Here is a 68,316-nt window from a genome sequence, read left to right as displayed (position 1 = left end):
ATTGAGAGCATTTCCTTATGGGAAATTTCTTGAAGTGTAAATACTACAGCTCTAACGGCTCTCCCTGTTGGCGGAGGCAGTTCACATTCTCCCAATGCTGCAGTTGCAGAATCTTGCAGTGTCCCTCCTTCCTGGACACTCAAGCTGTCACTACCACCCATGTCTTCCTCTTCAGGGCCGTCCTTACTTGTGTTCTGCATACCACAACTATTGCATCAGACCTGGGCAGGCCTGGCAACATCCAACCAGTTTGCTGCTCCCACATTCTCCCCACGCCAGTCTTGGTGCACTGGATTTGTTCCTTGATCATACTGCAACACCAGTTTTATCATGGAGCTTCGCTTCTCGTAATTCAGTGCTTCCTACCAACTGCTGGACAGTCTAGACACCTCTGCCTCCCCTGGGTCCTCTAGCCCAGCCTTAACCTTGTTTCTAGGCATTTTCTCCTGTGTGAACCTTTTCATACCATCACAACTGGTTGCCCAAACCTCCTCATGTCCCCTCTCCCTTTCCCAACTTTGCACATATTTCTCATTTGTGAAAGGTGCTTTCTTAACCAGCCCGAGTCTAGCTGAATCCCACTTTGTCTCTGAAGCTTATCCTGCGCAATCTAGTTTGAAACGTCCTCCTCCTATCATGGATGATATTTCTCTGCAGCTCTCGCTTGAGTGTATTACAAGCTGTCTTATGTTACAGTTATTTTTCAATCTTATCGTCTCCATTGGATTATAAGCTTCTGGAAAGCCTAGATAAGGGTATCTAATATTTCTCTTATCCCAAACAGTGTTCAGCCCAGCCATTCTTTTTGCACAACACATTCTTAATGATGATTATTTGAAGTCATTCATAAAGCATGTTGTTTGTTCTAAATGAAAGCTGGGTGGAGAAGTTTACAAATTTAAAATTTAAAAAAAAAATTGAAGGCCAGGTGTGGTGGCTCATACCTGTAATCCCAGCACTTTGGGCGGCTGAGGCAGACGGATCACCTTAGATCAGGAGTTTGAGATTGGCCTGGCCAATATGGTGAAACCCCGTCTCTACTAAAAATACAAAAATTAGCCAGGCGTGGTGTCAGGTGCCTGTAATCCCAGCTATTCAGGAGACTGAGGCAGGAGAATCGCTTGAATCCAGGAGGCAGAGGTTTCAGCGAGCTGAGATTGCGCCACTGCGCTCCAGCCTGGGCAACACAGCAAGACTGTGTCTCAAAAATAATAAGAATAATGATAATTGAAGTGCAAGCCCATCTACTTCTGGAAAATAGATTTTTTGACAAGAATAAAATTATTTTTGATATGATTCACCAAAATATTAGTATCTGAACTCTTAGAAAAGTGGGCTCAACATGTGTGCCCTCAAGAAGCCTTGCTCAGGTGATTTCACCATGCCCTCTTCTACACTTGAACAGAGGAGAACTTGCCAAGGTCTAACATAATTGCTACACATTTACCCTTGTCCCACAATCCTGCTTCTAAGAACCTATTCCAACAATACACTGGACAAAACAAACAAAAATAATTGTAAGGTGCATACATAAGACTCCATAGCCCTCTCCATAAGAATACTGGAAACAACCTAAATGTCTGTGGTGGGGAACTGATTGAATAGTCCATGGTATAATTATACTGGTTACCATCTTAGCTGTTCCCATGTTCATAGCAGCATTATACACAAGCGCCAAAAGGAGTAAACAACACAAATAGCCATCGGTCAATGAATGGATAAACACAATGTAGTGTGTAGATAGACACGTACACACAGACACTGGAATATTACTCAACCCTTAAAAAGAGGGAACTGTTATTTGTGATGGGGATGAACCTGGAGGATATTATACTAAGTGAAATCAGTCACCAAAAACACAAGACAATACCTACTTTGGGGTATATTTGTCAAGAGTGAAAATGGAAGCTCATCTACCTAATAGTCTAGTAGGTGCTACATAAGCTTAAGGGTTTTATTACTTACAGTAAGTAGTTTCGAGTCTAATTCTGAAGCAACCGGTGTAGGACTCCACCTAGTCAATGCAAGCAGCAGGTCGGCCGGTCCTGGGCAGTTGTGGTGCCGGCTGAGAGGCCAGTGTATGGAGAAGACCGTCCCACCATAGCTGTCTGCCTGTGGGAGCTTGTGGGGACTCAGGAACCTTCTGTGGGAGATGTGGGAGGGGGATTGCCACCCCTCTTCCTGTCCTCGGCCTTCCAGCCAAAGTGCCAGTCCCTTAGCAGAGCCAGGAAGAGTCCCAGATAAACATTCATCACATCCGGCCAGCTCTTCTGCCACCAACAGGGTCTCCCCAAAGACCTCCCTCTGCAAACTGTCCCCAAAAGCCCCCTTGACATGACCTCTCAAGCATCTCCACTTGTGGGGAGTGAGCAGGGCACAGACAGGACTCTCTCCAGCCTGGCTCCAGGCTTTGCCTCCTCCCTCCCACGCCAGGACTCTTAAACCAGGTGCATTAGAATCACCTGCAGAACTTTAATACCTGCATCCAGGCCCCACCCTCAGGACCCTAACTTCATTGCTCAGGTGTGCAGCCTGAACCTCCAGGGCCATAAAAGCTCCCAGGTGATTCTCATGAGCAGCCAGGGTGCCCGCTCTTCTAAGACCTCAGTCTTAGGGCTTCCACTCTCTAGGCCTCTGGTCTCTCATTTGTAAAATGAGCATTTGGTTGTAAGTGTTCTGGAAGCCCGAGGTAATTTATAAGTTGATTGCATTCAGTGAATATTAACTATTTACTGGATGTGGGGCCCTGGCTTAGGACTGGGGAATATGCAAAGATAAATCAGCTTTATTTGGCTGGGCGCAGTGGCTCACACCTGTAATCCCAGCACTTTGGGATGCTGAGGCGGGCAGATCACTTGAAGTCAGGAGTTCGAGACTAATATGGCGAAACCCCGTCTCCACTAAAAATACAAAATTTAGCCGGCATGGGGGCACGTGCCTGTAGTCTCAACTACTTGGGAGGCTGAGGCAGGAGAATCACTTGAACCCAGGAGGCGGAGGTTGCAGTGAGCCAAGATCATGCCACTGCACCCCAGCCTGGGTGAAAGAGCAAGACTATCTCAAAAAATAAATAAATAAGCTTTATCCTTTGCCCTGTGCACACGTGTGTATATGTGCACACACACTCTTTTCCTTCCAAAAAAAAAAAAAAAAAGCACCACTGTTTATGAAGCATTAGCTTCCAGAATGTGAAGCCAACCAGACAGAACTGAAGAGGGCAAATAAACAAGAGAAGGCATCCTGTGCCAAAGCATAGCCTTGTATCTGGTACAAAAATTTGGGTGTAGGCAGGCTTGAAGGCTTCCCAGACATACCTGGTGAGCACAGGGCACTGACCCTGTTACCACCTTGTCCATTCCCCAGGGGCTAAGTAGGTGTTGTGGACAGTAGCTGACAGTGCAATCTCCAGAAACCATTATGAAATGACAAATGACCACAGCCTGCTCCCTGTAACCATTTATATCCACCTTGCTGACATTGGGAATTTTCTATCCCATGGGCTGGCTGGAGAAAGGGCCTTTCTCTTCAACTCTTCATCCTGTAAGATTGAAACTCCATGTAAGAAATAACCCCTTATGCCCAGCGCCTGCCAGGGAAGGGAGCAGCAGACTTGGTTCCTCATAGTTGGTTCCTTTGGTGGCAGGGAGTGGGCCAAGGAAGGGGGTGGACTGCTCGGGGGTGCGAGTGCACAGTGACAAATGTGAGGCTGGGCCTGTAGCCAGGCGACAGCAGGCATGGGCTTTGAGGAAGCATGAGATCATTCCGAGGGGGAGAAGGGTGTGCAGAGCCAAGACGATGTCCCCCGCCTGCCTCCTCTGGTGGAGATGACTTCACTCATCCTGAGGCTATGGTGGCTGGAGAGCCAGCTGCCTTGATGAGCCAGCCCGGGATTCTGTTCAGGACAGCCACTGAGGATAAGTCAGCCATGGGTCCTTCTAGGGAAGTTGTGGGGGAAACAGTGGCTGGAGACAGGGTCAGCTTCATGGGTGTGCAACTGGTGCATTTGCATAGGGCCCTGCCCTCAAAAGGGGCCCACACTTGGTTTAATACTCTGCTGTCGCTGTCTTGAAGTTCTTAATAGTTCATTTGAACAAAGGACCTCCCATTTTCTTTTTGCAGCAAGCCTTCCAAATTATGCAGCTGGTCCTTGCCAGTGGTTATAGTAGGCTGAGGAAAGTCTGATTTAGAATCATGGTCCTCAGCCCTGGCTGCTCATGGAAATCACCCAGCACACTTTCCAAAACTACAGGCAGCCGGCCTTCCCACCCAACCCCAGAATGAAGACAGGCACCCTCCCTGGTGATTCTTACGCACAGCCAGGCTGGAGAACATGGATTTCGTGGAATGATGCTCCCTTGCTTATGGCCTGTAAGAAGCCCTGGCTGAGTCTTGGCACCTGCTCCTGAAAAGGCCTCACTGTGCAGTCTGGCGTCATGGAGCCCACTACGCTGTCCTGAAGGCCTCTCCCCTGTCTCCTGGAGACCACACAGACCTGAAGGTCGGGACTGGATCTTATTCATATTTGCACCAGTGACACAGCTGGTGCTGAAGAAACTTATTTTCCCTCTAACTTGTTTGAACTAAACAACAACATGAGCTCCGCATTTTTATCATTGCCTCCTTAAATTCTGGGGCTAAAACACCCCATGACTCACTAGCACAAACCGCTCCTACTAGCCAGAGTAGTGTGGATGCTAAAGAAGGACTTCGCATCTCCGGCTGATATTCCTGTGCCACTCCTGAGTTCCAGCTACTACTTGAGAATTACATTTCTATTACAGCTCCTTCAAAGGCTAATTGCCTTATCAGATATTTCCGTTGTCCTGTTGTTTCTCAGAAACTTTTAAAATAGTTTAATTTTGAAATATCTATTGTTTTCACGTGTGTGAAGTGCCCTGTGTTTTGCCCGTGCATTCTGCTAAGTCCTTCTGTGTCTATTTTTGCAGAAGGCATTAGAGATGAGGAGCCTGCTGTTCTCATGCAGCACATAGCCCAGGTGGAAATAGATTCCATTAGGGCCAGGACAGGCGGTGGTAGGTCAAGGGGTGATGGAGACTTTCCGAGATTCCAGCAGTGCCAAAGGATTTGAAGGTAGTAGAGGGTAGGTCCTGTTTTATTATAAGTTGTTATGTCCCATTTGGTTAGAATACTCTAGAAAAGCAGAAAACCATTTCTAGAATATTCTAGAAAAATGTTTGGGTCCTGAGACCTCTTTACACACTTACTTACAAATTATTGAGGCCTCTAAAGAACTTTATGTGGATTATATCCATCAATATTTACTGTAACAAATATTCATATGTATATTATATATATTTATATATTTATGACTATAGTCATAAATATTCATGTATATTTATGTTTATGAATATGTGTGTATATATTTAAAATAAATGTATTATATGTTAAAGTAAATGATTAATTTTTATCAAAAATAACTATTTTCCAAAACAAAAATTTAGTGAGAAGCATGGCATTGTTTTACATTTTGCCCGTCTCTTCAATGTCTGGGTTACTAGAGGCTGAATTCTCATACCTGTTCCACAGTCAACCTGCTGAATATCGCATGTCATGTAGCCTCTGGACAACTCCACTGTGCGCTTTTGAGAAAATGAGAGTAAAAAAGGCAAGTAACATCTTAGTATTTCTCCAAACACTACCCAATCAGAGAGCAGAGAATACCGTTTTGACCTGATGGACCCCCTGAAAAGGTCTTGGGGTGTCCCTGGTGTAAGAACCATTTTCTGGATGTCTGTGTCTCGCATGTGATTTGGCAGCCGGGGCTATAAAAGACAGGGAGGAGTTGGGGAGAGCCAGGCCTGGTGATCAGGAGACAGGGCTGTGGATCCAGCTCCCTTAACTCCACAGCTGTAACACTGAGCACGTCGCTTCCCATCTCCGAGCTCTCTGCATCTGAGTTTCCTCATCTGTAAATTGATGACATTGAGCTACACCAAAGGATTTCATCGAAGCTAAATAACAGAACTACCTGGAGAGCTGTGGGAATGTCCAAAAGCCAGGACTCGCTCCAGAATGATGGTATCAGGATGTCGGAATGTGAAGCTGGGTGTATCTGAAAAAGCTCCCCACGTGGCACATTGAAAGGTCACAGGTGCCAACCTAAAGGTGTACCCAACATCAAAGCTGGAACAATTTGAGCAACAAAATAAATAATGACAGAATGGATAACTCACAGGGTACAGGAAATATTCATAAGTTCATAGTAACAAAAAATTAAATATATAGTAAATGGGGAGAAGAAGACACTCTTCCTTACAGTAGCATTCCAATTAATAAATGTTGAAAAATGATGGAGATAGCAAACCACCATTTGGCAAACACCACAGTAATAATTGTTGCAGACACGAATCATTGATGGATACTGAATTGAGTAAAAATACATGAGAAACGTGATACGTACATAGCCTTGCAGTATCTCCCCAGGAGCTAGCATTAATTACAAAGGGAAAAATAATAACTTTATAGAGAAGAAGTCTAGCAAACATCATCTTAAGTGATCAAGGCCAACACCACCAGGCCTAAGAGATATCGATGTCAGGAACTCCCTGAGAAAGACACAACATTATTCTTGCAAAAAATACTTCATCTAATCCTGAGAAAACTTCAGACCACCTAAATTGAGAGACATTTACAAATCAGCGGGCCAGCCCTCTCTGAAAGTGTCAAGGTCAAGAAAGACAAAGGCTGAGGAATCGTTGTCGATGGGGCAGACTAAGGAGACGTGACAACTACCTGGAATGTGGGATCCTGAATTGGATCCTGGTGAAATGTGAATATGCTCTGTAGATAAGTTAATCATATTGTGTCAGTGTTAATTTCTTGGGCTTGGTAACTGTACTCTGGCTATGTAAGATGGCAGCATTTAGGGGAGCCGACTGAAGTGTACACTCCTGCCTCAAGATTCTTTGCTCTGTGGTTCCTTCTGCTGGGGGCACTCTTTTCCCAGATATTCATGTGGTTTGCTTATTCATTCTCTTCCTGTCTTTACTCAGATATGCTGAGTCATGAGATGCCATCAATTTTTCCACCAAGGGAGAATGTCATTAAACCAAGCTCTGTGCTCCCCATTCACTTTTCAGAAGCATCCCACAAACTTCCCATTGAGAAGGAGAAGGAAAATATCAAGCAGGGGAGGGGCTGGGCTAGTGCTTCATGGTTCTTGGCTGGATGAAAAGAAGGTCAGGGGATATAAGCCATGAGAGGGGCCTGCAAATATCCAAATGGGGGTGGTGTTAGGCAGGACAAAAGGCAGCTTCTATCCACCATACCTCTGGCCCAGGGCCCAGGGCCAGAGTAAGGCCTGGTCAGGGATGGCCAATAGCACTCTCCACCCTCAGCTCACCACTGGGGGCCAGATGTTTCCAGGCTCTCCCTGATCAGAGGACAGGGCACACAGACCAATTTGTACCCCAAATTGTCCTGTTTGGGATGCACATCTGCTGTAATGATGGGAGGACGTCAGACCCTGCCAAGGAATTTTACAGAAAACTAATGAAAATCGGCTGGGCATGGTGGTTCACGCCTGTAATCCCAGCACTTTGGGAAGCCGAGGCAGGTGGATGGCTTGGGCCCAGGAGTTCGAGACCATTCTGGGCAATATAGCAAGACCCTGTCTCTAAAAAAATTTTTAAAAATCCATTACCCTTTTCCACCCATTCTTTGATTCAAATCTCACAGAATTCAGTGACGGAGAAAAGCTGGGCCAAGCATATTATGTCCCTTTCTCAGATGTGGAACTTAAGACTTGGTTAAGTTTTTTCCTAAAATCACATAGTTAGGACGGAATCCCAAGTCAGCTTTTCTGGGGAGCAGCTAAGTCTCTGTATTGTTGCATGTTATCCAAGACCAGTCATTGTGGCCCATGAGGCAGTGTTTGGGGTTCACTGACGCTATACTTGGGCTATGGAGATGTGTGTTTGAATCCAGTTCAGCCACTTAGGAGCTGTGTAATCTTGGGCGCAGCCCTTAATGTTTTCGGGGTTCATGTTGCCATGATATGGATAACATATGAGAAAGCGACTTGCAAACTGCACAGTATCATACTTGTTACCTACTAGCATTTGTGTAAGGGCAGCAATAAGGGTCACTATTCCACAGCTTGCTATGATGATCAAATGACCACAGTGCAAATGATAGCTGCATATGTGGAGTCTTGCTCTACACCAGGCACTGTGCTATGTACACATGTGAATCATCTTTTTAAGTCCTCCTTATAACTCTATGAGACAGTGTTTGAGTTTTTCTATTGTGGTGTAGCAAACCTCCAAAGCCCTAGTGACTTCATAACAAGAATCACTCATTATCTCACAGCTCTGTGGGTTGCCAAGGCATTTCTTCTGCCTCCTGTGGTGCTGGGTGAGCTCTGCAGTGGCCTCAGTCATGTGACTGGCAGGCAGTGCTGGCCACTGGTTGGGAGCTCAGTGAGGCTCTTGGCCAGGGTCCTTGACTCTCCTCCCCACAGGCTTCTCCACTTGCCTGCTTGGGTTTTCTCATGGTGTGGTGGTTGAGTTCTAAGAAGGAATATTCCAAAGGATGAGCTCAGATGTGCAAATGTTTGCCAAACCTCCGTTTGCATCACCTTTGGCCAAAGCTTGTCCCAGAGCCAGCATGGTTCACTGGAGCTACCAAAGAACAGCCTTCTGCAGATAGGGACTACTGCTATCCTCATGTTACAGGTGAGGAAACTGAGGCTTAGAAGGGGTAAGTGACTTGACCAAGGTCACAGAGTTACTAATTGGCAGAGTTCAAGCTGAGATGGAAAGATTTGGCTCCAGGGTCCCTGCTTTCACCCCTTCATGTATGGACTGGTCAGCTGCAAAGGCAACGCTCCCTGCAAAGCTCCAAAGGTTGCGGCATCCCCTTTCCTGGCCCACCCACCCCAGTAACCCCCCTCCCCACCCCCTGCCTCCTTGGCCAACTGTGAAGTGCTGCCGCTGAAACGGTCTTTCTCTCCCACTACACAGTGAGTTTAGGTCCCCTCCCCTCTCCTCCTCTTCAGCTTCCTCCCTACTTTCTCCTTGCTCCATAGAACCATGAGGTTGTCCTCCTTGGGGCTGCCTCAAGATGTTCTCAGAGGCCCCTGAGAGCAGAGGTTCAAGTTCAGCCAAGAACAGCTATGGGGCAACCAGGGCATTCTGAGACTGGACTTTATCCCATGTGGGGTCTCAGCCTTTTGGGTCTCAGGTCCTTTCAGTGGCCCAGAGGAATCATGAGGCCACTGACTCCATCTAGGGACCCCTCTGGGCTGCTGTGAGTCCTGGGGCATCCCCTGATTTTGCAGCCCAGGCCCTGTGGCTACAGCGGCAGTGGGGGCACTTCCCTCCAGCAGGGCAGCCAGCACCAGACCTGGCTGCACCTCCACCAAACTCCGTGAAAGACCTTGGCCAAGTCGCTTCCCCTGTCTAGGGCTCAAGTGCTCACTGCGTCATGATGGCGGGTGGGCTGGAGAAGCCTCAAAAGAACCTCTTCTAGATGTTGGGAAGATGAAGCAGGAGTTTGGTTAGAGCTAGCAGGAGAATGTGCAAAACCGGGTGGCTCCAAAGTGAGGTCTTTTGCTCAGCAGGAGGGGACAGGAAGATATCAAGATAGGCAGATACACTCTGATCAGCATCTCAGCTGTACTTGCTCACTCACTCAGCCAGCATCATTGAGTCTCCTCTGTGCCCCACTGTGGCTGGAGGCCATGAGGGTGGGCAGTTCTGCAGCAAAGCCACCGAGCTGAGAGTGGTCGGAGGGGAGGAGGGCATGGCCACTTCACACAGGACCTTGCAGGCAGCTGTGAAAAATGTCCATTGCATATTGTATGTCTATTGAAGAGTTGCCACGAGTAATGACATGATCTTCTTTATGTTTGAAATAAACAGATCACTCCCATGCTGCATGAAGGGTGTGCTATAGAGGTTAGAGTAGAACGGAGGGATCAGCTCATCAATTCAGGACAGTTCCCTGGGTGAAGGGCCACTACTCACCATATAACAGAGAGCACCAGCATCTCACATTCCCTACTTCTCTGCCAAATCTGCTCTGGAATCTCTCCCTTGGATTCCTTGTTCTGTGGCCTGGTGACTTCACCCTCCTCCCATTCATCCCACCAGCTCTCGGTGGTGTGCCAAAAAACTGCTGTGTGCAGACCCAGGCAAAGGCAAGCACTGGGCTCTCAGGCCCCAAACCCTGCCCTTGTGGCCACAGCTGGTCTCCATTCCACCCACTGTTTGCAGATACCCAGAGGATAACATGCTCCTATCTCTGAAATTCCAGGCAGCCTTGGAGAATTTCAGGGGGAGGAAGTGTCCCACATTTGCAAACTTCCCATTATGGAGCAAGACCTTCAAGGAGGCCATAGGATAAGAAATAAAGGTGCCTTCTTTCCCCTCCTTTTCCTTGGGCCACTGAAGATAGAAAGTGAGGAACCCTCCCCTTGCCTTGGAGCCCCTATCTCAGGGTTCAGTGCTTAGCTGACACCATATAATGAGTTCATCCTGGGTGCTGCTTCTCCCTTCGTGTACTCCTGACCACTTACCATCATGACTCAACTTCCGGGGACCAACAGCAGCTCTGTCCTGCCTGGTCAGCAAAGCACAAGCCTGAGTTTCCATCTTCAACAGAGATGCAAGTTCACTCCTGTCTGTGGGTGGCACCTTCAATGTCTCCTAAGGCCTTGTCATCAGCACAGGCTCTGGGCAAGGCCAGTTTGGACTCAACCCCAATGTCATCATGGGCCCTTGCTTGAGCTTGGGCAGATCTCAAGGCTGCATAACCTTTCTGAGCCTCAGTTTCCTCAGCTGGAAAATGGAGATAACACTGAGCTCAGGGCCACTGTACAAAAGATAAAATAATGTAAATAAAACACATGATTCATGGTAGGTGATCAAAAAATATCACTGCCGGCCGGGCGCGGTGGCTCACGCTTGTAATCCCAGCACTTTGGGAGGCCGAGGCGGGCGGATCACGAGGTCAGGAGATCGAGACCATGGTGAAACCCTGTCTCTACTAAATGTATAAAAAAAAAATAAGCCGGGCGCGGTGGCGGGCGCCTGTAGTCCCAGCTACTCGGAGAGGCTGAGGCAGGAGAATGGCGTGAACCCGGGAGGCGGAGCTTGCAGTGAGCCGAGACTGTGCCACTGCACTCCAGCCTGGGCGACAGAGCAAGACTCCGTCTCAAAAAAAAAAAAAGAAAATATCACTGCCTGCCCTTACCTTTTGGTAATTAATGTGGGCTCTGGACTTACCATCTTACATTTCAGATAGATTTCCTACAATTAAATTTTGGAGTGGACGTATTGTAGAGGTTAGTTTGAATCATACACATGCTGTGGTCTCATTCTGACCATGAGGTGGAATAATTGGTCCTTACAGAGTGGCCTGAAGTGTTTTTCCAAACCAGCTCTCTTTGTCATCTCATCCAGAGGTCCCTGTGGAGGGACAACAAAGGAAGTTACCCAGATTCTCTGGTCCAACTGGATGGGAAGACACAGACTCGTGGCAGATGAAGGACTTACCTATGTTTGCACAGTGAAGAGATGCAGATCTAGGGCTAGAACGCAGGCTGGCTTCCTTCCTTCCTTCCTTCCTTCCTTCCTTCCTTCCCTTTCTTCCTTCCTTCCCTTTCTTCCCTTTCTTTTCTTTTTTCTTTCTCTTTCTTTCTTTCCTTCTTTCTCTTTCTTTTTCTTTTCTCTCTCTCTCTCTTTTTCTTTCTTTCTTCCTTTTCTTGAGATGGAGTCTCACTCTGTAGCCCAGGCTGGAGTACAGTGGTATGATCTTGGCTCACTGAAACCTCCGCCTCCTGGGTTCAAGCAATTCTCCTACCTCAGCTTCCCAAGTAGCTGGGATTACAGATGCCTGCCACTATGCTCAGCTAATTTTTGTATTTTCAGTAGAAGACAGGGTTTCACCATGTTGGCCAGACTGGTCTCGAACTCCTGACCTCAAGTGATCCACTTGCCTTCACCTCCCAAAGTGCTGGGATTACAGGTGTAAGCCACTGTGCCCAGCCCAGAACTCAGGTTTTCTGATTCTTGGACAGCTTGGTCTCCTGGGCAGCCTTTATCTGGACTTAGAAGAGCTGAACTGATAGAGGCAGGTGAAGTGGGGCTGAGCTCCCTAGCCCAGCCTGATTCTCAGTGCCAGACCACCCAGATGGTGTCTAAACAGACATTTTCTAGATTTATTCTGGTCACAAGCTTCCCACAAGAGGAAGCTTGGCCTTGAAGTTCTGGCTGGTGACTTATTTCCTGTCCCCTTTATACCTCTCCAAAGAATTCCAATTCATTCATTCAACAAGCACGTATGAGTTTCTTCTATAATAAGCAAAATAGTATGCATTTGTATTAGTCTGTTCTCATGCTGCTAAAAAAGACATACCCACCACTGGGTAATTTATAAAGGAAAGAGATTTAATTGACTCACAGTTCAGCGTGGTTAGGGAGTCTTCAGGAAACTTACAGTCCTGGCTGGCGGAAGGGGAAGCCAACACATCCTTCACATGGCAGCAGCAAGGAGAAGTGCAGAGCCAAGTGGGGGGAATGATCTTTATAAAACCATCAGATCTTATGAGAACTGTTTCACTATCACGAGAACAGCATGGAGGTAACCGCCCCTATGATTAAATTACCCCCTACTGGTCCCTCCCATGACACGTGGGGATTATGGAAACTACAATTCGTGGTGAAATTTGGGTGGAGACACAGCCAAACCATATCAGCACTGAATACTTAGAATATGCCAGACTATGCATATATTTCTTATTTAATCAACAGTCTGAGTTAGATTATTGTTAGTATTATTTCCCCTATTTTACTGAAGAGGAATAAAGACTCAGAGGGAAGTGATTTGCTAAAGTACACTATGTTGGATGGTGCTGTGTTAATTTGGTTAAGCTGGGGGCTATACTCCCAGAATTCTTTTCCCTGTATGGCTCCAGGTTATAGGAGCCATATAGAGTTGGCCAAACAGCAACTGGTATGAGATTTGGAAGATAGAAGTGGAGCAGAGGCCATTACTCTCTGAAGATTGTCATGGTTGCATATGATGTGAAACAGATGCAAACGTGTCTGGCAGGTCCCAGCTTGTCCTTGCTCTTTTCTGTTTCCCATCTAGCTTGTCACCCTGACTTCTGGCGCTCCTGACTAACAAAGGCTCCAGGCCCTCAACCAGAAGATTGACTGTGGACCCACAGAGAAGGTAACTAGATGAAGGCATCAGTTTTCCATAGACCTCTCCATGAACTTCCCCTTTGTTGTCCCACCCCAGTGGCTGGAGAAATGCAAGGGTGCAAGTCATGTTTTTGGCGTATATTGTGACATGGGATCACCTCCAGAAGAAACTTTGGTTTTATAAAGACTCAAATATAAAGAGATTTTGGCATCTTGGTAGCCGAAGCTCCAGGGCCAAGACCTTATACAGGCATGGTATCCCCATACCATAGGAAAAAAACCCTCTCTGGAAGTCCAGCCCTCTGGACACTCAGTGTGGAAGTCTCCGGAACAGTAGGAAAATGGATTCCCCCAGGCCAGGACTGGGAGATGGAAGTCAGGCACACAAAGTGCTGACGAGGCTGCTGTGGAATCCCAAGAGTCACAGCCTAAGGCATATCCTGCAGCCCCCAGGTCAAGCAGATGAGCACCAGGGGCTCCAGGTTCCTCTACAGTGCCCTGGGAAGGGACAAGTCACAGAGCTTGAAGACAGCAGCCATTGTCTCCCTAGAGCTAGACTTCTAGAAACCAAGGGAAGGATCAATGCATCATTCCCTCGACTCAGGACTCAAGACCCAATTTAAGCCACTTTGAGCCCAGCATGGTGCAGAGTTTGCCATAAAGAAGTGGTTCAGCTATGTATTAAGGAGGCAGAATTCAAGACTTGAGCAAGTCAGTTAATCCTGCTGAGCTTCAGCTTCTTGACCTGCAAGATGGGGAAACGACACCCACTTCCCAGTGTGAATTATTGAAAGGGGTCAATGTGGGCATGGCTTGGAAGCCCTCTATGAATGGAAGGGCTGAGCAAAGTTCCTTCACAAGTGGAGGGTGTCAGGAGATAGGTTGAAGAATTGGCTGGGGAATCAGGACCCTTGGTGTCCAGTCTAGGTACTGGCTCTTGCCATCAGCAAGAGACTGACCATTGGAGGGAGGCAGAGGTCAGCACTAAAGGGTGTCTTATCTCTTGCTGCTCTCCCAGGCCAGGTTCCCACACCCTAAATCTCACAAATCCCTCTTCTAGCAAGGTGGAAGGCAATGAGACATGAGAAGACATGCTTGAGACATGATGAGATGTGACCTTTCATGTTTCCAGGAGTGGAAGGAGGGCTCCATTGTTGGGCTAAAGGAAAGACGAGGCTGGGGGATTTTCCTTCCCATGTAGCAAATACTTGGAATCCAGGAGCCCTTTGGTGTAGGGGTGCCTGTGGGACTCCTGTGGTCCTGCAGATCTTCCTCTTTGTTATGTTTTGAGGTTGGTTTTTCCATCCCCCTCTCTTTCTTCTTTCTTTTTCCCAACCACTCTATCATACACTACATCTTTCATATGTGTCTCTTAGTGTTCTCTTCTTCCTCTGCTTTATCTTTTTCCTCCATCATCATTATTAGCAAAAATGAGAGCTGATGGTAAAACTGGTACCCAGGGAGGGCAAGTGACTCATCCAAGGCCACACAACGGCAACTCTTATTGAGCTCCTACTGTGTACCAGGCACCCTGTCCCTTGGGACTGTCATGCCACCCCTGGCTGGGAGAGTATTTATTCCCACCCTGAACATCCATAGACAGAACCTTGGAGGCAAGATGAAGGGAGACTTCCAAAGGCCACTCAGGATGCTGAGAGCAAATGCTCTAATCAGCTCCTTATAAACTAGAGAAGTTAGAGCTTTAGTGATGGAAAAGATAGGGACAAGGGGTAAGTTGGATCAGTGGGCATGAACTCACTCCACAGTAGAGCCTGAAAAGGAGAGAGGGAGGGAAAATAAAAGGCTACTTTCCATGATCAATAATAAAATTGTAGAAGCCATTCTGCCATATGGTCAATGAGGCTCAAACTCTGAATGCCCCTGGAAAGCAGGTGTTGGCTCTTTCAGAAGGGAATGGCTCATTTTATTTGAGGTCCCTACATCATTTGACAGTCACCTCTTGGTATCATCCCAGAGAAATGTATGGTCCTGGTTCAACTAAATTTCCTTCCTAGACACTGAAAAGTGGCACCTGGCAAAGAATATGCAAACAGCAGGAAGGTGGGGAGGGGCGGCTGATGATGTACGTGACTCCCTAGGCTCATGAAATGACCATGGGTGGCATGCTGGCCCTCCCTGAACATCAGTCATACACAACTCTCCATGGGGAACAGATTCCATGTCACCCTGCTTTTCAGAGGTTACGGGGATCATACTGAAAAGCACTTGGTCTCCCTCAGATGTGAATGTTCCATGGGGTTAGTCATTGCAACTGAGTGCTTGTTGCACAAGTATGCAGTTGATCACAGAAGCAGCTAATGGAGATCGATAACATTCTTAGCTTGAAATGAGAAGGCTGCATAGAGTACAGGCCTCACCTCACCTGACAGCTGTTGTGCTGGGTGTAGTTACTTCAGGACATGAGGCTTCTCTTTGGGTAAAGCTTTTATTAGCAGTGCTGGGAAGCTGATCAAGTAAAAGCATGTGATGCTGCTTGAACCATGAAGCTGTTCCTCATTAAATGTGTGGCTTTGGGTCAGAGTAGCACCTGATCTACTGACCTGCCCCCAGAAACTTTGGCATAAGGTGAGGGGTAGGGAATTGGAAGGAGAGCTGAATTTGCAGAAACCTACTAGGTCTTATGGGAAATTTAATTAAGGAGTCTTTGAAGCAATCATTAAACTCTTTTTTTTTTTTTTTTTTGCTTGTCAGTTTTTTTTTTTATTATTATACTTTAGGTTTTAGGGTACATGTACACAATGTGCAGGTTTGTTACATATGTATCCATGTGCCATGTTGGTGTGCTGCACCCATTAACTCATCATTTAGCATTAGGCATATCTCCTAATGCTGTCCCTCCCCCCTCTCCCCACCCCACAACAGTCCCCAGAGTGTGATGTTCCCCTTCCTGTGTCCATGAGTTCTCATTGTTCAATTCCCACCTATGAGTGAGAACATGCGGTGTTTGGTTTTTTGTCCTTGCGATAGTTTACTGAGAATGATGTTTTCCAGTTTCATCCATGTCCCTACAAAGGACATGAACTCATCATTTTTTATGGCTGCATAGTATTCCATGGTGTATATGTGCCACATTTTCTTAATCCAGTCTATCGTTGTTGGGTTGGTTCCAACTCTTTGCTATTGTGAATAGTGCCGCAATAAACATACATGTGCATGTGTCTTTATAGCAGCATAATTTATAGTCCTTTGGGTATATACCCAGTAATGGGATGGCTGGGTCAAATAGTATTTCTAGTTCTAGATCCCTGAGGAATCACCACACTGACTTCTACAATGGTTGAACTAATTTACAGTCCCACCAACAGTGTAAAAGTGTTCCTATTTCTCCACATCCTCTCCAGCACCTGTTGTTTCCTGACTTTTTAATGATGGCCATTCTAACTGGTGTGAGATGGTATCTCACTGTGGTTTTGATTTGCATTTCTCTGATGGCCAGTGATGATGAGCATTTTTGCATGTGTCTTTTGGCTGCATAAATGTCTTCTTTTGAGAAGCGTCTGTTCATGTCCTTCGCCCACTTTTTGATGGGGTTGTTTGTTTTTTTCTTGTAAATTTGTTTGAGTTCATTGTAGATTCTGGATATTAGCCCTTTGTCAGATGAGTAGGTTGCAAAAATTTTCTCCCATTCTATAGGTTGCCTGTTCACTCTGATGGTAGTTTCTTTTGCTGTGCAGAAGCTCTTTAGTTTAATGAGATCCCATTTGTCAATTTTGGCTTTTGTTGCCATTGCTTTTGGTGTTTTAGACATGAAGTCCTTGCCCACGCCTATGTCCTGAATGGTATTGCCTAGGTTTTCTTGTAGGATGTTAATGGTTTTAGGTCTAACATTTAAGTCTTTAATCCATCTTGAATTAATTTTTGTATAAGGTGTAAGGAAGGGATCCAGTTTCAGCTTTCTACAGATGGCTAGCCAGTTTTCCCAGCACCATTTATTAAATAGGGAATCCTTTCCCCATTTCTTGTTTTTGTCAGGTTTGTCAAAGATCAGATAGTTGTAGATATGCGGCATCATTTCTGAGGACTCTGTTCCGTTCCATTGATCTATGTCTCTGTTGTGGTACCAGTACCATGCTGTTTTGGCTACTGTAGCCTTGTAGTATAGTTTGAAGTCAGGTAGCATGATGCCTCCAGCTTTGTTCTTTTGGCTTAGGATTGACTTGGTGATGCGGGCTCTTTTTTGGTTCCATATGAGTCAAATTGTCCCTGTTTGCAAATGACATGATTGTATATCTAGAAAACCCCATCGTCTCAGCCCAAAATCTCCTTAAGCTGATTAGCAACTTCAGCAAAGTCTCAGGATACAAAATCAATGTACAAAAATCACAAGCATTCTTGTACACCAATCACAGACAAACAGAGAGCCAAATCATGAGTGAACTCCCATTCACAATTGCTTCAAAGAGAATAAAATACCTAGGAATCCAACTTACAAGGGATGTGAAGGACCTCTTCAAGGAGAACTACAAACCACTGCTCAATGAAATAAAAGAGGATACAAACAAATGGAAGAACATTCCATGCTCATGGGTTGGAAGAATCAATATCGTGAAAATGGCCATACTGCCCAAGGCAATTTATAGATTCAGTGCCATCCCCATCAAGCTACCAATGACTTTCTTCACAGAATTGGAAAAAAACTACTTTAAAGTTCATATGGAATCATTAAACTCTTAAATGTCAGGATTGAGAATACCATCTCCACCTCCAGCAAAAGTCAGCCCTTCCACTCCTGGGCAAGGGGTACTCCAGAGAAGACAAAGAACTCACCACAAATCTGGGAGAGGGGATGATAGTTGAAGATTTGTACTTCAGCTTGGTCAAGATAACATACTCTTAACTATCCAGAAGAAACTGGGCAAATTCTTATTGTGCAAGAAGGGCCCTGACCTTGAGTAGAAGAATATTAGAACTATCCAGCTTCCCTTAAGAAACAGCTAAGACTGTTCATGAGATTACAGAGGCTGTAGCTATAGAGAGTGAAAGGTTATTTGCTTGGAGGGAAAACCTTCTGCTTCTTGGAGCAGAAAAGAGCTGGACCTGGCCTCAACCCTATGGTCAACATCCCAGTCCCAGGGACCTGGTAGAGTTGGACTCCCAAAGAAGATGGTGCCAAGGGGATGAGCCTTTCATCTGTCCATGATTGGGCTGTGACTCCATGCCAGCAACGAAACAGACTCTTGGCCCAAAAGTAAGAGATCTCCATTTCATCAGTCAACTCTTTCATTGGCTGCCAACTACTACCTCTGACTATTCAGGGAATCCCACAAAAGGAGTTTCACCAACTGCTAAAGACACAAAGCCAGTGGCCAGGTGTGTTTGAAGGGGCAGCTTTCCTGGACCTTTCTCATGGACTCAAGCTGCCCCTCCACCTTCCGCCATCTCCACTGCTCCCATTCTGCACTCTGCTCGCCAACACCCCTCCCCAGTAGCTGCACAGGAGACTCCAAGCTCCTGTCTGCTGTCCCCACGGGTGTTCTTCTCACACTAACCAGTGCTCCCTCCCTTCCTAGCTCCTTTCTCATTAGCGTAGCACTTGCTTTATCTCTGCTAGCAGGTTTTAAGGGTCATATGAACAGGACTCCTAACTTGCACTTTTTTCTCCTGCAGAGCTCAGTACCATGCACTGCACATAGTAGGAGCTTAAAAATAGCTTGTTGAATGAAAGACTTGGAACAAAAGCATTCCCTAGCGGGGGCTGGTCCCTTAGTAAGTTGTGTCTGTCTCTTCCAGACAACTCCTTGGCCTATTAACACTACCACCAATAATCAGTGAGTTGATTGTTTGCATTTGTGTAGTGTTCCCCAGTGCCCAGCAAACCCTCTCACTTGGTCCTTACAATAATCCTTCTCATCTAAATGTTAACCAAACACAGGGGTGAAAGCTCCCACCCCGGCAGCAAGTTGACCAGGTGGGATGGCTCTGTGTCCTCCTGGATGACCAAATGGCCAAGGCCCATGTGGGTGTTCAGGAACCCAGGCCCAGCAGCTGCACACAGTGGTAGGAACTGTGAGACCAGGACTGTGTGCAATGAAACAAACAAACCTTTCTCAGCTTGAGGGCTTTTCTGGTTCCCCATAGGGAGACTGTTAAAAGCTCAACTTCAAACTTTAGGGGACCTCTCAGCCCACATCTGGAGGCCATTTCACATCCAGCTCACATCTCCGGGAAAAGCAGCCTGTATTTCATCCCGCTCTGCGTCCTCCCTTTACTGGTCTGGCCTGTATTCCCTGCCCCTCAGGGTCAGAATGAGAAGCAGGCACATTGACTTGAGTGAACTCATTTGCTCTCCCGGTGCCTCTGCACCTGCTCCCTCCTGGGCTATGAATCCAGCCGTTTCCACAGCAAACAGTCATAAACAGCCGGAAGGGGACCAGGACTTCAGGTGCAGGAGGAGGAATGGGGAGTAGCTGCAAACACTTTGGCAAGGCCCACTTTCATACAGATGTTTTTAGCCATAAACCGGGGGGAACTGCAAAGCAAGGAGTCGGCCAGGTTACTAATGACAAAGCCTGCAAAGTGCATTAGGCCGAGGCTCAGGCAGTGACTCAGAACTTCCTCAGAGTGCTGGGCTCCGCCTCACACAAGCTGGGGTGGGAGAGGGGCTGGAGGCTTCAGGGACATTGGGTGTGCAGATCAGGAAGTTCGTGCTGAGAAGACCCTACTTGTGCAAAGACATGGACACCCCAAATTCCCAAGTCCATGCTGTTGTGGCATCAGTCTCCTTTCCTAAATTCTACTTAGCAGCATTCCTGAAATGTCTCTAGTTCACCTACTGTGTGCAGGCTTTGTGACTAAGACACAGTGTCTGCGCTCTTTTTCCAACCGTGTGGGTGATGGGTGCATGCACAGCTGACGATAAACAGGTCAGATTGTGTCTTGCACTGGGGCAGGGGTACAACATGCAGGGGAAGCACAAAGTGGAGCGGAAAGGAGTCATTGGTCTCAGGGCTATGGGACAGGTCCTTGGAGGAGGTGGCAGTGAGGTGACCCTTCATAGGTGGGTAGGATTTGGATAGGCATGGAAGGGATAGCACAGTGCAGTACAGGGAACAGCATCTGCAAGGAAGGGGATGGAATGTGCCAGGCAAGGCATGTCCTGGGAATGGCAAAGAGCCTAGTGTCCTGGAGCGTGGCATGGTTTTAGCCATAAGCAGGGAGGATGGTGCTGGAAGTGTACGTAAACCCAGACCAGGGAGGGCCCAAAATGGCAGGAATAAGGAAATTATTGAGAGTATTTTACACGTGAATTAGTTACCAACTTTTATAAATAAAGAGATTTCATAGACAAAGTTGGGTTCTTGCATCTTGTGAAAGTCTAAAAGGTCTGGCAATTTGGGGTCTCCATTCTGTTGCAGCTATACTCAGCTATAGCTGGGCGGTGGCTGCTTCTAAGCAGGACGAGCATCCTCCAATCTGCCTCAGTCCTCCCCACTCCCTGTGGTGGCCCTTTTATCAACTCACCCCAGCCTGCATCCCTTTGGTCATCTACCTGCCCTCCATGGAGGTTGTGGTCTCTACTGTAGACCCTGATGAAATGCCAGCGATGCCAATGGATGGTGGGAAATTCCTGCCTCATTGTGTTTAGGAAAATATTTTGAGCACAGTGAGAAGTCTGTAGCTTGGAGTCAGTAAGGCCAGTGAGGTGTTCTTGAAAGAGTCCTTGTGGAAAACGAGATACTCAGAAGGCCAAAGCAGGGGAAGCAAGGAAAGGGCAGATTGGGAAGAAATTCAGAAGCGTGACTGGCTTTGATCATGGATTAGGTGAGGAGAGTGAAGAAGAGGGAGAAGAAGCTGAAGTGAACTCCAGGATTTCAAGATTAGGATCCAGGGAAGAAGGTAGAGTCATTCAAGGAGGTAGATGTGGGAGGCAGTGCTGGGCTCTGGAAGGGGATGGTGGGCCCTGCTCTGGCATATGCAGTTTGAGGTTCTGGGCAGAGACTGGAGACTCAGATTTGTGATTCTCTGCAGAGATGACATTCATGGGGACAGGTGTGGTCAGAAGGGCCCTGTTAAGGGAGGAGGTGGGAAGGAGCCATGGATCCTCACTGCTCCACTAGCAAGCTCAGCTCCCACCCTGAGAAATTCGTCACAGCTTGTGTTGTGAGGATCTCTCTCTGGAGTTGCCTCCTCCCCAAATCTGTATGTTGAAATCCTAACATGGTATTCACTAATGTGATGGTATGTAGAGGTGGGAGGTGATTAGGTCATAAGGGTGGGGTGGAGCCTTCATGAATAGAATTAGTCCCCTCATAAAGGAGACACCAGCGAGACCCCTCATCCCTTCAGCCACGTGAGGGCACAGTGAGGAGACGGCCACTTCTGAGCCAGGAAGTGGTTCCTCAGCCAACACTGAATCTGCCTGGATCTTGCACTTCCCAGACTCCAAAACTGTAAGAAGTAAATGTGTGTTATTTAAGCCACCCAGTCTGTGGCGTTTTTGTTGTAGCAGCCCATACAGGCTAAGACAATCTCCCTAAGCACACTCTTTACCTGAAAAGATGTGTCCTTCAGGGGCATGGTGATGGCCACCACTGCTTCTCAGGCACAGAGGGGCAGAGGGTGTGGGCCAAGCTGGGCCTGAGTCATACAGAATAATTTCATCTCTTGCTCCTCTGAAGCATTCCTTGGGGAGGGGGTGGGGTGGGGTGGGGCTGAGTCATTTGAGTCCCTCCTGGAGATGGTGGAAGGCAGTGAGTCACAGCTCTGGTTCTCAATCAGAAGCAGAGTAGAGGCCTGAAGAGAATGCATCTATGGCCAGATCTGGGATGCCCAGCTTGCTGGTAACTGTCTCTTAAACAATGACAGTTGTGGCTGCCACTGTGGGAAGCTTCACTTTTGAGACTTTCACATGTGTTTCCTCACTGGATCTCAGTTTCTAATTATACCTTCCTTTGTGTGGATATTTGATGGTCACATCCACGCTAGACTCTGTGGGAGCAAGGACTGGGTCTAGTTTTGCTCATTGTCAGATCTTTGGAATCCAATCCATTTAAAATGGAAGACTGAAAGAAAACATTAATGAATGGCTCCATTTGGTGTTAAATTTTAATATAATGTATGTGCATGTGTAACCTATTTATAAACATTTACATGCTATTTCATACATGGAATAACTTTGGAAAAATAAGAATACACCAGACTTGAAAATTGAGCTTGCCTCCTAGAAACAGAGGCTGGGGATTTCTGGGTGATAGGAAAATATATTTTCACTTCATGTATTCCTGTCTCTCCCCCATCATCCTGCTTTTACAATGAGCAAAAAAAGTTTACAAAGTAGATTATACTAATCGCATTGTTCCACAATTCTCTCTTCCACTGAACCCAATATGGTGGGCATCTTTTGTGTCTGTCAGCCTGGCCTTGATTTTGCATCCTTATGGGCTGCTGATCCACATTCCAGCTCTCTTGGAGCCCACTCTCTGTTGGGTGGACTCCACACTTGGGTTTGGGGATGCTGGTTTGCCCCTTGCCTCTTGGGTGTTGTATCAGTTTCTTGAGGAGACATGGCCTGCATTACAGCTGGCTGGGATCTGGCTATTAGAAGTGGACGAGGTGGAGAAGTGGCAGAAGTGAGTGCTGTCCTGAGGACCCCAGACAGATGAAAGATGCAGTCCAGGCTGAGTCAGGGGAGAGGTCAGAGTCCAGTAGAGCCAGAAATTTGTAGGGTGGTGTGCACTGTGTGCTGGATGATCCTGGTGAGCAGGCTGGGGCTTCCATAAAGAGGGAGGACTCTGTCTAGCTAGGCCTCTTGGTCCCTGATGCCAATGATGGATGGTTTTTTTCACAGGCTCTACAAATCCACAGCCAGCCTTTTCTGCCAATTTTCCCTCCTGCAGACACTAGACAGGATCCAGATCTCCCAGCCTTTGTCCAAGGAAGCTGCAGGCAGGAGACAGTGGCCGTGCTTGAGAAACTTTTAACTTGGGAGTCACAAGACTGGGATACAGTCTTGGCTCTACTAGTTACCCATGCAACCCCTCTGAGCCCTGTTAAATTGAACTAAATTTGGCTTGAGGCTGCCTTCCTACTTTGCGTTCCTACATAGCAAACTGCAACTTAACTTTGTATGTAAGCAAACTGCAACTTAACTAAGAGTATATTCCTGTAACAAATAGCTGAGTTTCAGCCAACTAGAGCAGCTGAGCTTCAGCCAATCACAGGCTACTAACTGATCAGATCATGTCCTTATAAGGCAAAGGCCCAGCTGTAATCAATCAACCGTTTTCTGTGTGTCACTTCCTTTTTCTATCTGTAAATACTGCCTGCTCACGTTGCCAAGTGTAGCTCTCTGAACCTCTCCTGGTTCTGAGGACTGCCCAATTCATGAATCATAATTTGTTCAAATACATTGCTCAATTTAATGTATCTAATTTTTTTCTCTTACCAGCCCAAATTGATTTCCATTATATATGGTTTTAGGATATATTCACTTAATAGCATGCAAAGTGGTTTCATATGATTATTTTAATTTTCCTTTCTATGTTTACTCCCCGTTTCTTTGTTATTTGTGTTTTCTTTTTCATTTCTCAATTTACTGTTTTCAAAGGACCAGCTTTTGGATTTATGTATTGGTCCTATGTTTCTCTGTTATCAAATTAATTACTTTGTTTCTATATTATCCTTCCTGCTGTTTTTCTCTTTCTGAATTGAATCTTATTAGCCTGTTTTATTTTTTTTTTTACTGATATATCTGTTAAGGATTATTAATTTTCCTAGAGCACTCCTTTGTTTATATCCTCATTGGATTTAACATAGGTACTTTATTTTTTAATACACATACTTAATTCTATTTGTTTCTATTTTCCCCTTTACCCTAAGTGTAAGGAGTTTATTAATTTGGAAAGGAGTTTATTAATTTTCAGATGAAAGGAATGTTTTTATGATATTGTTATTTATTTTTAATTTTATTACATTTATTGTGACTAGAGAACATCACCTATACTATTTATTGTGGCTCTCTTTGTGGGTTAATGTAAGGTTTTCATGAGTGTTTATCTTCACTTGGCATTGAAAAGGTGTGTTCTCTATTATTAGGGTACAGTACTTGCCCTGTGATCTTACTAAGGTTGACTATAAGTTGACCTATTTTTTTTTGTTTGTTTTCTTGATCTGCCCTAGACCAAGACCTAAATTTAAATCTCTTATTATGTGTGTTTATCAATTTCTCCTGATTTTTTCCATAATTCTTACTGTATAAAATTTGCTACTGTGTTGACTGGCATGTTCATAATTCTTACATCTGAGTTGTGAATTACAACCCTTGGCATTATAAAGTGTCTTTGTCTTGTATAGTGATTTCTGAACCCTCCCTTTCCTTACATTAACTTCATGAATCTTGATTTTTTTCTTTTTGGCATTTACCTAGTGGGACATTGCCAGTTCTTTTATTTTCAGCCTTCCTGAATAATTTGGTTTTAGGTATGCCTTTTACATGGTGCACAGAGTTGGGTTTTGCTTTATGAGTCTATCTGAAATCTTTTTAAGAGGTGAATTTAGCTCATTTACATTTATAGATATGACAAATACATTTGTTTAGGGTTTTGTCATATACTTTTATTTTTTTGAGACAGGGTCTCACTGTTGCCCATGCTGGAGTATAGTGGCCCAATCTCAGCTCACTACAGCTTCTGCCTCCCAAGTTCAAGCAATTCTCCTGCTTCAGCCTCCCAAGTAGCTGGGATTACAGGTGTGCCCCACCATGCCTAGCTAATTTTTTTTTTTTTTTTTTTTTTTTTTTAGTAGAGACAGGATTTCACCATGTTGGCCAGGCTGGTCTTGAACTCCTGGTCTCAAGTAAGCTGCCCGCCTCAGCTTCCCAAAGTGCTGGGATTATAGGTGTGAGCCACTATGCCTAGCCTTGTCATATAATTTTATATCATGTTTCTTGTTTTTACTTTGAATTTTTACTTATCTTTTAGTTTTTTACCGTGTGGCTTTTATTCTTTTATTTATTCTTTTATTCTTTTTCCTTTTGGCCTTGTTTCTTTTTCTTCTCATGTTAAGAAGGTGAATTATTGTTGTTTTTCTAGTATTTACCTTTAAGATTAAAGCTTTATGTAATGGCCTTAGCTTTTCTTAGGCAGAATATATGAGTTCTTTTCTATAAACAAGAATAAAACTAGCATGCTTCCTTTTCCCTTTCCTCTACCATGCTCTCCTGGTTAATGAAATTATCTTTTTGCATTTATCTTCACCATGTTAAATATGCACATACTTCTATTGCCTAACCAGTTTTTTCATTATCACATGTTACAGAGAAGGCAATTAGCAAAACTTACTTTGTTTCCAATATTTTTTTACCCCTCTTTTTCACTTAAAATAATTGTATTAACTATATATTGTGAGAACAGATATTTTTATATTTTGCCGTGTGACTCACCTCTCCATTTTTCCTTTTGTTTTTATAGTCCTGCTCTCAAGTTTACAATAAACAGCTTCAAATAATATTATATCATTAAACATGTAGTGTAAGAAGCTCAGCACAGTATAATCCCATTTCCGCCCTCCCATTCTTTATGCTGTTTTTGTCATACATTTTACATGTTGTAAAGAGGAACAAAAAGTCTTTTCTATTTACCCCCATTTTTACCATTTCCAGCAATCTTCATTTCTTTGTGGAGATCTAAGTTTCCATTTGATATATTCCTTCTATCTGCAAAAGTTCCTTTACGCGTTTTTATAGTGAAGACCTGTGGGTAATGAATTCTCTCAGGTTTCTTTGCCTGAAAAGGTATTTATTTTGCCTTTGTTTTAAAAAGATATTTTTGCTGGGCATAAAATTATGAACTGACAGGTTTTTGGTTTCCTGCCCCTGCCCTCCCCAGAACTTTAAAGATGTTTTTCTAGCTCTGGTTTGCAGAGATTAAAAACCTGCTATAATTCTAATCTTTTACTCCTATTTGCATGATTACTGTCCTCTTTGGTTGCTTTCAAGGTTTTATCTTTATCTTTGGGTTTCAGTGGTTTGACTATCAATGAGCTTAATTTTTGTTTTGTTTTTATTTATTCTTGTTGGGGTTTGCTGAGATTCATGGAACTATGGTTTGTTGCTTTTAATTAATTTTGGAAAGTTCTTGGACATTGTATGTTCAAATAATTCTCTTCTCCCTCTCTTTTTCTTTTCTTTTTCTTTTTCTTTTTAAGCCAGAGTCTCACTCTGTTGCAGGCTGGAGTGCAGTGGCGCAATCTCAGTGCACTGCAACCTCTGCCTCCCCGGTTCAAGCAATTCTTCTGCCTCAGCCTCCTGAGTAGCTGCGATTACAGGTGTCCACCACCACGCTTGGCTAATTTTTGTAGTTTTAGTAGAGACAGAGTTTGACCATGTTGGCCAGGCTGAACTTGAACTCCTGACTTCAGGTGATTCGCCTGCCTTGGCCTCCCAAAGTGCTGGGATTACAGGCATGAGCCACTGTGCCTGGCCCTCGCTCTCTTTTTCTTCTGGGATCCTAGTGTTAGATCATTGATATGGATATTGTCCACAGCTTTAGATGCTCTTCTCAATTGTTATTTTTATTGTTTCCATTTTTTGCCTCTTTGTGGTTCAATTTGGATAATTTCTATTGATTGACCTATCTTTAAGTTCACTGTTTCTGTCCTCTGTTACATACAGTCTGCTTAAAAGCCATCAAAGAAATTCTGTATCTTTTTTTTTTTTATTTTGGCATTTCTATTTGATTCTCTTTTATAATTCCACCTCTGCTGAAATCCTCCATTTGTTCACATATGTTGTCCACCTTTTCCACTAGGCCCCTTTCCACCAAGTAATCATAATTATTTTAAAGCCCCTGATAGTTCCAGCATCTGTGCTGTCTCTGGGTCTGGTTCTGTGAATGAATTGTTTTATCTCTTTACAATAGGTTGTTTATTTTCTGGCTCTTTTGTGTATCTCATAAATGTGTGTATGAGGGTGTCTTTGTAGTTTTAAAAATTGTGTCCCAAACACTGTGTGTGAATAACAGTAAAGATTGAGGTAACTTGTGTTTATGCCAGGAAGTAGGTATCCCTCTGTATCTGCTAGGCTCTTAGTGTGGGGGGTTGAGTCAATTAAAACCAGTAGTTGTACTGGGTTTTAGTTTTGTAGTTGTAATAACTTACTTCAGGGCAACATATACTTCAAATTCCTCCAGTGGTGGGTTGTTGCTGTCTTGTATCTATTATAGGGCCTGGGGAGCCAGAAGATTTTTCTCAGTGTTTCTACTTCCTGCTCAGCTTTCAGGGGACCCTGCATGCCTCCACCACAGATGAGAGCTCTCTATGTTCTTCTGTTATTGCTCATTACTCAGCACAAGGCTCATACTGGGGGCAGGTGGGGTTCTCCATTTTTCTCATTTAGTCTTAGTCTTAGGCAGGCTCTGTGCACCCAGCCCTCATTATTCTTGCTTCTCCCTTTTGTGGCATCTATACCTTGCCTCATGCCTGTGGGGCATCTTAGACAAGGGAGAGCTGCCTGCCTCACTATGGTCCCAACTCCAGTGATATCAGACCTGTGCTTTGTATCAGTGCAGAATCCTGGGATTGAGTGGGTTTCTTGCCACTCACCAGTAGTAGACAAGGAGCAGAAGAGTTTCCAGCCACTCCTCCAATGTCAAATGGCCTTTCCTTTTACCTTCAGCCAGGGAAAGTGATTTTTGCCTGGGCCCTTGATTTCCTGTCCTTCCAGTATCTTAAGGCTTTTTTCTTGTAAAAGAGAAGGGTCTGGGAAGTGGCTGGAGCTTTGTGCCTGTCCTCCAGTGGGAGTGAATTACCCAAGTTTTAAACCTATTGCCATTAAGAAAGGTCATCTCCTTCCCCCATTCTGTTTCAAAAGTACTTGATGGAAAGTCATGGTAAAGAGTTGTGAGTGAGGGCTTCAAGACAGTAACAGAAATTATCCAAAATTAAATAGACAGAGAATAGGGTCTCTACTTTTCAGTGGTACTGGAATAATGCATATGCATTTGCATACAACAAACAAACTTTAATTCATGTATGTCATTATATCTAAAAATTAACTCAAAATGGATCATATACCTAGATGTAATACTTAAAACTATAAAACCTCCAGAAGAAAACATAGGAGAAAATATTTGTAAATTTGAGTTAGGCAAAGACTTTAAAAAATATCACACCAAAAGCACAACCCATGAAAGAAAGAATTAATACACCGGACTTCATCAAAATTAAAAACCTCTGTGTTTAAAAAGATACTGTTAAAAGGATGAAAAGAAAAGCCACAGGTTGGAGGAAAGTATCTGCAAAGCAAAGATTTGGTAAGGGACTTGTATACAGAATATATACAACTCTCAAAACTCAATAATAAAACCAAAAACCTAATTTAAAATAGGCAAAAATCTTGAACAGACACTTTACCAAAGAAGATAGATGGCAAATAAACACATGGAAAGATGCTCGGCTGGGCGTGGTGGCTCATGCCTGTAATCCTAGCACTTTGGGAGGCCGAGGTGGGTGGATCACGAGGTCAGGAGATCCAGACCATCCTGGCTAACACGGTGAAACCCCATCTCTACTAAAAATACAAAAAATTAGCTGGGCGTGGTGATGGATGCCTGTAGTCCCAGCTACTCTGGAGGCTGAGGCAGGAGAATGGCGTGAACCCAGGAGGCGGAGCTTGCAGTGAGCTGAGATTGCGCCACTGCACTCCAGCCTGGGCGACACAGCAAGACTCCGTCTCAAAAAAAAAAAAAAAAAAAAGAAAAGATGCTCAACATCATTAGTAGTTAGGTAAATGCAAATTAAAATCACTATATTATAAATGCAAAGTAAAATCATTGCAGTGAAATACCATTACACATCTATTAGAAAAGAGAAAATTAAAAAGACTGACCCTACCAAGTTTTAGTAAAAATATGGAAGAAAGTAGAACTCTTATACACGGCTTATGGGAATATAAAATAGTATAACCACTTTGGGAAACAGCTTGACAATTTCTTAAAATGTTAAGCATGTATCTCTTATATGACTTTGCCATTGCACTCCCAAGTATTTACCAAGAGAAATGAAAACATATGTCTATAACAAAGACTTGTACACAAATGTGCATAACAGTTTTATCTGTAATAAATGCCCATTAACAAGTGAGCAAATAAACACATTAAAGAATATCTACATAATAGAACACTGCTCAGCAATAAAAACGAATGAACATGGCCAACCACAAAGCAATTATGCTGAATGTAAGAAGCTAAACAATATCGAGTACATATTTAATAATTACATATATCTGAAATTCTAGAAAATACCAGCTAATCTATAGTGATAGAAAACAGATCAGTGTTTACTCTGGGATGGAGCCTGGGGAGGGCAGGAAGGAGAAATCACGACGGGGAATAGGAAAGCCTCAGGAGAATGACAGATATGTTCATTATCTTGGTTGTGCTGATGGCTCCATGGGTTTATACATATGTCAAAACTTATCAAATTGTATACTTTAAATCTGTGCAGTTTATTGTATGTCAATCATATCTCAACAAACTTTGAAAAAACGAAACTAAATTAAATTAAAAAGCAATATATAGAGAAACCAACATGCCTTTGCTAGAAATGAATCTGAATTCATTAATCATCTCAGTAAATGTAAATGGACTAAATTTTCTAGTTTAAATAGAAATTGTTGGACTATTTGAAACAAAGAAACAACAGTCTGTTATATTTTGTTGACAAGAGACATACAAAAAACTTAAGGACTCCAAAGAAACGTATTAAAAAACCCAAGAACTCCAAAGGGTAAAAGGATGGAAAAATATAAACCAATGAAACACTAACAAAAAGAAATCTTATCTAGCTATAGCACTACAAGAAAAGATAGACACAGCCTAAGTGCACGTAAAAGAGGAACTGAGAGATCTGAATTCATAGTGAGTTCCTTTAGCACTTCAGCATATCTCATCATTGTTAAATCATTAAACTCCTGTAAGGATATTGGGGAATGAACAGCACCAGTAACAAACTTGATTTAAATAGATGCATGAAGAATTTCGCATTCACCAATTAGAAAATACACATTTTTCTCAAATTCCCTTATAAAAATTATAGCATTCTCCATTTGTCTGTTTGTCTGTCTATCTACATGTCCCATCCATCCATCCATCCATCCATCCATTCATATATCCATTTACCTATATGGAAAATTCACAAAAATTATCTATGAATGAGGCAAACAAGTCTCAACCACTTTCTTAAGATCAGTATCATACCAACCATATTCTCTGGCCACAACAAAATTAAATTAGAAATCAGTGATAAAAAATAACACAAATCCCCTCACACATTTTTAAATTAACACACACACACACAAACACACACACACACACACACACCCCTCTAGTAAGCCATGGATTAAAAAATTATAATGGAAAGTTGAAAATTCTTAGAAATGAACTAAGTAAGAATATTACGGTTAAAAAAAGGTGTGGAATCCAGCTAAGGTGGAAATGACAGAGATATGTAGTATTGATATTAGCAAGTTAGGAAGACTAAAAATTAATAAGCTAATATCCAACCTAAGAATAAGAAAAGGAACCACAGCATAAATCCAAATAGAGAGTACAGGGAAGGAAACTATAGCATGAAGAGCAGAAATGAATACAATGAAATTAAAATATACATTAGAGAAAATCAATCAAGCCCACAGCTGGTTATCAGAACAGATGAATAAGGTGGAAAAGTCTCCAGTAAGACTTATCAAGGAAAAAAAGGAGGAGGCATGATTAAACAATGTTGAAAAAACATAAATGTAGAGTTTTTTTTAAAAACAAGATAAGTATGGACAATTTTATGGGAATAAATTTAACTTTTAGGCAAAATAGACATCTCAGAAAATATTAAAATTATTGTTCAAGGAGAAATATAAAATCTGAATATACATTTAAATAAATGAAATAATTATCTAATAAAAGTGAGAAGAAACTCTCACCAGATGGCTTAATAAGCTAATCATTCTCTCTCCCTCCTCCTATAAAATTTCAGGACTAGATATACACTTTTAAAAATACAAACTGTCCTAGAGATGAGAAACCGATGAGATTAGCTCCTTAAATTAACTCATTTAATAAAGTTAGCAAAACCATCCTGAAACCAAGAAAACAAAAGAACATAAAATTGTAGTTAAACATCACTTACAAACATGAGTGCAAAAATCTTAAACAAATTATGAGATAAGGAAATTAACTAATGTATAGAAGAAATTCTTCATGACCAAGGTTAGACCAGGATTGTAAAGATGAGTTAATATTAGATTATCTATTCATTCACTACATGAATGGATGAAAGAGAAAATGTATGTATGATCTCAATAGATGCCATAAAAGCACTTGCTATGATTCAATATTCATTCGTAATAAAAATGATTGGGTACCTAGGAGTAGAAAGAAACTTCTTTAACTCAACAGATGGCATCCATCCCTAATCCTAGACAACTTCACACTTAATGAAGAAACATGAGAAAGATTACTGTTATACTGGGAGAAAAGAGAAAGGCAGTTCCTGGCCAAAGGATGGAGATGAGAAGAAGAAATACAAGTATATTAAGTGAATAGGAAGAAATAAAGTTACCGTTTTCACAGATAACACGACTCTGTACATAGAATCTGAGAATAGAAATTATTAGATACTTCAGCATGTTTTATTAACATAAAAATATACAAATGTACGCAAAATACATATATATATATATATATATATATATATATATATATATATATTTGTTTGTTGGATATGGAGTCTCGCTCTGTCACCCAGGCTGGAGTGCAGTGGCGCAATCTCGGCTCACTGCAAGCTCCGCCTCCCAGGTTCATGTCATTCTCTTGCCTCAGCCTCCTGAGTAGCTGGCACTACAGGGGCCCGCCACCACGCCTGGCTAATTTTTTTGTATTTTTAGTAGAGACAGGGTTTCACCGTGTTAGCCAGGATAGTCTTGATCTCCTGACCTCGTGATCCGCCTGCCTCAGCCTCCCAAAGTGGTGGGATTACTACAGGCGTGAGCCACTGCACCCGGCCACTTATATGTATTTTTTAAATTCACTGACAACATTGAGTAGAAAAGATAATAGAAAAGATTTTTTTTTTTTTTTTTTTTGGAGATGGAGTTTCACTCTGTTGCCCAGGAGCAGTGCAGTGGCACAATCTTGTCTCACTGCAACCTCCACCTCCCATGATCAAATGATTCTCTTGCCTCAGCCTCCTGTGTAGCTGGAACTACAGGTTTGCAACACCATGTCTGGCTAATTTTTGTATTTTTAGTAGAGAAGGAGTTTCACCATGTTGGCCAGGCTGGTCTTGAACTCCTGACCTCAAGGGATCTGCCTGCCTCAGCCTCCCAAAGTGCTGCGATTACAGGCATGAGCTACTGCACCCGGCCAGAAAAGATAATTTTTAAGTTAAAACTCTACCCAAATAGTGTATCACTTAAAAAGCCAACTGCCGTATCAGACTTCAGTCTGCTGTGTAATACATAGACGTTTCAAAGTGGGTGTTCCTGGTTGTTGGTGATTCAGAGACTTAGGTTCCTCTCCCTCTCTTGGCTGCCCTCTAACACTTTGAAGTCCTCTGCAACCATATGGCCATGGGAGGGGCCAGAGGGCAGGACCCATTTGCTTTTCTGATCACATTCCTCAGGGACCACTAATGCCATGGCCATACTTGGATACCAGGAGGGATGAGGTATTCAGCCTCTGGCTGTGCAGTTGCCTCCAGCAGCAACTTCACATAATCCAAGAGGGTTATAGACTTGTGGTGGTCAGCTATCCATTCTCTTACAAATGGCATAAAAAATAAAAAACAAAAAGTTTTTACCTAGAAATAAATCTAGTAGAAGTTATGCAAGATTTTTATGAAAAACAAACAAACAAACAAACAAACAAACAAAAACAAAATGTTATTGTAAGGTACCAAAGAAGACATGATAAGTGGGGAGATACATCATGCTTACAGGTGGAAGAAGTACATATATAACAATGTTAATTATCTCCTAATTAGTCTATGTTTTCAATGCAATCCTAGTAAAAATCTCATTGTTTTTTATGGAACCTGAAAGTCAATTATAGAATCTAATTGGATGAACAAAGGACCAAAAATTTCAAAGGTGTTTGGAAGAGGAATGGGTGAACTCTTCCGACCAGATATCAAGACATACAGTAAATTACAGCAGTGTGGTATTGGCACACAGATAGATCAGTAGTCAAGTGGAAACTAAACATATTTCAGAAATGTCACTATAAGTCAATGGCAAATGATGGTAATATTTGGTTATCTCAATGAAAAAATAATAATGTTTAGTTACTGAGGCACGAAGAAATAATTTCCAGATGGATTAGAGATTCAAATGGGAAAAGCAGAGCTTAAAAATGTGCCATAAGATAATTTTATATCAAATTGAGCCAGGAAACATTTTATTTTATTTTCCTTTTTGAGACAGGGTCTTGCTCTGTTGCCCAGGCTGGAGTGCAATGGTGCAATCACAAATCACTGCAGCCTTGACCTCCCGAGGCTCAAGCAATCCTCCTACCTCAGCCTCACAAGTACCTGAGACCACAAGTGTGTGCCATGGTTGGCTAATTTTTAAAAAATGTTTTGTAGATATGGGGGTCTCCCTATGTTGCCCAGGCTGGTCTAAAACTCCTGGGCTCAGGTGATCCTCCTGCCTCAGTCTCCCAAAGTACTAGAATTACAGGCATCTGCAGGAAATAATCTTTCAAAAGAGACACAGAGGTTATAAACTTTAGAGATGTTGAGAATTGACTACCTTAAAATAAAACATTTCTGTTGCTTGCTCACAAAACATCAAAATCAAAGCAAAACACAAGCCACATGTTGGGAGATGATATTTACAATCCATAAAACTAAAAAACAATTCATATACAGAATATGTAAAGAATGCCTAGAAATAAATAGCTCCCCAAATGAACAAAAGATATGAACAGAAGAGAAAGCACATCCTCTTTGTGTCTGGACAAATGCAAATTAAGACCATAATGAGATATTCTTTTCACATGATTAGATTAGTGAAAATTCTAAATGCTGACAATACCAAGAGGAATGAAGACATGCAGTACAGAGAACTTGAAAATACTAATGGGGGAAGCATAAATTGATACCACATTTTTGGAGAGTAATTTGGCAACAGTTTATAAAGTTGGAGCAGTCTATATTCCCTGACCCAGTAATTCCACCTGTAAGTATATATCTCCAAGAAACTTTACCCATGGGCACAAGGAGACATGAACAAGAATGTTTCTAGCAGTTTTATAGCACAAAGTTGAAGGCAACCTAAATATTTATCACTTAGGAAAATGAATAAACTGTAATATATTTACTTACAGTAGTGGTGTCCTAAAAACATAATGCTGAGTGAAAGAAACAAGTGACAGAAGGATTTGTATAGAATTTAAAATGTGAATGTTGTACCTTGTTTATAGCTGCACCCCCACCCAATCAGGCTACAAATAAGGTTGGCAAACTTTTTTGGTAAAAGTCAGATAGTAGATAGTAAATATTTCAAGTGATGCAGACCACATACTGTCTCTGTCATCTGTCTCTGTCTCTCCGTCTCCTCTCTCTCCCTGGTGTCCCTGGCTTCATTTGGTTCTGGCCAATGCTGGTGGTGCTGATGAGGTGGTCTTCTCTGCATAGATGGTGCACAGCATTTTATGGGGCTCGTAGTGAGCTCCCCACAGTCCATGCTGTAGCTGAGTCCCACACTCCTCCAGAGGGCAGCTGTGTCTACCTTCAGCCCTGACAGCAAATGAGCACCCACAAATCCCACCCTGGGTTGGGAGCGCCGTTACTTGCCCCAGTGGCCTATGTGGCGCCTGCTCTGTGCTAACCCCAGGATCCCTTTACATAGACCCCAGGGACCTTCTAGGGTGTTCATCTGGACTCTCTGAGAGCTAGAAGAATGGGTACGGGGTGGGACTGCCCAGTTTTCCTCCCAGAAACCCCCTCCGTCTTTGTTGTTTGGAGCCCTGCTGGCCAACACCACATCAACCAGGCCTCTGCCTTTGGAAATCTCTAGACCAGAGGTAGGTGCTGATCTCGGGGTCCAAGTGAACCCCAAAATGTCAAGGGAGCCAGCCATGGGTCCTCTTCTTCCCCATAGTGGGGGAGGCCCTGTGTCAGACACATATTCCCAGAATGCACCCGAGGCTCTGACCACAGCTCCACAGCTGGCTTTGGGTCTGCGGCTTGCTGAACGCTGGCGCAGCCTGGGAACCAGCCACTGGCCTCCCTTGCTGCAGACACCCCAGGAACAAGGGAATCTCAGACCTTCTCACCGGGCCGCAGGGGTGTAGCCTCTCACCACGACCCCCGCCCTCCCTGGGAGGCCTTGCCTCTTCTAACGCTGCCAGTGGGAAGGCAGGCAGAGCACTTCGCATTTGCTGGGAGACAGATCTCTCCTTGGGTCTGTAGGTGGCAGCTAGCACCACTGTGGGTGGATTTCTGAACTCAAGATTGCTGGGTCTTCAGTGCTTTTCACTGTCAGCTCTGGCCACTGGCTGCAATTCTGAGACACAAGGAAAAATCCCACTTGGCCTCCTGTTCCAACATCCAGTCCATCATCAGCTCATTCCTGTGTGCCTGACTTGAACTTCCTGAGCCGTTCTCTTCAGTGACGACAGTAGGGTCAGGGGACTGCAGTGGGAAGGTCATCCCAGGCTTCAAATCCTCCCCCTGCCATCTATTTAACTGATAGATGATACTCCTCCCCTCACAGCTCGGTGTGCAGATGAAATGAATTAATATCTGAAAAAGATTCAAATAATGCCCAGTGCATAGTACGCGATTTCTAAGTGTTTGCTCTTCTTATCATTATATTGAATAAGAACTCAGAGGAGCCTCAGTTCCTTGCCTGTTAAATGAGATTCTCGTGCTCACAGGAGGAATTTGGGGAAGCATAGAGATGGCCTATAATCAACATAAGACATAGTGCCTGGCACATAGTGAGCACTCAGTAAAGTCAGTTCCCGTCCATTCCCCTCCACCACCTTCACATCAGAGGCCACACCTTACAGAGACGGGGTGCCTTGGATGAGCAGAAGCCACCATCCTCGGAAGGAACTATGCTAGGGAGGCCAGAGCAAGGGGCAGAGGAAAAGGAGTAGGAACCATCTGTGCTTGCCTGCAACCGACAGGAGACAGAGCATCCTTGCTCTTCAGTGCCTTCATTCTAAAGGAGACAAATTCTGGGCTAGGAGGCACAGGGCTGGGGTTCTGGCCCCAGCATGGCCTGTGAAGCATTGTGCAAGACAGAGCAGTAGTCTGAAACTGGGGTTCTCTCAGGCAATGAGAGGGTTGGGCTTGGTGATGTCCACCTTGGCCTGGTTCTGGCCAGTGACTTCCTGCAGAACCCCATTCGGCACCATTCTCCCTCTCTTCCCCCTCCTCACATCTCTCTCATCCTCCTTTCACTCTCATGATTGCTTTTTTGCTCATGGCCACTGGGTTTTGTTATTCTCTGGCACAGCCCAGCATATTCATTCCTCCTGGTGCACTTCTCAGCTCTGCCTGGCGAATGGTGATGATGAGACATCTCCATGGAAACAGATGTTGATCCCACAGTTGCTTAGCGATGTGGGCAGGATGATGTCAGCCACGCTCTGGTTTCCGGAAGGGCTTGGCATGCTTTGGTGTGTCTGTACTACTAGGGCTGGGATGAGTAGGATGTTTCTTTCCTTGTGTCTCCGTTTTTTTTATGTAAAAGTAAAAGGCAAAAAGAACTGGAAATTTATTTTTGGGGGGACGAATGCCATTGTAAGGAGAGCAAAGTTTTGGAAGGCAGAGAATTGGGTTTGAGGCAGAGATAAGATAAGGAAGATGACGTGGTCCTCTGGAGGCCCACGGGCTGGGGGCACCTGGGAAACTGCTTCCAGTGGGGGCAGCTGCTGGCCAAAGCTGAGTACTCGGCGCCTCCCACTCCACTAAGACCTGCCATGGTAACAGTCATCTTGGGACAGACGCTGCTCCCACCAGAGCACCCCCAACATTTGTGAGACCCAGAGCAAGAGTGCAAATGGAGGCCACATACCATGTCTCTAAATACTTAAAATTACAAACCAAGTCAGGAGATTGTCAAATAAAATATATGCTATCCTCTGACCTTAGCAATTGTGATGTGGAATAGTGCCTGGGCCCTGCGAAGATGTCCACATCTTAATCCCTGAAACTTGTAAATATGTTTTGTTTGATTCAGGTTATGGACGATATTAAGGTGGTGGCTGACTTTAAGATTGGGAGATTATATCCTGGCTTCAGTGGGCGAGTCCAGCGTAATCACAAGCGTCCGTAAAAGTGGAAGATGGAGACAGAAGTGCAGGTCAGAGGGACGCGAGGTGAGAGGCACTTAACCAGCTGTTGTCGGCTTTGGAGATGGAGGAAGGGACCACAAGCAAGAGGATGCAGAAAGGGGCAAAAAAACAAAATCTACCTGAGAGGCTCCAGGAGGGAACGTAGCCTTGCTGATGCCCAGTGAGACTGCTGACCAAGGGACTCTAAGGTGTAAATGTGTGTTGCTTTAAGCCGCTAAGGTTGTGGGAACTTGTTCTAGCGGCAACAGGAGCGTGATCCATGTGGGAGGGCCATAGCACTGCTGCTCAGGGGCATGGCCCGGGACGGGGGTTTTCTTGCCTGCATCTAGGTTCTACCACCAGGGAAAAAATGAAGGGATTTCTTTACCCTTTCCCTCCTTCACTAACCCATTTGTGTTAGTCTGTTGTGTGCTGCTATAAAGGAATACCTGAGGCCGGGTAATTTATAAAGAGGCTCTGCAGGCTGTACAGGAAGCACGGCATCAGCATTTGCTCCTGGGGAGGCCTCAGGAAGCTTTTACTCCTGGCAGAAGGTGAAGGGGGAGCAGGTACGTCACATGGTGAGAGGGAAGCATATGTCACATGGTGAGAGGGAAGCAAAAGAGACGGAGAGCAAGAGAGAGGCCAGGCTCTTTCAAACAACCAGCTCTTGTGTGAACTAATAGAGCGGGAACTCATTCATTACCATGGGGAGGGCACCAAGCCATTCATGCAGGATCCTCCCCCATAACCCAGACACCTCCTGCTAGACCCACCTCCGACACTGGAGGTCACATTCCAGCATGAGATTTGGAGGGGACAAATATCCAAACCATATCACCCTTCAAAACAAAATATAACAAAACAGAGACAGCTCAAAGAATCTAACCAAGCCAAACTCCTCACTATATAGCCAAACCCAACTCTCCTATTAGCAGGAGAAAGGAAGGCAGCTCTTTTGTGTTACAAGAGATGTTGGGGCTGTGGGGTCTTATGGGACTCCGAATTGCCCTTGCTTATCTGACTCTACCATCAGCCAGCAATGTGACATAGGGCAGTCACAGAATGATGTGCTTCAGGATCTTCACCTGTGAGATAAAATTCATGAATGATACAAGGGCCAAGTTACTGTCCCTTTCTTTCCTTGGCTGTCTTCTAGTTTAGTAAACCGTGTTGCTTACTTCTGAGGGATGTATTTAGTCAGAAATTGCAAAGGAATCAGTGGTCAATGTTTTCTTTTTTTTTCTTTTTTTTTTTTTTTTGAGACAGAGTCTTGCTGTGTCGCCTAGGCTGGAGTGCAGTGGTGTGATCTCAGCTCACTGCAACCTCTGCCTCCCGGGTTCAAGCAATTCTTCTGCCTCAGCCTCCCGAGTAGCTGGGACTACAGGTGTGTACCACCACGACTGGATAATTTTTGTATTTTTAGTAGAGATGGGGTTTCACCAAATTGGCCAGGCTGGTCTCGAACTCCTGACCTCGTGATCCACATGCCTCCGCCCCCCAAAGTGCTGGGATTACAGGTGTGAGCCCCCACACCTGGCCAATGTTTTCTTCTCTCTAGTCTGTCAACCCACTCCTGCAGGATCCTGCAGGTCTGGGACATACCCTACCTCCTCTAGGTAGCCCACCATGACCACTGCTGCCCATGCTCATCACTTTCTGGCTGTAGCACCTTTGCCTTCACTTTCTTCTCAGTGTATAGCAACGCATTTTGCATATTTAGTTTAAACTTGTCAGTTTGAATCACCATTGGTCATTTGATGATCAGTTGCTCTATTCAGAGCCTAGGACAGCTGGTTACATAATCAAGTCAAAGCCTGAACTACCTTGTAACTCTTAGGGTTCCCTGCTCTGCTGAGTGCAATGGCTTGTCTGACTTGACACTTTTACAGCTTCCAAGACCCCTTCTCTGAGAGCCCATGAGCACCTGTGTGTAGGCTGATCCTCGCAGCAGTCTCGGGGTACAGCCTATGCTCAGGTGGGGGAATTAACCTGTAAGAGCTACTTTTCACTTTTAGTTATTTAACTTAGTATGTGCCATGAGGCTTTCAAGAAGTCCTGGTTGGGACTTCTTTATATCAAGGAGTTAAAAAGGATTTTTTTTTTTAGTTCAAGAGAAAGGAAAGATTAATAACATGGACAACGTCACCATCATGAGAAGCCTGTTTGGCAGTGTGTGCTGGTCTCAGTGAGCACGGATGTCTAGTGAGTTTTGTAAATATGCAGCACCCAGTGAAATGCGAGGTGCAACCTCACAGCAGACCATGCTAAGACATCATTATTCCTGCACTATAAAGGCAGACTAGAAATCTGACCACTAAGTATTTTAATAATAAAAGGGTAATGCTTATTACTCATTTAAATAAAATTTCCTATTTATTATCATATTCCAAAGGACATCTATGATAGCAACATTCGGCTCCAGCTCAATGCTTATCTTAAAACTTGGCCATTTTGCATTTATCAGGATGTGTTTTTAGTGTATCTCTAAAAGGGTCCCATTGAGGCTTTTGTATTTCTTTCCCTGATAGGTATTTCATCCTGGTTAAAAATAGAGCCTCACATAAAAGCTGAAAACATGTTCCATCTCTATATTAGTCCATTCTTACACTGCTATGAAGAAATACCCTAGACTGGGTAATTTATAAAGGAAAGAGGTTTAATTGACTCACAGTTCAGCATGGCTGGGGAGGCCTCAGGAAACTTACAATCATGACAGAAGGGGCAGCAGACACCTTCTTCATGAGGCAGTGGGAGAGAGTGTGAGTGAGAATGAGGAAGTGCCACACTTTAAAAGCATCAGCTCTCATGAGAGCTCACTCACTACCATGAAAACAGCATGGGAGAAACCACCCCTCATGATCCAATCACCTCCCTCCCTTGATGTTTGAGGATTACAGGTCCCTCCCTGGACACATGGGGATTACAAATGAGATGAGATTTGGGTGGGGACACAGAGCCAAACCGTATTAGTCGCTAACTGCTTCTTTATGCTGATTCTCAACCTCCCCCTGAAACACTGTTGATCCAGGTCACTGAGATCTCAGGTTGATGCGAGTGACAAAGTCCTACATTTCCTCTGGGGAAACAGTGTGAGTGAGCGCCCATCCCATGGGTGTGAACCAGCCCAAATGAGGTGCTAGTAAACCAGGTGGAGTTGCCCCTTCCAGAACCATCTCCCAGTCTTCTCTGGCCTCCACTGTCCCTGAGCATAGGGGAAGAACCACAGCTTTGTTCTGGTTAAAAGGACTCTGCAGTCACTCCTGGGTCTCTATTTAATCACAGTCCGTTACCATCCAGAATGGTTCCTGAGCCCTCCACTCCACTCCACATACTGAGCAGAGTTTTGAAGTGTGATTAAATGGTTCATGCGGTAGGCAAAAGGAAGTAAAGGAGCAAATGGCAGGAATAACCCATGAGGATGGCAAACATCCGCTGACTGAGGTTCAAACATCCCAGAACATTATGATGAACGTGCAATCTCTATTTTTCAAGTTGGTCTGAATTTCGGATGTTCAGTGCCACTTGCCTGATATATTCGTGGTATTCTTGTGAGCCGACCATGCCTCCATCTGGGAATCAGAAAAGGTAGTGACAGCCTGTAGAGCTACCCAGCTGAACGACAGGACAGGTCCCGGAGCTGCTGGAATTGTTGCTGAAGCATCGCCCCCACCGCAGATGATAATGCCATTGATGAAGTTCACTCCATTTTGGGAACCCCCAGAAGGAACTCGTGCCATTCATATTTGGTCATGTGCGTATTCAATGTCTTCCATCTGCTCACACTGTAGAGAGCAGTTTGCTGTATTTGTCTGCCCAATGGGCTGCTTTGGTTATAGATTATAAATAATTTATTTCCAGAATCTCAAGACTTTCCTTTTTCTTTAGGATTACATTTTGTATTTTTCATGTGGTTTGCCCTTCTGGGAGAATGTTCTCGGGTCTGAGTAACTTATTTTGGTTCCTTGAAACTGCTTTGGTTTGCACAGATGGTCTTCCTTTCAACCACTTTCCGTATTTTAATGATCTCTTATTCTTATGGAATTATTCCAAGTGACGTATTTGGTTTCAAGTTTTAGGCTGAAACACAGTTTTTTACTGCTAATTCCTGTCCATATGCGGTGTTTCATCTTTTGGGCTGACTGGGTGAAATCTGCAGTTAGCTGTGGTCACTGGGGCACTGTTTCTCAAAGTAGGGTTTGTGCAACACCTGCATTCATAGTCAGCATGCTTCTCAAAAATGTAAATTTCTTGGACTAGTTGCAAACCCCCTGGTTTAAAATTTTAGTGAGGAGCTGGGGAGGGGGTAGAGGGAAGGGAGGGGGCCCTGGAATCTGCATTTTTCACAAGTGTAGCAGGTGATGCATGTACACCATAGAATCTGAGAACCACAACCTAAGAGAAGGAGCGTAGTCTGCTGTGCTCCCAGACTATGTTTCTCCACACATTGCAACTCACAGGACCATGCTGTGAGGAGGACTCTGGCATTGGGTCTTTTCACCTGACCCTGTGGCCAGGTATGGCTTGCTGCAACTGTCATTCCGTGCAGAATCTTGATTGCCATTCTGAAGGTGAACTGCACTATTATAGTTGGACTCCATGGAAATCAACCTGACCACAGTGCCCAGGACACGTCTGAGTGGGCAGAAAGGGGCACTTGGGAGGTCAGCATTCCCCACATTTTCCACATAGAGGCAAGATAAAAATGATGACATTTGCATTGCATACTGGAAGTACCAAAGGAGGCTTCCTGGGGCTGCAAGATGCTAGTCCAGAGGCCCCAGCTTCCCCAAGCCTGGTCTGGTTGTGTCCAGGGCCAAGAAGATAAAACCCTAGCATACCTGTAGCCCATTTGTTGGAAGCCCTGTGTTAGATGTCTGTTGCTATAGTCCAGTATAGTCCAGAACAGAAACAGAAGATGGCCTGTAGGAATAGGAGGGAGGGGATGAGGGTGCAACAGATACTGAGGGTGGGGATTTTAGGACTTAACTAATCAGATGTGGGGAAACCAGAAGGGAAGGTATCAGAGGACACTGGGGTCTGAGCCCAGCTGGGAGGTGGGGCCACTAACAGCAATAATGAGAACCTGCCCTTGTTGCTGTGGGAGCTTTTATCTACCTCTCACCCCTCTTCTCCGTGTCCTGGCCAAAGCCATATCCTTTCCCTGGTCATCTGTCCTGGGGGCTACTCCCAAAGGCCTGAGGCTGTAGAAGTGGGAAGACTGTGGCCCCCCAGGTGTCCAGGCAGATGACTGCTTTCGCCTCTCACAACCTGTGCTCCTACTAATGATGGCTAGGGAGTATTTTCCCTATTTTATTTCTTAGTCGAGTAAGGCACATGCAAGCTATGTACCTCATTCCATGCATGACTTACTTGCCATGGTCTGGGGAGGGAGTTTATTGCTGGCCTTTTAAGTTCTAACTCAATGTTTTGTGTGTTTTTGCAGTCACCACCAAATAGCCACCTCAGCATATTGACAGAGAGCTTGTTTGCTCTTCATAGTAACCTCTGGCTGTGCTGTGGGCAGGTCAGCCTTCTAAACGGCAATTTACTGAGGAGGACTCCTGGACTGAGATTGTGTGGCAGCACCCAAGTCTTCCAGCCAGCAGGTAGCAGAGCAGGGAACTCTGATTCCCTAATGCTGGAAAGTCTGGGGCTCCATTCTGATCCAGCAAATCACCATATTTAGCCCACAGTGCAGCCCCCTCCTTAACCTTCTGCCCCAAACCCATCTGTCAGTTCTTAATGGCAACAATAGGAGAAGTAGGCTTCCAGGCAGGACTGATCCAAGAGACAGCTCTGATTTAAACCCAGGAGTGGGTTAGGTTTTGTGGTGCCTGCAGCTCATACAATTTTGAAGCGCCTCTTTAAGAAAGAAAAAAAAAAAAGCAAACATATGCCACTTTTGCACACTTTACAGAAAACACAGGACTGTGCAGGTAAGGGGTCTTGACACTTATGCTTTGTTAGCTTCTAGGTAAACCTGCTTCTGCTTAAACACACTAAGGACAATTGAGGGCAGGCAGAGGCTTGGGTCACTGTTCCTCCTGCTCCCATTTTGCCTGGCACAGGTGCAAAATTATGGTACCCTCGCATTTGAAAACAGCAGTTTTCCCAAGCATTTATCCCTCAAGGCTCTTTATAAATGTCAAGCTAATTATTAGATGATTAGATAATAGCTACAGTGTGTGCCGTCTGGGTGAGCTGTGGCTGCTGCTACCAAAACACCCTGAGAATGCCAAGTGACATGTTTGGAAAGGATTGGAAGGACTAAGAGTTTCAGGCCTGCAGGGTGAAAACAAGCCTGGAGGTGGTCTCCAATGCGGAGATGCCTTAGAGGGAAAGGATGAGGAGGGCAGAGGCTGTGGCAGGTGCAAACATCTTCCCCAGAGAAAGGGCTCAGGTAGCAACAGCCACTTACTGAGCATTTGCTGGGTCAGGCTAAGCTCTTTACATGCATTTTTTCATTTAACTCAGAACAACCTTTAAATGTGGGCAATTTTATTATTCCTAATTACCAGGTGAAAATGGAGGCTGGATGGCACACACCACTAGTAAGCGGTGGAACAGTATTTGAACTTAGAGCTTTCTAAGCCCATGTTTTTAACTCCTGAGCTGCTGGTGAGAGCCTTCTGGAATCCCTCTCTCTCCTGGTCTTCTATTTTTTTTTTTTCCTTTTTTTTTGAGATGGAGTTTTTGCTCTCTTTGCCCAGGCTGGAGTGCAGTGGTGCAATCTCGGTTCACTGCAACCTCCGCCTCCCTGGTTCAAGTGATTGTCCTGCCTCAGCCTCCTGAGTAGCTGGGACTACAGGCGCCCACCACCACGCCTGGCTAACTTTTGTATTTTTAGTAGAGATGGGGTTTCACCCTATTGGGCAGGATGGTCTCAGTCTCCTGACCTCGTGATCTGCCTGCCTTGGCCTCCCAAAGTGCTGGGATTATAGGTCTGAGCCACTGCGCTCGGCCTTCTCCTGGTCTTTTTCAGGAACGCATGGGAGGACTCATTCTGGGATCATAAATGACATCCCCCAAATTCTACCCCAGATCTGCCTACACTCAAGCTTGAGGCCTTGTGGGCCTAGAACCAGGGCATCCTGGACTTCTGATGGGCAGGGCTGTATAGGAAGTTATGCCACCAACAAGGTGGTCCTGGACAGGGGCTGCATTAGGTCCATGATTTGCAAATGTGCTCTGTGGAAACTGAGGAAGTCCATGGAGCTTTTTTGGAAGCAGGGAAGGGCAGGAGGGCATCTAATGAAAGGGCTGGGTAGGCGGGGTAAGGAAGCTCCAAGGACCCCCTGCCCCCAAATTCTACCAGAGCAGTCCCACCTTTATACGATGTCATGCTGGCCTTCCTGAAACACTTCTTTTTTGGAAACGGAGTCTCACTCTCTCACCCAGGCTGCAGTGCAGTGCTGCGATCTTGGCTCACTGCACTCTCTGCCTCCCAGGTTCAAGTGATTCTCCTGCCTCAGCCTCCTGAGTAGCTGGGACTACAGGTGTGTGCCACCAGGCCCGGCAAAATTTTGTATTTTTAGTAGGGATGGGGTTTCACCATGTTGGCCAGGCTAGTCTCAAACTCCGGACCTCAAGTGATCCACCTGCCTCAGCCTCCCAAAGTGCTGGGATTACAGGTGTGAGCCACCATGCCCAGCCCCTGAAAAACTTTTTCTGAACAAAGGGACCTGAACCCCCAAAATGTATGCAGGCCAACCTAGGTCCTTCTAGCCCTGCCCCCACACTGGCTGGTTGGGAGCATTGTTCAAGGTTATGCCAGTAGAGCAGCCCCTCTCTTCCTCGTTAAGGCAGCCTGGTGAAGCTTTGAATCCCTCCTCAGAGCTATATTTTTAAATGCATGAAACAGAAGACATAGGATAACACCAATTACATTGAAATACAGTTATCACAATATTTTTATAAAAGCTAAAATTTTTGATATCACATCACAGATTCTTCTTAACACGACAAACAAGATCTAGTGACAGATATCACAACCCCCATAATTCCAAAGCAGGGATTAGCTTAAACAGTAATTTCAGATATCGTAACAAGTGCACTGTGATATGAAATGTAACTTTGATTTCTACTGGCAAGTTGCAGATGCTGCTAAAATGTCTGAGGCCTGTTGACTACATTCAGAAGAGGAGGAGATACTCAATTTCAGTGGAAGGTTAGTGAAAATAAGGATGTAAATTTTTTCCCCATTCAAGTTCACAGACCCTTCGAATTCTCTCCACGGCCCCACCGCCCCTGTTGTAAATCCGTCAGCACAGTATGCTAGCCATTCAGGTCATTACTGCTAATTATAGCTGTTGTTAGTATTTGCTTCAGACACAGCTGGCACCATGGCCTGGCTGGTCCCAGCTTCACTCGTTCCCTGCTCTCAGTCCTGGTGACTAGCTAGGGAAACATGTCTGCACAGCTTTTCTCCCTGGATGGAAGCCGAGTGCCTCTGGCCTGGAGCCTGTCCCTCAACCTGTCCCTCCACCAGGGAAAGCTGCAAAAGGCAGTCTGTGGCCTTTCCATCCTGGGGCTGTGGGAGTTCATCAGAGCAGAGGGTGGGCTCCTGACCCAGCCTGTCCTCATGGGAGTGCTGCAAGCTCACACCTAAGAGAGAATTGCGGGATTCCTAGGGCGACCTACCCTGTCAACATAGGAGGGTGTGTCTGTTGCAAAGGCCTGGGAGGAGGTGGCCGGCAGAGCTTCAGAGAGCCATTTTGGGGTAAGTGGCTTATTTTTCCCTCCCTGCAATGGCTTGTTTTCAGACTCATTCACAGAATGCCACAGAGGCCATGAGACCAAGGAAAGGGTGACACTTTTTCCCTGCACCTATGGTGGAATGGGCACAGAGGAGAACAAGGCTCGTGTGCCTCCCTACTTCTCAGGAAGGAAACTGCCTGTCATCATTGTTTGCAATTTCTCAGAAACCCCACAGTGGTGCCAGGTCCCCTGTTGGGTGGCCCACCGTTTGAAGGGCTCCTGGCTCAGACTGGAAGGTGGAGAAGGCAGGGTAGGGTCGGATGAGCCCAGACAGAGCCAAGAAGCTCAGGGTTGGCAGAGACCTCAGGGGCATGCGACCCTCCTGCCTCATCGCCAGGTGAGGAGCTGGAAGCTGGGTCCCAGTGGGTCAGGCCAGAGCCAAATATCAGCCTTTCTCACCTCTCCTATGGCCTGAGCAGTCTGAGCCTTGGAGCCTCTCGGGTGGGATCCCTCATCCCTCCTGGCGATGGGGTGGGGAGAAGACAGACATTCAGCCTGCCAGGTCCTGATTTCCTCATTGGTAAAATGGGAAAATGATCATCTGTCCCTCATAGGTTGGCAGGAGGCCTTCATCTGTTACTAAGTGCCCAGCACAAAGATGACAATAAAATCACAAATAAGAGGTCCCTGCCCCTCTCCCCTTCTGTGTTGAGCTCATCTGGAATCACCAAGGCCTAGCCTCAGGCCTGGTGTTCAGTGGGAACTTAAAGAATCCCTGTTAAAATAAAATGCCCGGTGGTGATGGATGGCTCTGACCTCCAAATGCCAAGACCGGGCTGTTTGCGAATCTAAAGGCTCCTAGGCAGCAGGGGGAGGAATTTGAGCAGAAACATGGAACAGCATGTCCAAGGACATAAATTCCAAGTTATTTTTGTTGGGAAATCTGAAGAAAATAATTCTATCCACATTCCCCACGTTGGAACTGTTCTCCCAGGTTGGCTTCAGCAGAGGCCCATTCCAGCCACCCCTCCTTCCTGCAGGCAGAGGTGAGGCCCTAGGAGGGAGCAGGGCAAGCCAAGTACCCTATTCGGGAGAAGGTGCCCCTGCATCACTGCCTTGGCTTGGAAAAATGATGGCACCAGGTGGCAGGGGCTGAGCCATAGGTAGTGGATGGAAAGGGCCTGTCATCTGGGCAGGAACTCAAACCCTGAAGGGCCATGTCCTCAATGAGGGGGGAACAGGGCTGGGAGGTGCCGACGTCACCGGGAAGCATTTCTGATGCTCCCCCTACTACAGGGCTCTCACCTAGCACAGTTTAAACCCAATTTATTCCAAAGTTATATGAATAAAACATCTTTCAGCTTACCCCCTGTTAAATGTATATTGTATTCATTTACAAATTATATGACATAAATTACTGTACAGATCTGTGTATTATACACATTAAAACTTTTAAAAAAGAAAAGCATGGAAAAGTAAAAGGATACAAATACATGTAAACAGAGGATCCACATTTTGACCCTGCATTGGGAACCAATGAATTTGGTGGGCATGCCCCACTCTGGAGACCCCTGCTATAAACTACGCTTGCTTTCATCGATCTTCTGTTTCTTTGAATCCTGCTTATTCGTTGGTTCAATTTAGTGAGAGCCTCTCCTGCCAGGCAGGGTGGGTATCTTGTTTTTCCACCTGGTTTATAAAGTTGCTAAAACACCAGAATATTAATGCTTTGGGCAGCACATTGTCTACAGCTGGTGCCTCATAAAGGCAGTGAACCCCTCCTGAACACCTCCTTTAGTCCAGCTTTGTGGCAGTCCTTAGGGTTTCAAAAAATAAGACCTGCTCCCCACCCTCACGATGCTCACGATCCCGGGGAGAGACAGGCACACAGAGACCACACTTCTGCCAGTGCCCTGCATGTCAGGGAAGGGCTGTGTACACCCTTTGGGGACACTGAGGAAGGAGCAGCAATCACATTGGGGGTGCAAGAGGGGCACCACAGAGAAGCAGCTGTTCGAGTTGGACTTGAGGGATGGCTAGGCCCCCTGAGGGGGAGGAGAAAAGGAAAGATGGCAGAAGCAGAGACAGAGCATGTGCAAAGGCCCAGAGGCCTGGAGGCGCATTTCCAGAGGCCTGGAGGCGCATTTCCACAGGCACAGAGGTGCAATTTCAGAGGCACAGAGGTGCATGATTTCCGGTGTGGCCACTGGGCCGTTATGGCTGGGACTCATGGGAAACGGAAGGAGTTGTGACAGAGGGGGCTGGGAAGCTGGGCATGAGATGTCCATGGAGGTTCTAGGCAGGAAAGTTTGTGGTCACTCTACCTGTGTGGCTTTCCTGCCTGCAGGGGCTCAGTTGGAGTGTCCTTTTCTCCACGTAGCTTCAGCCCAAGGGTAACGGGACCAGACAGCTGGTGAGGGGGCAGCTCAAACTGTGGAGGAAGAGAGGCTCTCTCAGCCCTCCTCCCTCTCCAGTGCTGAAGGCAACAACAGGCCCAGGCCACACTGGGGGATGTGGAGATCTGGAGAGCCACGGGCTTCATTCACAGAAGCTGACCCACCACCCTGCCACAGCCCCCACTCAGAGGCCTCAGGGAATCCCTGGGGGCTCTAGCCTTGAACAGGGGCTTTGCCTGGCTCTAGTCTGGGGATGTCACCCCAGCTGCCCTCACCAGCTCTGCGTGGGAGGCCTGCTTCAGGGCCAGCGGCCTCTCCCTGCCCCTCCAGTGAGTCCACGGACCTGAACCCCTTCCCTGCTCCCTGCGGTGGGAGGCTTGTGGCCTAGATCTGGGGACAAGCCCCAGAGCCTGAGGCAGCTCCAAGCTGAGCTGGTCACCTCTGCTCTCAGGGGATGGGAGGTGTGAAGATGCTGGGTTTCTGAAGTTGGGGGTGGGGGCTGCCCAGAGGGGAAACATCCACGAAGAGGGAGACAACCCCACCCCCACCCACAGTTTCCCCTGGTACACCACGTGGCCCTGGGCCTGCGGGATTTTCATGCTCGACCAACTGCTGTGGGCCCCAAGCCCTCCTGGTTCAGGCCTCGGTGTGGGGCAGGTGTGGCTGAGAACCAGACTTGGGACTTCAGGGTCAGCCTCAGTCCAGAGGCTGGGAGGAGTTGAGAGGAAGGCTGGGTGTTGCTGAGTCCCAGCTTCAGTAGGAACATGCCTGGTCTTCAGGCACATGGAGAAGCGAGAGAGAACCCCAGGAGGTACTGTCCGGGGCTGGGTCAGCAGGAGCCATTGCTCTGTGCATCGCTCTGTGTCTCCAGCGACGCCCAGAGGGCAGAACTGCAGCTGACCCAATGCCGAGGCAGGGAGCGGGGAGCCTTGTGTAAGAGAAATCGGAAGCAAGGTTCAGCAGATCCGGGCCAGCTTAATAAACACAGGATGGAGAGGCCCCAAGCCAGGCCATTTCAGGACACCCTCAGCCCACAAAGCCCAAAGTACATCAGAAGTCCACATCGTCATCTGTAAAGCTTGTGGATTGGTTTTCTCACATGGCAAAGGGAACTTTGCAGATGTGATCAGGCAAAGGATCTTGAGATGGGGAGATGGCCCTGATTATCCAGGTGGGCTCAATGGAATCACAAGTGTCCTTACAAGAGGGAAGCAGGAGGGTCAGAGTCAGACAGTAGATGTGACCATGGAAGCTGTTGTCCATGTGATGTGGTACCATGGGCCGAGCAACATGGGCAGCCTCTAGAAGCTGCAAAAGTCAAGGAAGTGAGGACACTCCTAGCGAGAGCCAGAAGGGGCGCAGCCCTGCCGCCACCTTGGCTTTATCCCAGTGAGGCTGACTTTGGTGTCTGACCTCTAGAACTGTGAGATCATACATATTTGTCGTTTTAAGCTACTCATTTTTTGATAAATTGTTTCAGCAACAACAGGAAAGTAATATAAGAGGCATGAACTTTTCCAGAGCTAGAGAGGAGTAGAGGTTAAAACTGAATCCAAGTCTGACTCCAAAAGATGTTATGACCTGAATTTTCATGTTCCCCTACAATTCATATGTTGAGGCCCTAAATCCCAGCACATGAGGCCTCTAAGGAAGTAACTAGTGTTAAATGAGGACCTAAGGGTGGGGTCCTGATCAGATGGGATTAGTGCTCTGATAAGAAGAAACAATGGAATACAGTTCTCTCTCTGTTTCTCTCTCTCTTTCTCAGACACAGCAAGAAGGTGGCTGCCTGCAAGCCAGGAAGAGAGCCCTCACCAGAACCTGACAGTGCTGGTCCCTTGATCCTGGACTTCCAGACTCCAGAGCTGTGAGAAATAAGCCACTCCGTCTATGATATTTTGTTATGGCATCTTGAGCAGATGAATACAGATGTTAAGAAGCTCAGAACGCACAGCAAAGGGTGATACTACTTGTCCAGGTAAGAGAGGTGTCCCAGCCTACAGCCAAGCTGGATGGACCAATGCTGAGCCTTGCCTTGGGGCACTGGAAGGGTGCTCCACATGAATCAGGAGCTGAGAAGCTCAGAACTGCAAAATGGCCCCTAGCCCCTGCTTCTTCATGGAGGATCTGCAGCTACCTGACAGCTCTCTCTTCTCACGGGGGTTAGGACCCAGGAGCTGCCCTTCCATGATCACAGCTGGCTGGGGCTTCTGCTGACAGGCAAGGCTGGGCCGGCGTGCCAGCAGAACCTCTTATCTCCTTCATGTGGAGTGAGTGGAAGGCAGGGGACCTTTCTTGACACTTGGAAGAGACAAAGCCCAGCTCTACCGTGACTGACCACGAGACCCTGGATAAATCACTGACTCATTCCCGTCCTCAGTCTCTCCAGCTGTAGATGGGATGGCAATGTCTACCTCTGCAGGCTGCTGGAAGGATCAGTTGCATGTTAGTCTAAGTGGAACTGATGCTCAGCTGGTACACAGTGCTATGACCGCTATGCCTCCCACTGTCAGGGGCTGGAGTCCCTTCTGGCTGGCAGCTGCCTGCACCTCACCGGGGATTAAACGATTTTACTCTACCCCTTGGAACTAAGTCAAGTATTCTTAAGCTCCAATTACCCGCTACCAACCAGCATACCTGGTAAATACATTTCTACGGGGCTGGCCTCCTGTACTGAGCTTTTGCTTCTCTATAACAGGGAGACGTGGCTTCTTGAGTGCCTCCCTGTGAGGGAGACATTTGGTCACCTGGAGCCTCTGGCCAGTAGTCTGTTTTAAGCAGGGCCATTGTTCCTGCTATTCTCCCCTTTCCAGAATGCCTAGTGGGAAGCCTGCACACTTCCCCCAGCTCTTATTCCTGACCGTAGTCTGAGAGCTCTGGGAGGGAATGAGGGACTGGGGGACATTCGAGCAAGGGGAGAGAGCCAGCAGTGACAGCCTCTTCAAGTGACCTTCCCAGATTCGTTTTGAAAGTGTCATTCAGTGATACATCTACTCACAATGCTATATTTATCTATGAAAGAGGCAGGATATTTTTGAGCGGATGTAATTTCTGGCTCTCTCCCTTCAAGAAAAAAAAAATGTGTCATTCCTATTCATTTCTTCCTGCCTCTGCTTCTATCTCTCACACACTTCTTTTGTATAAAATACCCCCCACACATGCACACAGATGCACGTACACATACGCACATCCGCACACACACACAGAGGCAGGCACATGGTCCAACAGCTAAAATTCCGTGACTTTCTATGGCTGATTCAGACTTATCTAGCATGGTGGATAGAAAGGCAGATAGACAGGAGGAACAGGAGAAACAAAGAGGAAACTGTGAGTTTGTTCGTTTATATTTTTGCCTCCAAGTTCACTGAACACTTAATGTTACGGGAAATTGGATGAGGGCAAGAGAGAGCTCTGAGAGACACCTGCCAGGGTAGCGGCTGGGGGAACCAGGTCAGAAAGAGCACTTTGCTCTCTAGCTTCCAAGAAGTCACAAAGAGCAGAGGTACCCCATTTGCAGGTGACCCAAAGCTGAGACCTGGGGTAAGGTAAGTCTGAAGCAAGATTCAGGATTTTTAGGGCAAGCCTGAGAAACACAGTAAGATGAACTTTACCAGGATAAGCATCTTTCATTCTGCATTTAAATTAAATTACCAACACCAATGCCTCAAGTGTGGGTTGGAGGATTCCTACCTACAGGGTGAGCAGGTGCCTCTCGTGTGATCTGGGTGCTGGGACTGTCAGAGCTGCAAAGGTCTCCAGGTAGTAAATCAGAAAGGGAGGAGGTGGGGAAGCACTTGGCTCCAGGTCTCTTTAGCTGAGTCACAGACAGATGCTGGGTTCAGGTATCAAATAATTGAAGAGAGAGAGAAAAATGGGTGGGTGTGTGCCTAGAGAAAGGACCAAATTTGAGACCCAGAGAACATCAGCAGAAGGTGTCCTACAGACTCAAGAACCAGGGGTTGGGAAAGGGAGAGACAGGGTTGGGATCTGGTAGAAAGGGGACAAGAGTTGACCTAAGGAACTCAAACCTAAGGTAATTTCCTAGTGGAACTCGGGCTGTGCTGGGGACTGCAGAGCCCTGAGCTGCCCCTCCCAAGAGAGCAGTTCCAGTGGCTCTTGGAAAACAGGACATTACTTAGTGTATGGATGAGTGGGTAAATGCTCGCCTGAGTTTGGGGTGGGGACCCTTCCTGGAGGGGCCACCAGGTCACAGAGGAAGCCAGACAGTGTGGGAGTCCCTGGGGATAGCACCCTCCATACCAAGGTTTACAGCGATGGGGGGCAGGAACCATCACTAGAGTCAGAAGCTCTAGGCCTGTTGCTGACTTGCTGGAGGACCGTGTGCAGCTCATCAAATCTCTCTGAGCCTCAATTTCTTCATGTGTTACAGGAGAGTGGTGATAATATTGTGGAGGGCTTTGTGAGGATTGAATCAGCTGGGCCATGGAAAAGGACTTTAAAAAAGTGCTTTCTAAACGGTAAAGTGCAATACAAGTGCTGTTTTACTTTTCTCTAAGAAAAGGCAGAGGGCTTCTGTGGAAAGAACATGGGCTTTGAAAATTGACAGGTGGAATCCTGGTTATATCCCCTATAAGCTGTGTGGCCATGGGGAAGTTCTAGAACATAAGTAGATAGGTGTATAGCCATCCCTTCCACCCACCATTTCTTAACAATTAAAGTATAATTTACATAAAGTAATTCATTCTTTTTAGTATCCAGTACTGTGAGTTTTGACAAATAAATACATTTGTGTAACCTGCACCACAATCAAGATATAAGCCAAATGGTCCCAAGATTCTAAACACTTCCCCCATCTGCTCTGTACTGATCTCCGTACATCTAGCTACTGGCAATCACTTAACCAGTTTTTTGCTCCTATAGTTTGCCTTTTCCAGAATGTCATATGAGTGGAAGCATGCAGTATTTCGCCTTTCGAGTCTGGCTTTTCTCACTTAGCATAATAATGCTTTTGAGATCCATCCCTGCGGCAGCATGTGGCAGTAGTCACTCCTTTTTATTGCCAAATAGTACTCCATGAATGTACTAGTTTATCAATTGCCCAGCTGAGGGACATCTGGGTTGTTTCCTGTCTGGGGCCATTATGAGTATAATTGCAGTAAACATGCAGATTTCTATGTGAATCTATTTTCCCCTATGGTAAATCCTAGGAATAGAATAACTGGGCTGTATGTTAGATGTTTGTTTATAAGAAACTGGTAAACTCCTTTCCAATGTGGCTCTACCCTTTTTCATTCCCACCAGCACTGAATGAGTATTCCAATTGTTTCTCTGTGGGCGGCAAGCCATCCAGGTGCCAAGGCAAGAGACCGAGGGCACGAGCTGTTCCAGTATAATAAAATATATAAAACAACAAGAGTTATACTAGATCTAGATCATAGACATGATTATATATGAATATCATTAATCATTAGTTTGTAGCAATTACTCTTTATTCCAATATTATAATAATCCTTGCTCTATAACCATAACCTAGGAAAAACCAGGCCATACAGAGATAGGAGCTGAGGGGACATAGTGAGAAGTGACCAGAAGACAAGAATGCAAGCCTTCTGTTATGCCCAGACAGGGCCACCAGAGGGCTCCTTGGTCTAGCGGTAACACCAGCGTCTGGGAAGACGCCCATTGCCAAGCAGACCATGGTCTAGCAGTAGCGTCAGTGTCAAGGAGAAACACCCACTACTTAGCAGACTGGGAAAGGGAGTCTCCCTTTCCCTGGGGGGAGTTTAGAGAAGACTCTACTCCTCCACCTCTTGTGGAGGGCCTGACATGAGTCAGGGCCTGCAGTTATCCGGAGGCCTAACCATCTCCCTGTGATGCTGTGCTTCAGTGGTCATGCTCCTAGTCCGCTTTCATGTTGCATCCTGTACACCTGGCTCTGCCTTTTAGATAACAGTAGCAAAATTACTGAAAGTACCAAAAATCTCTGACAAGCAGAAATAAATGCGTAAGCTGTCTCTCTCTCTCTCCCTCTCTCTCTCTGCCTCGGCTGCCAGGCAGGGAAGGGTCCCCTGTCCAGTGGACACGTGACCCACATGACCTTACCTATCATTGGAGATGGCTCACACTCCTTACCCTGCCCCTTGTCTCGTATCAATAAATATCAGTGCAGCCTGGCATTCGGGGACACTACCAGTCTCTGTGTCTTGGTGGTAGTGGTCCCCCGGGCCCAGCTGTCTCTTCTTTTATCTCTTTGTCTTGTGTCTTTATTTCTACAATCTCTCATCTCCACACATGGGGAGAAAAACCCACTGACCCTGTGGGGCTGGACCATACATTTCTCATCCTTGTCAGCACTTGGTATTGTCAGGTTATTTTATTTTAACCATTTTAATTGTATATCTCATTGTGGTTTTAATTTGCATTTCCCTAATGATTAATGATGTTGCACACCTTTTTTTTCTGTTTGTTTTTTGGACACGGAGTCTTGCTCTGTTGCCCAGACTGGAGTAGGCTCACTGCAACCTCCGCCTCCCGGGTTCAAGCCATTCTGCCTCAGCCTCCCGAGTAGCTGGGACTACGGGCATGCACCACTGTGTCTGGCTAATTTTTGTATTTTTAGTAGAGATGGGGTTTCGCCATGTTGGCCAGGCTGGTCTCCATCTCCTGACCTGAGGCAATCCACCTGCCTTGGCCTCCAAAAGTGCTGGGATTACAGGCGTGAGTCACCACGCCCGGACTGCACACCTTTTCAAGTAGTTATTTGCCATCTACAACATCTACAAATCTATTTTGTTACAAGTATTTGCCCTCCTTTTTAAAAATTTCAGTTGCTTCTTTACTTACTATTGAGTTTTGAGCATTCTTTTTATATTCTGGATACAAATCCTTTCTTGGATATGTGATTTGCCAATGTTTTTTGCCAGTCTGTGGTTAGTCTTTTCATTCTCTTATTGGTGTCTTTCAAACAACAGAAGTTATTAACATTTTGATGAAATCAACTTAGCAATTTTTTTCTTTTCTGAATCATGCTTCTAGTATTGAGTTGAGGACATTTTTGCCTAGCCCAAAGTCACAAAGATTTTCTTCTGTGTTCCTTCGAGAAGTTTTATAATTTTACATTAAGGTTTATGATCCATTTTGTGGTAGTTTTTACATAGGAGTGGGAAGTATGGATTGGAGGTTTACTTTTTGCCTGTGCATATTTGTTTCAGCACCATTTGTGAAAAGACTATCCTTTCTCTATTGAATTTCCTTTGTATTTGTGTAAAAAAGTTGTTGGCTATATGTGTGTATCTATTTCTGGACTCTATATTCTGTACCATTGACATATCTATTTTTTTCTTTTTCCCTCCAAAATCATACGCTGACCTCATTACTATAGTTTTATGATAAATAGAGTGTCCTGAAATCAGGTAGCATGGTTCCTCCAACTTTGCTTTTGTTTTCTCCCAAATTGTTTTGGCTATTCAAGTTCCTTTGCCTTTCCATACAAATTTTAGCCTCAGATTGTCAATTTCTATAAAAAATTTGCGGGGAGTTTTATTGCAATTGAATCAAATCTGTAGATCAATTCGGAGCGAATTGACATGCCAATATTGGGCTTCCTTTGATGTCTTTCATAGTGTTTCATAAATTTCAAAATATAGATATTGCATATATCGCAGAATTTGAAACAAATATTTAATGCATTTGGTGATCTGGTCTTCTCTTTGAGTCTGGCTTAGAAGTTAATCGATTTTATTCATTTTTTTTTTCAAACAGCCAGCTTTTCATTTTGTTGACTTTTTAATATTGTTTTTCTGTCCTCAATTTCATACATTTCTATTTTTTTTATTTTTTTATTTTTTGAGACAGAGTTTTGCTCTTGTTCTCCAGTGTGGAGTGCAGTCACACAATCTCAGCTCACTGCAACACCTGCCTCCTGGGTTCAAGTAATTCTTCTGCCTCAGCCTCCCAAGTAGCTGGGATTACAGGCTCACACCACTACGCCCAGCTAATTTTTGTGTTTTTAGTAGAGATGGGGTTTCATCATGTTGGTCAGGCTGGTCTCGAACTCCTGACCTCAGGTCATCCACCTGCCTTGGCCTCCCAAAGTGCTGGGATTACAGGCATGAGCCACTGCACCTGGCCCAATTTCATTTATTTCTAATCTTTTATATTGATATTGTTTTCTTTATTCTGCCTGTCTTGAGTTTAATTTGCTTTTCTACCCTAGTTTTATAAGGTGGAAGACTAGTCATTTATTTTATACCTTTATTCTTTCTTAATGTATTTAGTGCTATACATTTTCCCTCAAAGTACTGACTGAAATGCATCACACAATGCTTGATTGCTTGATATTTTGTTTATATTTTCATTCAGTTCAAATTATTTTCTAATTTTCTGTTACTTCCTTTTGACCCATAGATTATGTAGAAGGGTGTTTTAAAATTTCCAACTATTTGAGGACTTTCCAGATATCTTCTTGGTTTTGATTTCTAGTTTAATTCTGCTGTGGTCAATTAACTTATTTTCTATTATGTAAACTCATTTGAATGTGTAAGTTTTAAAACTGACCCTGAATATGATCTGTTTTGTGACTATTCCATGTGTTCTTGAATGAGAATGTTGCTCTTGTTGTGTGAACTATTCTACAAATATCAATTAGATCAAGTTAATTGACAATATTGTTTGGGTCTTCTATATCCTTAGAGATTTTCTGACTACTCCTTTTATTGGTTATTTACAGAGGAGCATTGTAGTTTCCAAGTACAATGTGGATTTGTCTATTTCTCCTTTCAGTTAATATCATTTTTTGCTTCATGTATTTTTAAGCTCTCATTTTAGGTGCACACATATTTAGGATTATCATGTCTTTCAGTGGAATTACCCTATAATCATTGTATACTGGCCACCTCTATGACTAGTAATATTTCTTGTTCTGAAGTCTATTTTATCTAATATTAATGTGGCCACTACAGCTTACTTTTAAATAAGGCTTGCATAATATATCTTTCCCCATTATTTTACTTTTATCCTAACTATATAATAAGAGACAGAATATAGTTTTGTCTTAAAAAAAATCCAATCTGACAATTGCACTTTTTAATTTGTGCATGCATTCGTCTGCTAGGGCTGCCATAACAAAATATCATGGACTGGGTGGTCTAACCAACAGAAATGTATTTGCTCACGGTTCTAGAGGCTGGGAGTCCAAGATGAAGGTGAGAGTATGGCTGGGAGTCCAAGATGAAGGTGAGAGTATGGCTGGGAGTCCAAGATGAAGGTGAGAGTAGGGTTGGTTCCTGCTGAAGCCTCTCTCTTTGGCTTGCAGATGGCTGCCTCCTCCCTGTGTCTTCATGTGGCCTTTTTTTGTGTGTGTGCATATCTCTGGTATTTCTCTTCTTATAAGAACACTAGTCATAATGGATTGGGCTCTATTCTTACCATCTCATTTAACTTTAACTACCTCTTTAAAAGTTCTATCTCCAAATATAGTCACATTCTAGAGTACTAGTGGTTAGGGCTTCAACTAATGGGTTTTAGGGAGACACTATTCAGTCTATAACAGTATATTTAGGCAATTTACATGTAATATAATTACTGATATGTTTGGATTAAAATCTACAATCTTGCTAGCTTTTTTCCTATTTCATTTTTCCCTATTTTTCTCTTTTTTCAGATTGAATATTACTTATTCTATTTTATATCTATTACTGGGTTATTTTTATTTCATTTTAAATTTATTTTAGTGGTTTCCCTAATACTTATAATATAAATATTCATCACAGTCTAACTTCAAATACTATCATATTGCTTCATTTGTACAGTAAGGGTCTTACAGCAATATATTCCTGATTTCTCTCTCCCATCGTTTGTGCCAGTGCTGTCTTACATTTTTCTTTTATATGTGCTATAAATACCCAAGATATTACAAGCATTTTGCCTCAGGCAGACAGTTATCTTGTGGAGCAACTGAACATTTATTTTCATTTATGCCATTTCCAATGCTTGTCATTTCTTTTTGTAGGTACTGGTTTCTGTTTACTATCATATACTTTATTCTAAAGAAATTCCTTTGATATTTCTTGTAGCACTGGCCTGCTGGCAATGGACTTGGTGTTTTTATTTTCCTGAAATTTTTTTATTGCTCCTTTATATTGGAAAGATATCTTCACTGGGAAAAGATTCTGAGTTAAAGTCTTTTTTTCCTTTGAGCACTTTAAAGATGTCATTCCATTGTCCTCTGGCTTACATAGTTTCTGAAAAGAAGGCTGCTGTACTCTCTCCTTTGTTTCTCTATGTTATGTGTCATTTTTCCCTGGGTACCTTCAAAATTTTCTCTTTGTTGTTGGATTTTAGCTGTTTGAATATAATATGTTTAGGTTTACTCCTCTTCTTCCTCCTGCCTCCCTTTCTCTTCCTTCTTTCTCTTATTTCTCTTCTATCCTGTTTGCTGTTCTTAGGTTAATGAATCTAGTTTGGTGTCTGTTGTTATTTTTAAAAACTCTGAGCAACCATCCTTACAAATACTGCTTCTGCCCTGTTCTCTCTCTCTTCACCTTCTGGGATTTCACTTCCATCCACGTTAGGACTGTTTCATATTGTCCCATAGGTTTTCAATTCTGTTCCATTTTTTCACTCGTTTTTCTCTTTGTGTTTCTGTTTGAATAATTTCTATTGACTTGACTTCTAATCCACTGTTTCTTTTCTTAGCTGTGTCAACTCTACTGATGAATCTTTCAATAGCATTCTCCAGCTCCTTGTTTTCCATTTCTAGCATTTCCATTTGTTTTTTATTTCTAGTTTTGCTCTCTTTGCTGGAATTACTGACTTGACTATACATGTTACCCACCTTTTCACTAAAACTTTTAACATATTAGCTGGAGTTATTTTGTATTTCTTGTATAATTTCAACACCTTTGGCAAGTTTGTGGCTAGTTCTGCTGATTGCCTTATCTTTTTATAGGGTGTTATTTTTTTCTTGCTTCTTTGTGTTCTTTGTAACTTCTTTGTTGAAAGTCAGACACATTGTGCAGAACAGTACAGACTTATGGCTGGAAATGGGCATGCCTTGTCTTTTACTGGGCCTTTGTTATGGAGGTTTGAGCAAACTAGTCAGGAGTTGAGCTGTGTTTAGGTTTTACTGTTACTATGGCTACTGTTAGTACATCATAGGCTTTAAATTTCTCTTGAAGTGCCTTGTGTTTAGGGTGGTAGCTGGTTTGCCAGAGGGTGTTGCTTAATGTCTATTTCACCATCAGCTTCAGGACTACCCTTTGTGGCTACACCTTCAAGAAAATTTCTCTTCATACTCTTGATCCTCCTCCAGCAATAGATTGCTGTTACTTGTTACTTAACCCTTTTAGCCTGAAGTTGGAGAACAGGGCAGGGTTGAGGGACATTGTCTGCTATTCTGCTTCAGCTTCAGTCTTAGGCAGAAGCTATGGCCCTGTATCTTAAGGGCAGAGATATTTCAGTGATCCTGTCCCTTCCCTCTCTGTAGGAGACTCTACTGGTCTGCGCATATTTTTCCCCTCACCCAGGGCAGAGGGTATTTTACTCTTCTTTTCTCACAGCTGTGACAGATTTTCACCTGCTCCCTAAGGACAACAAAGTTTGCTGTCTTTTCTCCAATAGTTTGTTTGTTTTTTCCATAGGGGATGTAGGGAGAAGGGTCTGGTGGAACTTTGAGCTTTCCTGCAACACTTTTCTCCTGAACCCGGAGAGAGGTCTGATCATGTCTCTCACCCTCCTCCTTTCTTGTGAGCATCCGGTGTGGTCCATGGAGAAGAGATTGCAATGGAGTGTAGATTCCCCTTATGTCTACAGACCCCCAAGGGGTCTATACAATTATACAGCACCCACATATTTGTTAGAAAGTTTGGCTCAATTCTTTCCAGTTTGTATGGAGTCTGACAGGTAAGCAAGTACCTGTGTTCTGTCTCCCTTTGGAGGTGCCTGTTTTTTCTTATATTTTGGGTTAGTTTGTTACTCGCAATCCCAGTTCTCTGATGAGATCAAGAAAAGTCATTTTTCAGATCGTTGTCTTTTTCTTTTGGTAAGGATAAGAGCAACGCTCTTTGCAGCTCTCTACACCCTAAGCAGGAGCCAGAAATCCACAGCTTTGGAGTTTAACAGTCTTGGAGCTTACCTGTTAGGTAATCTTTAAAAATGTTATTTGTATTTTTACTTTTTAGATTCTTTGAGAGTACAGATTATTCTATATATAGTTAAAGCAGAAGAATAATGTACACCTTTGTTTTATCTCATGCAATGATTTTCTTTTTGTTGTTTGTTCTTACACATTTTTAAATTTAAGTTTTGAATAGGATGCCCAATTACGTGGTTCAAAATTCAAAAGAGTATGCAATAAACGTCTCCATCCCATCCTTATTCTCCGGCCACCTGATTCTAGGACGCCAGTGTTACTTGTTTCTTATTATCCTCTCAGAAATATCTTGTGCAGTTACAAGAAAACACCTCCATATCCTCTCCCCACTTATTTTTACACTAAATGGTAGCATACTTTGCATGCTGTTCTGTTTTGTTTTTCAATTCACTTAACTATATGTTTCGAAGAATTTTCCTGATCAACACAAAGAATTTTCTAATTTTAATAACTCTGTAATATTCCATGGTATGGGTACAACATTAGTTTAATCACATACTATTTATTTAACTACCCACTGATGGATATTTAGGTTGTTTACTGCCTTTGACACTGTTAACACACAGTACCATAAGCTTACTTCTCTTATGTGCAGAGATAATCTGTAGCATAAATTTTTGCTCATGAAATTTCTAGGCCTAAGGTATGCACATTTGTATTATGAATATTGCTATATTGCCCTTTCCAGGCACTACACTAATTTAGAGTCTCCCCTAAAATGCATAGGAGTGCCTGTTTCCTATACCTTTGCCAAAATAGAACATTCCCAACTTTTGGATCTTTGCCAGTCTGGTAGGGCAAAAATAGTATCTCAGTGCAGTTTTAATTTACATTTATCTTACTAAGAGTTGAGCGGATGACTTTACATTGGCTAAAGATACAGTTTTTATTTCTCTTTCTGTTCTCCAGAGCCCAGAGTTCCTCAGAGATTCCCATGGGGTTTGGGAGAGACAAGCCCAGGAGCAGGCATTATCATTCCCTCTGCCTCTCCCAGATTCAGCCAAGCAGCTCTGTTTTCACTTTTCAAATATGTATTAGAGTTCCTGCATAAAGTTTTGTGAGCAAAATATTTCTGTTATATTTAAATAGAAAATTATTGATTGAAAGCAATGCATTTTTAAATCACTTTTGATAGCTGATTAGGGAGCAAGACCCCTGTTCCTTGCCTCCTTGCATGTCAGTTTCCTTAGAGGAAATCCAGGGAATAGAGTGCTGAGGATTTCTAGGCTGAGAGAGGAGAAAGATGTCAGTCACATTCATTATGATACATTTCTGACGAAATTGAAGCCATGGCCTTGTGTATCTGACACACGAGCTGCCAGGACACACACTCGGGTTCCCATCTCTGGGATGTAATCTCCCACTGCAGCTGGAGAAGGATGTGCTTGTGTGTCCCTAGGAGGGGCAGCTCCTTGATGACCGGGATGAGGTCAGGAGCTTTGGCCTAAGCAAGGCATGATCCCAGAAAAGACCTGGAACCATCTATCCTGGAGAGGGTGAGCTCTGTTTTCAGTTTTTCCCAGTGTAGCATGGCCACAGGAAAGGAAAAAGGATTCCATGATCAGGCCAACACCTAGGAAGAGACAAGAGAGCAGCTGCAGAGTTCAGAGGGGAGGGAGAGAGAGCTCAGGGGCAGGAGGCCAGGGCACCAGCATAAATCCCCGGGAGGGACCTGAACTTGAACTCTCACAGGGAGCTAGAGCCAATCTTATCTCATTCTTGGAGACAGTGGGAACCCTGCTGATTTGTGGGTCACAAAATATATACTGTAACTGTGCTCAAAGATTAAATAAATTACCCCAGTTCACACAGTTGCCTTGCCCAGCCCCTCTGCTTCTCCCCTGCCACCCGCCTGAGCCTGTGGCTTCCCCCACTGCCTGGGCACTGCTGGGACCACCCTCTCTGTTCTGGCTGGGAGGCAAATGCCGCCCCTCCCCAGCTCCTGCCTGCCTGGTCCTGTGTAGCCACATCTCGAATCTCTCCTCTGTTCAGTGCACCTTCTTACAGCTGAAGGTTCTTGGAACCCTTCCCAGCCAGAATTGTTGACGGACAGGGAGTCCCCAGAGCCTGCAAAGCCCACAGTGGGCTCGGCTTGCTGAAGAACTGCCCCACATCCCATCTCTCAGCCTTTGTGAGCAACTGCGTTCCCCCAGGGTCCACCTCTTTAGAGGCGGGAGAGATAGGAGTCCTTGAGGGGTGGGGGTGGCAGGCAGATACTCTAGGTAACCATAGCGAACTGATTCTGATTTCCTTAACCTCATTGGATATATTATCTTGGTAACTCCTCATTGCATGCCTTGGAGGTACGACTAATGTTATCCCTATTTAAGAGAGGAGGAAACTGAGGCCCTAACTTCAAACATGAGGATCCCTCCGAGAGTCAATCAGCATGGAGAGGCCAGGGGACTGGGGCTTCTTGGCTGATGGTCAGCAAGCCCTATCCAGAGACCACTGGGCACAGACCTAAGGCCTCTCCCTGGCCAACTTTAAAGTGAGACTCCTAGGAGGGAGGAAAGCAGATCGAAGTTGAGTGGGACAAGCTGGTGGTCACAGACATGCTGCTCTGGCCTGGACCAGCTCAAGAGGCCCCAGCAGGGACACACATCTGCACGTGTACCTCCCCAGGGACATTTGAGAATAAGGGGATTAGAGGTCACCAAGCAGCAAATGTGATTGCTAAAGGACTTCAGTAAAAGAAGAGGATTAGCTGGGGATTTGGAGGAAGTTTCCACAAATCACTTTGGCTCCTGGTAGCAAAGATTACTTGGAGATCAGAAGAGGTCCCACTGGGCAAGGCAGAAAGAGACGCGTCATGGGATGCTTCCCTGAGGTTGCCAAGACCCTCCAGGGAGCCCAGGTTGAGCCTCAAGCCAGTGCTGGGGCCGTGGCTGACGGGCCACTCCCGGAGACTGGGCTCTGTGGGAAGGAGCCCTTCCTAGGAGCCCAATCCTGGGGCTAGTCCCCTCGCTCCTTGGCCTCACTTTCCTACCTGCCAGGCGAGATGCTGGAACCCACTCGGAGGCTCCGGCGCAGTGGGCAAGTGCCCCAGCCGGCAGGCAGTGGAGACTGGCTTTGACTCCTGGCTCCACTCCCACTAGTGCCTCCTCCCACCCGGGCCCACCTTTCATCCATCTATGATGTGGATAACTGTTTCCTGCAGAAGGTCCTAAGGAGGCAAATAAGGTGTTTAAGTGCTCCTCATTTGGCTAGCATGGTGACAGCTCAGGTTAGTGTCACCCAGGGGTCCTGCCCGCTCAGTTTTGAAGTGACAGCCTGAGGAGGAGGGCTGTGGCTCCAGGGCCCCATGCTGCCACCTGGAGGTCACAGGGAAGGGAATAAGATGATTGAGATAGTCATGAAAATGAGCAACATGATGATGATGATAGTAGCCATTAGAGGTGAGTTCTTACCTAGACATGACCTAATGCTTTATACGGTTTATCTCATCCAAGGACGAGATTCCAACTATCTCATTAAATAAAGTGGTTCAGCTATTTATGTGGCCAGAGACATGACCTGTGTCATTCTATATAATACTTACACCGACCCTGTCAGATAGAGATTTATTCTCTCTGCTAAATAGATACAGGGCAACAAGGTTCAGAGATGGTAAATTACTTCCCAAGGTCACACAGCAAGTCAATGGCAGAGCTAACATTTAAATTATATCTCTTTGAAGCCAAAGCTCATACATGTTCCTCCACATCCTGTGCCTCCCCCAGAGATCTGGTTCCTCAACAGGCTCTGGGCCAGGGGACGAGTCTGGCAGGGAGAACAGGTATGGCTGTGGAGAGAACTTCAAGGGAACTCAAGAGTTGTGGTCCAGGAAGTATCCATGTTTGTCCTGGCTTCACACTACCCTCCTTTTGCAGGGAGACAGGCGATTGACCAACATCAGCCAGATCCTGAGGGCAAGATCACAGCCTTGCAGACTTCAAAGCTGTCCAGGCACTTTCCAAGCAAACATTTATGTTCACAAAGTCTACAGAAATGCAGATTCGAAGGCAGAACTCAGGAGGAAAAGTGCCGTCTCCCGTGATAAAGAAAACATTTCCATTTTTATCTGTATATTTCATGTCTGCATGTTTTATATTTCTCCAATGCATTTAAAATACATTATTTTAGCCATGCACGGTGGCTCACGCCTGTAATCCCAGCACTTTGGGAGGCCGAGGCGGGCAGATCACAAGGTCAGGAGATCGAGACCATCCTGCCTAACACGGTGAAACCCCATCTCTACTAAAAATACAAAAAATTAGCCGGGAGTGGTGGCGGGCACCTGTAATCCCAGTTACTCAGGAGGCTGAGGCAGGAGAATGGCGTGAACTCGGGAGGCGGAGCTTGCAGTGAGCCAAGATCACGCCTGTGCACTTTAGCCTGGGTGACAGAGCGAGACTCCGTCTCAAAAAACAAAAACAAAAACAAAAAAAATCATACCACATTGACAGGACCCTCAGGGATTATCTGGCTCAAGGATAGCACTCAGCGATGTATTCAGTGAAAAAAGGAAGGGAGAAAAACTGGCCTGGGGAAACGGAGGCACAGACAGGGGAGAGATGTTCTCAAAGTCACACAGCCACAGAATGGGGCCTGAAATGCAGGTCTGCAGACACCAGCCTGTTCTCTTCCTGCTCGGCTCAATGGCACCCATAATGGCTGCAGGGTCCATCCAGTGGGAGGAGAGGCCAGTATGCCTGGTGAGGTCATTGTGGAGCAAATGAGGACTTAAGAGCTGGGGCATAGCCCAGCCAGATTTGTGCTTTTGCCAAATAGCCAAGTCCTCTCCCATTCCTTCTGTTGGCTCTGAGAAGATCTGTCTGCTAGAGAGGGAAGGAGGGGCTGATCCTAGGCCTGGGCCTGTTATTTTCTCTTGAGTCATCTTTGCTGCCCTATCTCCTGAGTACTAGCAAGATCATCTGGTCCTCAGTTCTTTCACCTATCCCCACCCCGGAGGAGATGAGATGTGCTAGAAGTGAGCATCTGTCACTGCCCTCAGCCTCCTCCTGGGTTTCAGGAGGTGATAGCGCCTCATTCAGCTATCATGGACCCCAGTGTGCACCAAAGACCAGGCTGGGTGCATTGACATTATCTTATTCAATTCTCACAGCAACCTCAAGAGGCAGTATTCCCAACTCCCTGCCTTTTAAGTACACTTGATTTTTTCAAAGCGGTTTTAGGTTCACAGCAAGGCTGAGCAGAAAGTACAGAGTTCCTGTAGACGCTGTGCCCCCACATATGCGCAGCCTCCCCGTGGCCAGCATCCCACACCAGAGTGGCACGTGTGATACAATCAATGAGTCTATGTCTGTACAGCATGATCACTCACGGTCCAGAGGCTTTTCTTCACTCTTGGTGACGTACATTCTGTGGGTTTGGACAAGTGGTAGTATTTTAAAATGCCCATTTGACAGAGGAGAGCAGCTAGGCCCGGAGGTTAGGGCCAAGGTTGAACACCCGGGAGGTAGGTGGCAGGGATGGAGCCTTTGATGGGTGGAGGAAAGGCTTCATGCTAACAAGCTCTCTCGGCCCCAGCACCCCATGGAAATGCCACTATTGTACCTGGTTTCCCAAATGAAAATCAAATAGGGCACACGGGTCTGCTTTATGGGTGACGAAGTTGCAATGGCTCCAACAGAGGTAAAATTGATTCACGTTTGTCAGGCTGGGAAACGGGAGAACTAGGCTCCAGGACCTCCTGGCCTCTTGCCTGGCAGCTCCTGTAGGCATATTTTTGGACAGGCCACACAGCTTCCTATTGAGGGCTCACCAGGCAACAGGCGCAAGCTGGCCCCTGGAGATCACCCCGGGCAAGGCAGAGCTGCTGCTTTTGAGGTGCTCGTAGCCTCATGGAGTCACAGACACATATGAGCTCGTTTTGGCCTGGAGTCAGCCCACGCTCATTGAGTTTTCTGCTTATTGCACTGGATGGACAGCATGGCATGGAAGAGTTTATAGGACTGAACAGGCTGGCACTTGAGACATTTCTGAATTTTCCCCTTTTCTAGATGTGAGTTTACAGCTGGACATTCCTGCAGTGACTCATGATATTTTAATCAGATATTTAATATCTGACTCATGATCAGATATTTTAATACTGACAGGGTGACAATTATTGAGATGGATCACTGTACCTTACAAAGGCACCATCCAGGTTTCCTGTCAGTCTCTCTCACTCTCATCTCTAAACTTCTAGGCCCTCCTGGCAGGCGGTGCTGAAGCAGCCCTCTCCAGCCCAGGGCAGCAGATGCTTAGCCCCTCTCAGGACTGGCCAGCTCTCTCTTGAGCAGGCACGCCTAGGCCAGGAGCTGTCTTCCTCTCCCAGGGCTGTGTGGGTCAATGGAAAGAGCATGGCTTTGGAATACAGCCAACCCGCGCTCTGCCCCTTGTGTCTTCATGGCCTGGGGCAAGACCCTCCATTTCCTCATCTGAGCATTCTGGTATTAATCCTTGTTAGGGGGTTTAAGGGCTGGAGATAATGGAGCCTAATTCCTGAACGTGACAGGTGCTCAAAAGCTGCTGGCTCCCATTCTGAGCTAAGTGAAGTTACCTCTGGCATGCTCTCACTCTGAAATACCTCCTGTCCAAAAATATGTCTGCAGGGGCTGCCAGGCAAGAGGCCAAGGCGTCCTGAAGCCTAGTTCTCTCATCTTCTGGCCTGACAAATATGAATCAATTTCACCTCTGTTAGAGCCATTGCAACTTTATCACCCATAAAGCAGATCCATGTGCCTTATTTGATTTTCATTTGGAAAACCAGGTACAGTATTGACCTTCCCATGGGGGCGCTGGGGCCAAGAGAGCTTGTTAGCATGAAGCCCCTCCTCCACCCATCAAAGGCTCGGCAGCTCCTCACTTTCCACTCCTAGCGGACTGGAGATTGGTGCTCTTCCCTTGCAGTATACTAGAGTCCTCTGGGGGGTTTATTAAATGCAGATTCCAAGTCCCCCTACAGCTACTAAATTGGACTCTGCAGAGGTAGGCCCAGGAAAGTATTTTCACCACCTTTCCCAGTGATTCTGGCTTGAGAATCATGCCCTTAGGACACCTACGGGGCACCTGCCTCACTGCCTTTCCAAGGCAGAGTCCAAGAACCAATGCTGGGAAGGCTTATGTGATTTAATAGAGAAGAAGAGGTTGGGAGAAGGAGAACAAAATTGTGCTGTCCTTAACCCTTTACAGTGACAGGTACTGCTAGCTTGATGTAGAAACACACACTCTTTCCTTTTTTTTTTTTTTTTTGTTTTGTTTTTGAGACAGAGTCTCACTCTGTTGCCCAGGCTGGAGTGCAGTGGTGTGATCTCTGTTCACTGCAGCCTCTGCCTCCTGGATTCAAGTGATTCTCCTGCCTCATCCTCCCAAGTAGCTGGGATTACAGGTGCCTGCCACAATGCCCAGCTAACTTTTGTATTTTTAGTAGAGAAAGGGTTTCATCATGTTGGCCAGGCTGGTCTTGAACTCCTGACCTCAGGAGATCTGCCTGCCTTGGCCCCCTCAAGTGCTGGGATTTCAGGTGTGAGCCACTGTGCCTGGCCAGAAACACATACTCTAGAGTCACACACCCATCAGTGAAACATCAGCTCAGCCCTGTTGCATATTTTAAAGTATACTAGCTGCATATTTTTCTCAGATTACTTCTCCTA

At 45.1% G+C, this 68,316-nt stretch overlaps 1 long non-coding RNA gene across 1 annotated transcript; it reads left to right on the top strand.

Annotated features, from left to right (window-relative positions):
* The first annotated feature begins 42,917 nt into the window (after positions 1-42,917).
* Positions 42,918-51,117, top strand: LOC134733464 (uncharacterized). Its single transcript, XR_010116930.1, has 3 exons — positions 42,918-43,077; positions 45,563-45,638; positions 50,333-51,117. It is a non-coding gene; the product is annotated as an uncharacterized lncRNA (long non-coding RNA).
* Positions 51,118-68,316: the final 17,199 nt, after the last annotated feature.

The sequence above is a fragment of the Symphalangus syndactylus genome, chromosome 18 (genome assembly GCF_028878055.3).
Source record: "Symphalangus syndactylus isolate Jambi chromosome 18, NHGRI_mSymSyn1-v2.1_pri, whole genome shotgun sequence".
In the NCBI taxonomy this organism is placed as follows: domain Eukaryota; kingdom Metazoa; phylum Chordata; class Mammalia; order Primates; family Hylobatidae; genus Symphalangus; species Symphalangus syndactylus.
This window is presented reverse-complemented; position numbering and strand designations above follow the sequence as displayed.